Below are 72,089 nucleotides of genomic sequence, written 5' to 3' on the forward strand. Positions count from 1 at the left end.
TCACCAAACCTGGACCGCAATGTCAACAGACATAGGAAGTGATAGTAGCAGCATTAATTGTATGAACCCAACTAATTTTGACATCTTCAGAAATTGACTAATACTGCATAATTGATGCCTTCTATGAAACCAAGCAGGCCTTGATATACTGACTTCTTATCATGAGCTGTAACGCTGATATTAGCCAATATCATCATCAAAGATTGTCAGGACCTGGCAGGTCAAATGGACCCAATCAAAAGTCAGTGAAGACTGTGATAGTGCCATTAGCAAAGACCAGGCTAGGACTTGACATCAACCGAGATGGAGGCCACAAGACTAAAAATAAGGGGGGGAAACCCCAAGAAAAAGATAGTGAGCACCAAATAAAGGGTGGGGTGGATCAGAAAAAGGGAGAGAAATATGGCCTTGGAAAGTCCAATCAACCTGAGTTGGGGAAAAGGGACAACTCACACCGTGACCTCATTCTTACTGCCAGTAGGAAGGTGTTGGGTTGGGTGGTGCCCCGGGATGAATTGGACTTGATCAATGGTACTTTGCCTCTTGGATGCAAAGCCTTGGCGCCGGGTGGCGGCTGCCTGGTTACTACTACTGCTAGTCTCCCAAGGAGCAGATGCCTTGGGAGAATTGTTGGAGGTGGGATGAGAGTTTTTCATCATCATGTGATGGTGGTCAAGCATGGGGGTGCTGCTGGCACAGACATTGGTCTGAGAAAGAGCCTTTTGATGGCCCAGGTGCATCTCCTGGAAGGGACCCGTGTGTTGATGGAGATGCTCTGGAGAAAGCAAGTGCTCCTGAGAATGCAAGTTTTCCCGGGAGAGAAGGCGCTCGTGAGATATGACACGCTCTCTTGGAATGGTGTAGTCGTAATGTGATGGGCGGTAGCTTCCCCCTCCATTTCCACCGTCTGAAAGGATGTGTTCCTGTGACATGACCCGTCGCGGATTGTGTGACTTCTCAGAGTAGCTATCCCTATCATAGTTCATTTTCATGGCATGTAAGGGCAGCGTCCCTCGAGTCAACTCAGCAAGATGCCTCCGCTTGGCATAGAATTCATCCAAGTCCTTCTCCGCTGCTGAGAAACATGGAGAAAAAGTGAGATGTCAGTGGATGATAGAGAGATGGAAAGGTGAGATTTAAAACAGGAGAAAGGAACGTTAGAGACATAGATGGATGGTTATGCAAGTGGTTTGGTGCAGAACTGCCATGACTTCCATTTTAAGGAGCATGAACACAACACAACATCCTGTTAACGGCTGTGTTCCTTCAGCGTTTCTATTCTTTTTCAGATTATAGCGAGATTGCCTTCTTTCAGAAGGAACAATTCCAAAGGTATTGATCCCCTTAGGAGTCTGCCATGTCTTCTGGGCTGAAAGTCCCACTTGGCTTTTAAATGCTATGCCAGAAACTGCAATGCAAAAAGCAATGGTTAGATCAAATGTGAATTTGATTTCATTTGATGGTAAAACAAAATGAAATCATTTCCTAATTTATGTTTTCTTTCTTATTAACTGCAGTTTGATAACAGTTGCTGGAGATGTTTGGGAAATGAATCTAAGATTTTTGGGAATTACTTGTAGTTCTGGAGCCTTAAATTGCATTCCGGTACTTTAAAACTATTCCTCCATCCTACAACTTAGGTATAAAAGGGATCATACTAGCTGGCCACATTAAATGTGATTGAAATGCAGTATGTATTTATCTACTGGATTCTTCCATTGATATAGAAAGATCAGTAAACTAATAGCAATCTAGTGAGACTGAAATCTTTGAAGGATTACCTGCATGTTCTCCAATTGACTCATTCTCATATACCGGTAGCAACAGCACTCAGACTTATATACCACTTCACAGTGCTTTACAGCCCTTTCTAAGTCGTTTACAGAGTCAGCCTATTGCCCCCAACAATCTGGGTCCTCATTTTACTGACCTTGGAAGGATGGAAGCTGAGACAACCTTCAGCCTGGTGAGATTCGAACTGCCAAATTGCAGGTAGGCAGCAGTCAGCAGAAGTAGCCTGCAGTACTGCACTCTAACCACTATGTGCCACCACGGTAGGTCAACAGTTGTAAGTTAACTGGTGGCAGTTCAGTGCTTTCTTTGGAAACATCCCATAATACTCTGGAGCACCAAATGTAGGTTTTTACAGGGCACTAATAGAATGTTAAAACAGTGTCTAGGAGAGTGGTGGCGAACTATTTTTGCCGCGGGTGCCAAAAGCACGTGCGCGCTATTGCATGTGTTCACGTGCCCACTCCCATAATTTAATGCCCCTCCCAGCGCCATGCCTCCTGTACACGTGTGTGTAACCTCCGCTGCCCAGTGCATGTGTGCACGGCTTTCTTGGAGGCCCTCCAGAGGCTGGAAAGAGCCGGTCTTCTGACTTCCGGTGGGCCCAGTAGGTCTGTTTTTCGCCCTCCCCAGGCTCCAGAGGTTTTCTAGGAGCCTGAGGAGGGCGGAAAATGGCCCAACACGCAAATCAGAAGTTCGGGAATGGACGTCTGGGTTGCCCATTGGGCCGTTTTTCTCCCTCTGGAGGCTGGCCCATGAAAAACAGCCCAATGCGCAAACTGGAAGTCCATTCCCGAACTTCCGGTTTAATTAATTTAATTTAATTTAATTTATTAGATTTCTAGACCGCCCCCTCTCCCCGAAGGGACTCGGGGAGGTGTACAGGTATAAATTTAAAAAACCATACAAACAATAGTATACATAGCTAAAATTAGATTAAATAGCCCCTGTACAAATTTATAAAAATTAAAAACTTAGACCATAAAACCAATCATAAAATTTAAAAATAAAACTGAGGTGGGAAAGTTGGAATTAGGCCAGGCCGGCTAGCCTGGCCTAATTCCAACCCTCTGGAATGACCTTCCCTTTGACATCAGAATGACTACGGACCTCTGCTCCTTCCGTCAGAAACTCAAAACCCAGCTGAAACAGGTGGGTTTTGAGTTTCTGACGGAAGGAGCGGAGGTCCGTAGTCATTCTGATGTCAAAGGGAAGGTCATTCCAGAGGGTCGGGCCCATCACAGAGAAGGCCCTTCCCCTAGGTGTCGCCCGCTGCCACAGCCTAGTGGACGGCACCCGGAGGAGTCCCTCTCTGTGTGAGCGAATCGGCCGAAGGGATGTATGGGGCAGGATACGATCCCGCAAATAACTAGGTCCTGTGCCATGGAGCGCCTTAAAGATGATGGTCAACACCTTGAAACGCACCCGAAAAGCCACAGGCAGCCAGTGTAGCCCGCGCAGGAGAGGTGTTACACGGGAGTAGCTAAAGACTCCTGAGATTGCCGGCGCGGCCGCATTCTGAACCAGCTGCAGCGTTCGGGTGCATCTCAAGGGGAGCCCCATGTAGAGAGCGTTGCAGTAGTCTAGCCGGGACGTCACAAGCGCATGAGTGACTGTGCGAAGGGCGCTCCGGTCCAATAGGGGACGCAATTGGCGCACCAGGCGAACCTGGTGGAACGCCCCCCTGGCCACAGCTGTCACATGGTCATCCATGGACAGCCGGGCATCCAGAAGGACGCCCAAATTGCGTACCCGATCCACGGGGGCCAGATGTTCGCCCCCAATGGCCAGTGATGGAATAAGCTGGTTGAACCGGGGCGCCGGTAGCCACAGCCACTCAGTCTTGGACGGGTTGAGCTTGAGTCTGTTATTTCCCATCCAGATCCGTACGGCTTCCAGACACCGGGACATCACTTCGATAGCATTGTTGGGGTGGTTTGGGGTAGAGATGTACAGCTGGGTGTCATCCGCGTACAGATGGTAATCTACCCCAAACCCACGAATGTTCTCGCCCAGCGGCTTCATATATGCATTGAACAGGAGAGGCGAGAGGACCGACCCTTGTGGCACCCCACAAGTGAGCGGCCTCGAGGTCGACCTCTGCCCCCCTGCCAATACAAATTGCGCTCGGCCAGAGAGGTAGGAGGAGAACCACCGCAAGACAGTGCCCCTCATCCCCAACCCCTCCAATCGATGCAATAGGATACCATGGTCGATGGTATCGAAAGCCGCCGAGAGGTCTAATAGGACCAGGATGGAGGAGCAGCCCCCATCTCTGGCCCTCCAGAGATCATCCACCAACGCAACCAATGCTGTCTCCATGCTGTGACCGGGCCGGAAACCGGACTGGCGTGGGTCCAGATAATCAGTTTCCTCCAAGTGGCGTGGAAACTGTTGTGCCACCACACTCTCTACAACCTTCGCCAGAAAGCAAAGGTTGGAGACAAGACGGTAGTTGGCTAATAAAGCTGGGTCCAGGGAAGGCTTCTTGAGGAGAGGCCTCACCACTGCCTCTTTCAGGGTGGCCGGCAGGAACCCTTCACTCAAAGAAGCGTTGACTAACTCCTGGAGCCAGCCTCGTGTGACCTCCCAGGATGCCACTACAAGCCAGGAGGGACACGGGTCCAATAAACATGTGGTGGCTCGCAGTCGCCTATGCAGCCTGTCCATATCATCAGAAGTAACAGAGTCAAACTCCTCCCAGAATGGAACCTCACGACCCGCCTCTGACGTCCCTTCCAGACCACTAGCAGGGACCAACTCGCTTCGAATCTGAGCGATTTTGTCCTGCAGACTCCCCAAATTCCTCTGCTCTACCCTGCAGAGGGGCTTCCCGCGGCCTCTGTTGGAGGAGGGAGCGGGTCACCCCAAACAGGGCGGCAGGGCGGTTATCTGCGGACACAATAAGAGTGGCACAATACTGACGCTTGGCCACTCTTAACGCCACAAGGTAAGTCCGTAAATGGGCTCTCACCTGAGTTCGGTCAGATTCAGAGCGTGACGATCTCCATCTGCTCTCTAGGCGTCTCTTGTGGCGCTTCATCACCCTCAGCACCTCGGTGAACCAAGGGGCCTGGGTGGTTCGCTGCCGCAAGAGAGGCCTTCCATGCAGCCATTAGGTCCTCCAACCGGGTGTGGGTCAGGGCTACAGGAAATGGCCCAAGCTCCGTCTGGAACCTGTCAGGTTCCATCAGGCGCCTGGGGCGGAACCATCTTGGACAATCCGGTTCCGCCTCCCCGCGGTGGGGAGTAGCGGCTGGAAAGTCGAGCCAGAGAAGTGGGTGATCAGACCATGACAGGGGGGTGATAGCTAAATCCCCTACTCCCAGATCACTCCTCCATTGGCCAGAGACAAAAATAAGATCCAGTGTGTGTCCTCCCTCATGTGTGGGGCCCTGAATTATTTGGGTCAGGTCCATGGCTGTCATGGAAGCCATGAACTCCCGAGCTACTTCGGATGTCTCCCCTATCGATGGCAAGTTAAAGTCACCCATGACCAACAGTCTGGGGGTTTCAACTGCCATCTCGGCGATCACCCCAAGGAGCTCGGGCAGGGCTGCTGATGCATAGCGAGGAGCCAGGTATACAATCAGCAAGCCCAACTGCTTCCCTGGGCCCCACTTCACACACAGGGACTCACAACCGGCTATCTGTGGCACAGTGGTCTGTCTCGGCTCAAGATCTTCCCTCACAATGACCGCTACCCCACCACCCCTGCCTAGTGCTCCTAGAAAACCTGGGAGGGCGAAAAATGGACCTACTGATCCCACCGGAAGCTGGAAAACGAGCCTCTGGAAGGCGAAAAACAGCCTAAGATCAAGGCCGAAATCAGCAGGCCGACGTGCGCAATTGCACTGGCGCTGACAGGGCAATGCCTTGCATCCCCTCAGAAATACAATAATAATACAATACAAATAGCTCCGTGTGCTGCTTGTGGCATGCGTGCCATAGGTTCGCCATCATGGGTCTAGGATGTCTGAATTCAGAGGCCAAGATCTCCTCAAATGCAGCTGTCACTGAAAAGTCAAAGACCCAAAACTATTTTCCTTGCTCACTTCATTTTCCTGGGTTTCATCACTACCACAGGGAGAATGAGGAGACACTTCCTTGAAACGACGGATCACAAAGAAATATACTCTGTGTGTGTGTGTGTGTGTGTGTGTGTGTGTGTGTGTGCGCGCGCGCGCACGCATGGGTATTTCTCATCTATTGTTCTTTTGTTATGAAAAAAGAAATGCACATCCACACACACACTCCCTTTCACTTATATCTGAATGGAACAATTTATGATACGTATCTTGGTCAGAATGCCTTCGGGCATGATAAATTATGATCCCCTACTACACAAAAGGCCCAGAAAAATCACACAAAACTATCTCTGGAGAATCTCAATGTGGCAATTTAAAGATTGGGTGCTAAAATTCTAAAATTGTGAGAAGACAGGACCTAAGGAATAGAATTCAAAGACTGAGGTTTTGAAACAAGTACGTAGGTGAGAAGAAATATGCTACATCACTTACTAAGCGCTACTAATCCCAAGGAATGGTCTTGCAAGATGGTTTGCCACTTTTTTCTTAAAAAAAAAACACAACCAACTCCTAATTTCCTTTTGTAAATAATGCAACTTACCCAATCGTTTGAGTGAGGAGTAACGGTTGAGTTCTGACTTGATGGCTGACTCGTAAGACGGAGGAAGATGGGAGAGGTTGTGAAATGAACGAGAGCAGCTGAGGGTATTGTATTTGGTTGAGGAATGGCTTGGGGTATCGTTCATGTGCCAGTCTTTTAAAGGAACAGAGAAATTAGAGGGGAAAAAAATCCATTAGTCTACGTAGACTTGCTGCATTTTACTTGCTTTCACACTAGCCCTTGAGTCTGGTATGGAAATCATTTGTTCATTCTGCTTTGACACAGAATCCAGATGGTAGCTTTCACTTTCTGTTCCATTCCCATGGTCTCCATGTGGATCCTCCAAGATATCTTATTGAGGTAGGCAAAACACCTGCAACCTACTTCAAATTGGGAATAGCGGCATAAAGCCAATCCATCCATCCATCCATCCATCCATCCATCCATCCATCCATCCATCCATCCATTCATTCATTCATTCATTCATTCATTCATCTACATTTATTTATTTATTTATAAATAAAATTTATTGGCTGCCCACCTTACTATAAGGCAGTGTGGGGAACTTTTTTGGCACCGAGTGCCCAAACTACTGGAAACTCGATAACCAACTGGTCTTTGGATTTCCGGTGCATGCACGTGCACCAGTCAGCTGTTCTTCACATGCAGGAGCACGGAAACTGAAAGAACAGGTGGCCGGTGTATGAATGCGCATTGGCCAGCTGGTCTTCGGGTTCCCAGTAGCGGGCGACTGCTCTTTTGGTTTCTGGCACTCCCGCACGTGTGAAGACCAGCTGGTCGGCACGCCAGAAGCTGGAAGAGCAGCGGGTGACGGCTCTGCGTGCCACTTCTTGCACGCGTGCCATAGGTTCGCCAGACAATGACGGTAACGTAGTCAGTGGTGGGATTCAGCCAGTTCGCAACACTTGGGGAGAACCAGTTGTTAACTTTCTAAGCAGTTTGGTGAACTGGTTGTTGGAAGAAATCATTAAGGCAGAGAACTGGTTGTTAAATCATTTGAATCCCACCACTGAACATAGGTCAATGTTGGTTAGAAATTTTGAGGATGCTAGCTGGAGATTTGGAAAGTTAATGCTGAACATACCTGAAGAGCATCAGATTTGGGAAGGCAGGTATAGGCCTACCAGATTATAACACACTAGTCTTTGTTTAAGAATAAAATATAGGTAATCCTCGACAGTTCGTTTAATGACAGTTCGAAATTACAACAGTCTTGAAAAATGTGGCTTGTGACTATTTTTCACAGTCATGACCTTTGTAGCGTCCCCATCATCATGTGATCAGAATTCAGATGCTTATGACCATTGCTGTGTCTCAAGGTCATGTGATTTCCTTCTGCAACCTTCTGACAAGTAAACCGGTCTCACTTAACAATTGTGTTACTGACTTATCAACTGCAGTGATTCACTTAACAATGGTAGCACGGAAAATCGTAAAGAGGGACAAAACTCACGTAACAAACATTTAACAACCCAAATTTGGGGCTCAATTGTGGTCATAAGTTGAGGATTACCTGTATAATCTAAAGGCTGGCCAACCTGATCTTGTTTTTTAAAAAATTAACCAAAATAAGTTCTATACTCAAAACTACACTAAAAACTCTAATTCTCCCGTCACTGAATCACTACCTCAACTGCAAGAGAGGAAATCTATTCCCTGCAAGAATAGAGCATCATAATCCCCAGGCCATCTCAGTGTGAAGCTCTCAGTTCTACAAGCTGTGCAAGGCTGAGACTCCATATGGCCTAAAGGTCAGGCGGCAAACTGCTTAAGTTTTCTCGTCTTGCTTAGCAAGTACAAACCATGGCTACAAAACAAGCTTTGTTTGAGCAAAGGAAACATCCAGCCTTGGCATTTGGCTAACTGAGGTACAGATTCATTTTCCCTTCTGCCAAAGCAACTTGGTTGCCAGGATCAATGGTTTTAAGACAAGCCTGGGATTAATTTCTATCCCTGACCTCCAACCCAACGGCCATGAAGGAAGGGTCATTCTATCAAGCCAACTTCTCTGTTTTTGTTCCTCGTCTTTCCTCTGAGGGCCACTGTAATTTGTTGTCGTTGTTTCTTCCTCCACTGAAGACTTCAAACCTAGCTCACTTTTTTACAACAGATATATCGGCTTCCAGATGTAACTAAACTAAAGCTCCTAGTAGCCTCAGTCAGAATCATCCACTGTGCAGAATGGTGCTAGGAGCTAAAATGTGGAAGACCACAAATTATTGACTTTTGGGAAATAATCAAATCAAAATCTTTATTACAATCAGAGACCAACATATTCTAAGAAATAGTGCTAAGTCCTTATGCAGGATGCTTCAACATGGCGTTAGCATCTTAAAATGGAAACAAATCAAGACATCAATTGGCCTTATTCCTGAAAAGAATAGTGACATTCCAGGTACTTGCTCGATTGTATCATACTTACGTAGCTTGAAATATTCAACTCAGTGAGCCTTACTCCTTTGAAAACATATATAGGATTGTGCAGTCCTATCGTTCCAGGGATGTGAACAAGGAGGGAGTAAAAAATCAAAATAGTTGACCACAATCATGCAATCAAAGTCCCAGCCTTTTTTATATGTGTTGAAGTTTTACCTGCATTTTTTTTACATCCATCTAACCGATGGAAACCCCTACATTTATTTAGCATTTACTCTGTTTCTGCATATCATCCCAGAAACCAGGTAGAATAGGTTTTGTGTCCCTCCAGGAAGGGCAAACTACATGTTACCCTAAATATTTGTTTGTGTCGATTGTTTAGCATTTGTCACACCATTTTCCACTGAAAAAGAAGGCATAGGATAGGAAGCCTTGATGTAAACTTGTACTACAGGTACAGGAGAGGGGTTAAATCATTCCTGAAACCCATTTCCTATTCAAAATTTTCCTTTCTTCACTGTTGCTAGTTGTAGGAAATAGTGGTTCAGAGTTTGAATAGGAGCTGTGGGGAGAGAGATAAAGTATAATATTTCTAAGCTGTTGTAATATTGGCAATGGTGCTCTGCAGCTTTGGATCTACATTGCAGGTCCATTACAATCTGTTTGACTGCAATACTTGTTCTGCATATTTCCATCATAACTCAGTTCCCAGTGCTGCAAAAGCAGAATATAAATATTTTCATGCCACATTTTCTGTGACCATCATGAGTAGCAGGCAGGAAGTAAATGATGTGATCTCTGTTTGCACACAACTCTGCCCCTTTTATTTTGTGCCAGCACCTACCTGGCCTTCTGGGTGAACATAGCCTCCAATGCAGTGTTTTCTCAACCTTGGCAACTTTAAGGTGTGTGGACTTCAACTCCCAACTCCCAGCAGAGTTGGCTAGGGAATTCTGGGAGTTTAAGTCCACATATGTTAAAACTGCCAAGATTAAGAAAACACTGCTCTGGTGACACAGGACTGGCCTTTCCATTCTATAACAAGTTTTGGCTGGTCAGGATCAGCCTTAACATTTTTTGGCAGTGATGACAATGGGTAGACACATTTTCCCCTGCTGGGGTGAGGGGGTGAAGGTTCTTTGTATTTTAAACCAGATTGAATTACACTGCAGTGCCGTTTCATGGTGTTTCCTTTCTAAACCAACATGGCTTAGTTTACATAAGGCAGTAGCAGCAGAGGCAAACCAAGTTTGGTCCTCTGGATGTCCACATTTGGATCAGATCAACAATGTGAAATTGATCAGGCCTCTACTCTTAGAATGGGTGTCAGTGAAGATAGACGACTCCAAAGGAATTTGCATATTCCTTGTCTCATTTTTCCTGTCTCCCAATATGTGTTGCCTTAGCTTATTTCATGATGCAGCCATGTGTGGGTGTCTATGCGTAAGTGTATAATTGTGTGTGTGTGTGTCTGTCTGAATAGGAATTTGTCAGAGTGAGGGAAGGGAGACACAGACACATATACATACATATACACCCTTAACTTTCCCCCTTTCCTTTTGTAGTTGTAGGGGCACTCACTAAACATTGGCCATTTGGGGGAAGATCATTATTAAAACGGTCAGTAGTTTCTTCCATTTTTGTGGTGGCTTCCATTAATGAGCATTTGCTTGGCATTTTAATAAAACAATTTAGAGCAAAAGGAAGTGAACAGATTTACGAAGCCCAACAACATGCCTTTAAACCCAAGGGCATGTTAATTGCAGTCTGGAGGTGACTTTATTTCTTTCTTAAGTAATTTTAAAATAATTATAATTTAATTTAAATGTATAAAACCATATGTTTCATTCTTACGTCTCTCTGAAAAGGTGTCCTTTTGTTTTTGACTGTAAACAATTCAACTTGGAATTTGTTGCCACAAGACGTGGTGCAGCCTATTAGCCTTCAAAAAAATGGTTGGACCAATTTCTGGAAGTCATGGGGATCAAGTGCCTTGTTGGCACAAGAACTGCCTCTTGAAGCCGTGTACTGGGAGAATAATGCAGTTTGTCAGCCACTGTGAGAAATGACTGCAGGACTCAGTTGGCCAGGGCTCTGATCCAACAAGGCTGTAAGGTAAAAGTTCCCCTCACACATATGTGCTGCTCCTGACTCTAGGGGGCGGTGCTCAGCTGCATTTTAAAGCTGAACAGCTAGCGCTGCCTGAAGACATCTCTGTGGTCATGCGGCCAGCATGACTAAACATCGAAGGCACGTGGAAGGCTGCTACCTTCCCACCGAAGGTGATTCCTATTTTTCTACTTGCATTTTTACATGCTTTCGAACTGCTAGGTTGGCAGAAGCTGGGACAAGTAATGGGGGCTCATTCCGTTACGCAGCGCTAGGGATTTGAACTGCTGAACTGCCCACCTTTCTGATAGACAAGCTCAGTGTCTTACCCCCTGAGCCACCATGTCCCTAACAAGGCTCTACTCATGTTAAAACAACATGGGCATGTTCATCTAGTCTCCAGGAGTTAGGTTCAAGTCCTCGAAACATTTTTGATGGTAACCCTCAACACTGGATTACTGATTTAACTTCCTGCTTCAAATCATAGGTGCCTGTGAGAATGGAAAGACAGGAAATGACAAACAAGGGTAATGGTGTTCACAACATAAAATCCCTTGGCTTATATACAGTATATAATCTGGCATTGGGTCACAAATAGAAAAGGCTGAGATTTGGATCATGACATTGCAATTTTGTCATTCTTTTCTTCATCACAGTTTGTGCCAGAGGTCTACTCTCAACATCCATATTCAACTCTGCCTACTCTATTTGGTGACCCACCCACATTACAAAGGGAAGAGCATTAAACTGCCTATCTCAGAATCACCTTTTGATCCAGAGGTGTCTTTAAGCCTGTTTTTTAAAAATAAAACAGCATACGAGACCAGAAATCTAGCACATAAACTCTCCTTAAGGCAGCGCCTCCCAAACTGTTTCCTTCATTACCCCAAACCATGGGTTCCCAAACTTGGCAACTTTAAGACTAAAGTTGCCATGTTTGAAGACCTCTGCCCCAAACCATTTGTCCGAAATTCTTATTGAACTTCAAGGACCATGATAAGTCCCTTCCTTCCATCCAAATTTGAACAGTCGCTGAACAAACGGTCGTAACTCAAGGACTACCTGAGTTATAAAACCAACATCACTGAGTTATCTTTATGTCATTTCACTAAATTACCATTGGTAATTTCCCTGATTTGTCATCATGATTTGGAATACTTAGGGAGAAATGGCCAATTTCTTTGTATACATGAGGTACAATGACAAGAAAGGCTACAGTAGATTTTTGAATATATTTTAGTACATGTGGCAATCTTGAAGTCAATTGAAATGACCTTGCTGTGATCAGTAATGGGTTCTAGTGTTGTTATTCAAAGAAAAAACAATTTTACCCAATTTCGGGTAATTTACCCAGCTTTGGGAAGCACTGCCATGTTAAACTCTTGTTGGTTAGCCGTAGCCAACAATAATTTCCTATTCTTCCAATAAATTGCAGAAAATTGAGGTCTCCTAAATATACTATTGATGTGATGGTTGTAAAAGGCCATGTATGTTGTATATCACTTTAGGGAACTTTTCAGCTGAAAAGTTCCTTTCTTCACCAGCATATATAAGCCCATTTACATATAAATACAGCTCTGGTGTAAATGAATGATAAATGTATGAAAAGATATATAATGAATCAGTGATTTGATGGGATTCTTCCAACATTTTTTGCATTTTCTGTTTGCTAGCTAGGGATCAGACACCACTGGACACTTACCCAGAGTGGCTGTGTGGTGCTTAGGGCTGTTGACGTTCAAATGGATATAATTGTGATGCATATTATCTGCAAGGCAAAAAAGAGAAGCATGCATGGAGCCACGCTGCACTTTCCCGCAGCCGGCCACTAGAGGTCCTCTCATTCAGGTTTTTCCAAGCATCAGGTGTGGAATATGGGTACCAATCCCGCCTGCTTTAAATCAGAGAGGACCCAAATGCATTTGGTCCTCCTCTTTGCAGCTTTTGGTCTGCGTCCAAACATGGCAGTGCTCAGAACGCTCTCTGCAAAGGGAAACGATCTTATTAGGTCTCCTTTTGAAACTTGCTTTCCTAGATTGCACGTGCTGGAGGAATGTGATCTGCAGAAATCACGGGCGATTCTTCTCACCACCGAAAGCTGAACGCTACTGTTTACAGAGCAGGCATGCAGCTCAGTGGAGAGAGAGAAAGTGGACAACTTTGTATGATTCCCAGGTTTTGTCTGGTGCTAGCATTCTCTCTTCCCTTTCCTATTACTGATATTTTTCAAATAGGTTAAACAAAGAAAAGACAAAGACACAAAAAACAAGGAACAGTATCAGGATGTTTTGCACCAACTGGACAGCAGATTTTACGTTTACCGACTCCCATCTCCTACAAAGCTTGTGCTCTCCTATGCATGCTCATGCCTTTCCTACCATTTGTCTGTTGCTCTCTTTGGGCTACTCTTGTCTACAATCACTACCTGAATTTGCTATTAGAATGATTATAGTCATTTCCCAGGCTGGACTCTTAACATCTCTGAGAAGAAAGTGCAATGTCCTTGAACAGAAAACCTGAAGTTTCCTTTTCTTTTCACCTGGAAAAGGAGCAAAAGGAGTGTCTGAATGCAGTTCTCTCCCCCTCCTTACTACCCTAATATTAATGTTTGAGCCAGCACAAAGACAGCCAGACAGCCAGAATTGGTTGTCATGGCAAACAGGCTGTTTCCCCGTTTTTTGCAGATTAGTTCCTGCTGCTGATACATATATAATTTAAATGCTGCAACCTCCAACTTGTAGAAGTTAGCATGAGATACTCCTAGGGGGGAAATTGCAGAGGGGAAGGACACGATGGAGACAAAACATGGGGCAGGAGAGTGCTGGTAGTTGGCAAAAAGTTATCTTAGTTGTTCTAGGAAAGTATACTGCATTGTGTAGATATATTGTTGTTTCTACTCTCAGTAACATTTATCTAACTTTGTTTTTATCCAAAGTGGTTTGAAAAGATCTTCCATTTGGATCCTAATAATCAATATTTATTCTCACCTGAATTTAGATGCCAAACAACAGAAGTGTCAGATCTACAGACAAATAATGAAACGTTTACCTTTTTTGACTTCTTTGGTGGTATGTTTGATTCAACAGTGAGCCAACATCTAGGAGAAACCTGTGTTTTCTGTCTTGATTTCACAGCTTTTCCATGCTTTGCAAGATGGGGTTGGTTCAAATGTCATGACCTACTCATGGATATTTCTCAGTTTGCACAAACCATGGTTTAGCATTAGAGCCAAATGGATTACAGGGTTGTAAAAAGGAAAAATAATCTTTTTTTACCATTGGCCAGTTCAAAGCTTCTTAGTTTAGAAACCAAGCTATATCACTCACACTGTTCCTGATGCAAATTATTTTCATTGGAACTTTTGCAGCCTAATCGAGAATTTGAAAATGATTTCCAAGAAACAAAGGCCAAGATGTTTACCTTACTATGCCTGAGCTTGAGATCCCTTATTGCAATGTTTCTCAATCTTGGCAAGTTGAAGATGGGTGGACTTCAACTGCCTACAATTCCCCAACCAGCATTTCTGGGAGTTGGTCTACTTATCTTCAAGTTGCCAAGGTTGAAAAAATACTGCCTCATTGCATCTTCACACTTAGATCATACCACTGGAATTTCATAGTATGTTTTGGATTATTATTATTATTATTATTATTATTATTATTATTATTATTATTATTATTATTATTATTATTATTTTGCAAATAGAAGCAGCAAGATAATAGCAATAGCACTTAAGACTTATATACCACTTTACAGGGCTTTACAGCCCTCTCTAAGCGGCTTACACAGTCAGCCTATTGCCACCAACAATTTGGGTACTCATTTTACCCACCTCGGAAGGATGAGTCAACGTTAGCCTGGTGAGATTTGAACTGCCAAATTGCAGGCTGCCGGCAGCCAGCAGAAGTAGCCTGCAGTACTGCATTCTAACCACTGTGCCACCGTGGCTCTTTTATATTTGTTGTAGCATTATTTGTGCTGCTTAGAAGTCAATAAGCTCTTTCCCCAATATTTAAAATGACCAACACCAGTGACAGCATCAAATCATTGGTCCACTGAGGTCAGCAAAGTAAAGAGTAGATCACATGTGCCTCACTGTAAAATTACCTTTGGACAAGCACCTGATAAAGGCAGGAATTCAGTGGCTAGTTTGAAAGTCGCTCTCTTACCCAGCAGCCCCACGTCTCTTTCTCTTACCATGACTACTTTTTGAAGGTTTCACTGCATTGTACAGATTCTTGGGTGGACGAGCTGAACCATTGTCTTGGAAGTTTGAGTTCATCACAAGGCTGTTGTTGCGCTCAGAACATGAGGTGGTGCCTGCTTGATGCCTGAGAATGTCAACCAAAGCCCTGGCCAGAAAAGAAAAAGGCAAATGTTCATAGAAGGGAAATAGTAAAGGATTCACATGGATTCTATTGAGGAACCTGGAATGTGCGTTTAACCATCTGCATGTTGATGGCAAAATTGTTTGAACAAAACTCTCCAAACAGGTGCCTTTTATAGTCCCATTCTGAATGGGATGCAGCACAGAATCACGTAGTTAAATATAACTAGGGAACACTAAGTTGTGGAAGGAGAGTAGCAAGATGGTGTTGTATCAAAAATACATGTTAAAGGAAGTTTTAAATGGAAACAAGTTCAAGATCTAGGACCGTGATGGTGAACTTAAGGCACATGTGCTGGAAGTGGCACACAGAGCCATCTCTCCGGGCATGTCAGCTGTCGTCTGTACAGAAGCGCTAGAAATTGGAAGAGCAGTTCCCTGGCCTGCATGCTTCTGGCTTCTACTGCACGCATGCGCACTGGCCAGTTGGTCTTTGTGCACACATGCACGGCAGAAACTGAAAGGCCAGATGACCGGAGGAGGCACGCCAGGGAACGGCTCTTCCAATTTCTCGCGCTGCCAGGCATGCGCGCACACACTCCCGTTTTGGCACTCAGTGTGGCGAAAAGGTTCGCCAACATTCATCCTGGCAACTTCCATGTCTAGTATTGTGTCCAGTCCCACGCATCCCACGAAAAAAGCGGCAGACACACTCAAATAGCTTTAAAGAATGGCAATGCTTTTGGTCAAAAATACAGGTAGTCCTCGACTTAAACAATTCATTGAGTGACCATTCAAAGTTACAATGGACAATGGACAAAGTTACAATACTGAAAAAAGTGACTTATGACCATTTTTCACTCTTACGACTGTTGCAGAATCCCTATGGTCACATGATCAAAATTAAGAAGCTTGGCAACTGACTCATATTTTTGACAATTGTAGTGTCCGGTGTGTGTGTGTGTGTGTGTGTGTGTGTGTGTGTGTGTGTGATGCGATCCCCTGTTGCGGCCTTCTGGCAAGCAAAGTCAATGGGGAATCCAGATTCACTTATCAACCGTGTTACCAACTTAACAATAATTCACTTAACAACTATGGTAAGAAAAGTCGTAAAATGGGGCAAACTCGCTTAAGAAATGTTTTGCTTAGCAACATAAATTTTGGGCTCAATTGTGGTCATAACTCGAGGACTAACTGTACAGGAGGACCAAAGATGATGAAGGCAAGTGCACAAGTTTCAAATGTAAAGAACTGTTTGTTGAAATATTTAATTTAATAGCTGCAACAATTACATGGATAATGGGCCAGTACACAAAGTGATAGTTGATTAGTTAGACTATGCATGGGTGTCAAACTGGCAGCCCGTGGGCCAGATGCGTCATGCCAGGCCACCCCCACCCCAGCTCCGCAAAGGGGGAAAATGTTGATATTTATATAAAATTAGAAGTTCATGTTAGCGTCTCTGATTTCATTTGGACGCCTACTGCGCAATTCCTTGACACTGTCCCACAGAAGGAGACAACAACTTATTCTCTATCCTCTGGAAGACTTTGAATGAATATAAAGAAATAATTCATCCAATCCCATTGTAGCATGGTCCTGCTTGTCTACTGTTCAGAATTACAATTATCATTTTTTTCTTGACACTTTCATGACTCTTTATGTTGTAATACAGGTTTGGACATCTTGCACAAGGTTCTGGGGAATTTTCTACCAAGCCCATTCAGTTTGCAAAAAATTGTTGGTTTTGCTATCGCCTACAATGAGGTCTAACCATTAGTATATATATACTGTACATTCCTCAATTCTCCATTATATACGGTAGGTACATTCTGCTGCAACTTTACTTGCAGCTATGTGGGATGATACCATTTGTAATCCAATACATCTCAAGAATATCAATTTTTGCTCTGGAAAATATTAGTTCTTTCAGCCCTACTTCTCTGAGCCTATAGATAAGTATCTCTCAACCAAGGCAACTTTAAGACATGTAGACTTCATCTCCCAGAATTTCCAGCCAGCCTGAAGCTAGCTGGCTGGGAATTCTAGACGCTTGATTTCTTTTATCTGGCTGTTGTCTAGGTTGCAGCTCTTCCACCTCTTCCTCAAGATTATTCTCGTAATCCATTACAAATCCTTGGTTTGTGGAAGAGACTACAGCTTTGAGACAGAGCACAACGTTGAAGGCCAACTGTCTCAAGTCCAAGTAACTGAATAATATGTGATGACAGAAACACTTTCTTACATCTTGAAAAGCTACTGCTAATGCAAGTGGGAAATATTGGTCTCCCTAAATTAGACAAACCGGCTGTCTTGCAATAGGCTGGTTTCCAGTTGCCCCTAGATTTTGCCTTGCAAGTGAACATACATTCCATTGAACCATAATCTGGAGACTCTTTAGATTTGGAAGCAATTCAAGGGTAGTATCCAAGGGTAAAACGCTACCAGTTCGGATCAGTTCATCCGAACTGGTAGTAAAAAATGCTACCGGTTCGGGCAAACGGGTATTTCCGACGATCAGCTGTGACGCACAATTTATATTAGCTAGCAAGCAGGATTTCCTAATCTAAATTGCGTGGCACAGCAGATCCCCCCCCCCGCTATTCTACTTACCTTTGTAGGCACACTCGGTAGCGGGCTCCATTCACCCGCCCAGACGTCATCACATCCGTTTTTGACCTTCTGCGCATGCGAACTCACATTTGCGAACAGGTAGCGAAGATAAGTAGATTTCACTCCGCTAGTATCTAACCCACCATCAATGGATTAGAATACTTCTGGGTCCCTCTCTGCAGCTCATATCCTTACCTGGGCACATTGAGTTCTCTCCCATGGGGTCTCCTGGAGGCTTTGCTGAAAAAGAACTTGATCCCGACTCCCACAGCAAAGGTGAAGCTGATGACGCCACAGATGACATACACGGTGCTGTTGCTCTGCTGCTTGCTACCGTTGGGTACATCGGGCCCATTCGTGGCTGTGCCAGCAACGGTGGTTGCAAACCACTGGGGGCTGTCACGGCACTTCCCTTGCTCCAGCCTCCTGGATCGATCGTCACAGCAGAAGCGGTATTGGCAGGTGCCGCAACAGAACCGGTAACCTCCTGTGGTACAGTTGAAGGCTGCATCATATTGCCCCATGACGTCATAGTAGCCTTGGCATGTATCAGAGGGCCGGACTTTGCTGCTTGTGCTCATGGTTGAGTTAGAGTTCGGTGAGGTCAAGCGCTTCAGGTGGGCTAGGAGGCTGGGCAGTCCCCAACTCTGGTTTGTATAATGTGGTGCCTGGATTACAGCTAAGGCTGTGTGCCCAGCCAAGGCTTCAAGGGATGCATAGAGCATGACCGTCAGCAACTGATGCATGCTGGAGGGAAGGTATGGGGCTGAGCAGCTCAATCCAGGCTGGCCAATGTGGTGGGCCTTTTAGAAAGTTTATAAAAGAGATCAAGGAAGCAAACCCTATAAAGATAAAGAAAGGGGTGTTAAGAAAAGCCCGGTGGAGTGAATACAAAATGCTCCTCAATTTGATTCGACTTACGACAACAATTGAGCCCAAAACTTCTGTTGTTAACTGAGACAGTTGTCAAGTAAGTTTTGCCCCATTTTCTTGCTACAGTTGTTAAGTGAATCAATGCAGTTGATATGTTAGTAAGCCAGTTGTTAAGTGAATTTGGCTTCCCCATTGTCTTTGCTTGTCAGAAGGTCACAAAAGAATTATAGGACCTTGGGACACAGCAAAGGTCATAAATATGAACCAGTTGCCAAGTATTTGAATTTTGAGCCCATGGTCATGGGGAGGCTGCAAAGGTCATAACTGAAAAAAATGGCCATAAGTCACTTTTTCCGTTGTAACTTTGAAGGGTGACTAAACAAACAGTTGTAAGTCGAGGACTACCTGAACTAACAACACAGGTTATCCTTCTCTACCATAAATCTTGGGACTCAATCTCCCCAAAGGCCATGGTCAGAGGGCATCAGGTTGGAGAAGGCAACGATAGAGCCATCAGTCATCAGGAGCGGATGATAAGCTTTTCCTTCAAAATCAACATCTGTTTTAAAATGTACGCCAGGTTCCCTCAATGTGAGATCATCCAGGATGAGAACTCTGATTTAACAAATCTGAATTGCATCATTTCAGAATGGCTGATCACTGCCAGGATAGCAACTCACAGCCTCAAATTCCATAAATGTTTCATGATTTACAGCTTTGCACGACATGGTTCATTGCTTCCAGCTTAGCATGATGTCTGAATTCAATTGCTACGGTATAGGTCAGTGTTCTGATCTAGGCTTCCTGATTCAGTAAAACGCACACAATTAAGTTCAAAAACCCTCTTTTTGTTTCAAAGGCTGTGAATTATATTCATTCGCAACCTGTAATGAGTTCCAAATAGTAGTAAAGAGTCCTACAGCAGGCTGCCAAAGTCCTTCGGAATAAGGCTGATAAGCACCCACTTTTATCTTCTTTGAAAACACTGCTGGAGACTTAATTGGCAATTAGCTTGGCAAGGCCACACGGAGCAAAGAGTCCAAACGTATTTTCAGAAGGTAAACTGACCAGCATGAACTAAATTGCTTCCTGCAAAGGCTCGTGTGTCTTTGCTCCTCCTTTATGTCCTGTGGGAGGGGCCAATCACCCCCAAACCTTACTCCCGAGTCGTCCCTTCTGTTTTAGCTGTTCTTGCCTTCTGGCAGCTCTGCGCATACGCGCACTGGGAACAGGGGGAGCCTGTTTCTCTGCCTCACTGCTGTCTGACTCTGCAGGCTCCGGAGACAGCACATAATTCCCAGATGGCCTTGCCCCCCTCTCTGCCTCCGACGCAGAGCCCTCGTCTGAGCCTTCCCCAGACTCAAGGACTGGCCCATGTTCCTCCCCAACCTCCTCACTGTCCAACTCTGCTGCAAGCTCCGCAGGCCACCTGCGGACCACAACAGTCAGGGATGCCCCTTTTATGACTTGTGGACTTCAACTCCCAGAATTCCTGAGCCCGCATGAATCAAGGTGTATCTTGTCTTTTTATGTACACTAAGAGCATATGCACCAAAGACAAATTCCTTACGTGTCCAATCACACTTGGCCAATAAAGAATTCTATTCTATTCTATTCTATTCTATTCTATTCTATTCTATTCTATTCTATAAAGCTACTGGGGCTTATTCAGAAAATCACCATTTTTAAAAATCCATATAGCATTGAACAGGAATGTAGCTATTTGGGTTTCTGAACAGTATCTGAATCCACCAGTGTTTATTTCATTGAGAGATTATATTAGATAGGAATGGAATGTATTGATTTCTCTTGCTATCTTTCCATTTAAAATAGCTCTCAAGGTGGTCAATAAAGCTATAATGAATATGTTAACCAGTTAAATTCGAACTCTTCAATAATAGAGAAATAAGCATGCTCACCAGAATAAAACAGTATACTTTTTAACTTAAATGTTTTTATATACCACTCATGCTCCCAGAGAAGCCCAGAATATTTTAAATAAGTGAATAAAAATTATTAATAATTTTATAATAATTTTATAGTTTTATAATAATAAAATTATCTCAATAAAGCATTTTTTTAAAAAAAAGTTAAATAAATTAGAATTCGTGTTCAAAAACAGACAAGCTAAGCCATTACCCATCTTTAAAAATAATTTGATTATAGTATGTATGTATGTATGTATGTATGTATGTATGTATGTATGTGTGTGTGTTACAACCCCTGGTATGCCCAAATCACTCACTCACACACACACATACACACACACAAACACACACATCCAATCAGTTTTCAACACTCCTAATGTTGGATAATATGATTTCATTTTGCCAATTTCTTTTCAAGCTATGTATTCGGTTGTTTTGACTGAGATACATCAACTAGTGGCCAAAATACATGTCAAATCAAGCCTAAGAGGTCAACAGAAGGTTCAAGGTAAATACCCTGTAATTCTTGTTCAAACTGATAGTTCCAAGACATTATAAATTTCCATGATTTCTCATTCTCTTTCAACCAAGAGGAAAATATGAATCAGTGGAGTCTCCTTGATATTTTCTACCACCTGGAGAAGCGAATTTCGGTTCCAGCGCTCTAATTCTTTTCATTTCATCACCCTGATTAATGCAACTGTATATACAGACTCTCTTCCAGTAAGTAGGATGCTTGGGCAAATATTGGCTTTGCCTCAGATTAAAGCAGGATGCTTTTTTGGAATCACATAATCAAATGACATCTTCACTCTATCATTGCAATCTGTGGCGGAAGGTAGACCCAGGAGGGAGGGGTTGCTTCCCAGTGGACAAAGAGGCAGCAGAGCCTGGAATGACTGGTAAGCAGGAAGTAGATTAACACACACACACACACACACACACACACACACCAGCAGTTCACAGTGTGGAGTCTTTGGTGCTCTCTAAGCTTGGCTGTTTTCTTGCAGACGTTTCATTACCCAAATAAGTAACATCATCAGTGCTAGAAGGAAGAGAGATTTGGTCCCTGTTTATATGCAAGTGGCTTTCCCTGTCAGTGTTGGTGGGAGTGATCTTGGTGTTCCTTGATTAGGCTGTGGTTTTCCCTGATCAATGAATTACCAATTCAGGCAAAAAAGCTAAGAGTAAAACAGGTAATTAAATGTCTGCAAGAAAACGGCAAGCACAGAGAGCAACCAAGGAACTTCTCTCCTAGTATATTCATTTTAGATGTTTACTTTGTAGTTTTATGGTCTCTCACGACCAATGACTCCAAGGGACTTATAAAACACAACTTCTGAAGGCAAGCCGTTCCACTGATTGATTGCTCTGTCGGGAATTTTTTCAGTTCTAGGTTGGTTCTCTCCTTGATTAGTTTCCATCCATTGCTTCTTGTTCTACCCTCAGGTGCTTTGGAGAATAGTTTGACTCCCTCTTCTTTGTGGCAGACCCTCAAATATTGGATCACTGCTAATCATGTCTCCCTAGTCCTTCTTTTCATTAAACTAGACATACCTAGTTCCTGCAACCGTTCTTAATGTGTTTTAGGCCTCCAGTCCCCTAATCATTTTTGTTGCTCTTCTCTGCACTCATTTTAGAATCTCAGCATCTTTTTTTATATTGTCTGGTGGAAAAAGACTCCTTTCGCCCGCGCACACGCACACACACTCCCCAACCTTTATTGAGCAAAGAGTCTGCTTGAATGCCATCAGCAATTTGCTCCATAATATAAACCCCACCAGAGAGGAGAATTAAGTGCAGAAATGAAACACATCCATTTATTCACCGAAGCACAAATGTGCTTGTCTTTTGAATGAGTAAAGAAATGGGTGCACAATGTTGTGGGTGCCACAGGAATACTGAACTAACATTGCATGGTCTGACATAGTCTGACATTCTACATGCCCAGTCATGGCTAAGGTTCTTTTCTTTTCTTCTTTTTAGCTGCAATTAGAAACCAGCTTGTCATTGGTCACTACGGTTATCAAATGTATCTTTAGCTGAAAGCATAAACGGTTTCCTGGCTTTTAACAGGCTGCCGCAAATAATGAAACACTGCATGTGGCAGCAAAGTGGAATTTTAGCAACGTAGCAGGGATTAGGATCAGAATTGGAATCTTACCAGCATCACTCCCCCCCCTCCCCTTGCCAAAGGACTACATTTCCAATTTCCCCGAGAGTTTCTCTTATATTTCCCACGCAAACATTTTCCCGACTTTTAAGTAGGGCCCATTTAGGTCTTCAAGATATCTAGGCCAGCAGCTCTATTTCACTCAGTGGTGAAATTCAATTTTTTTTTACTACCGGTTCTGTGGGCGTGGCTTGGTGGGCATGTCAGGGGAAGAATATTGCAAAATCCCCATTCCCACCCCAATCTGGGGGCAGCCAGAGGTGGTATTTGCCGGTTCTCCGAACTACTCAAAATTTCTACTATCAGTTCTCCAGAATCTGTCAGAACCTGCTGGATTTCACCCCTGAACCAACCCCGTTCTCAGTTTTTTCCCCTTACCTTAGCCCATAGTGCTTCTCAACTTTAGCCATTTTAAGAAGCATGTTGGCTGAGGAATTCTGGGAGTTGAAGTTCACACCTCTTCAAAATGGCCAAAGTTGAGAGACACTGCCTTAGCTTATATTAATGTAACATTCCATCCATATTTTTTCTTTGTTCTTCACTGAAATCAAAGGGCAGAAGTGTGTGGATACATCCAAAGTAATTCTTGATTGGATTTTTAACTGCAGTATTTTACTGCCATGAATGAAAAAATACTGATTAACATGATCCTCTCAAATAAACTGTACTTTTAGAGGTTCTCCTTTATGTAAGGGGCTTTGACAATTGCTACCCTTGAGAAAAAAAATATATTCCTAAGTGCTTGGACACTCTTTGCGAACATCTTCCTGGAGTTTAAGATATCAAGAATGATACCAGGAATGGATGAGTAGATAGATTTTTATGGTAGAGCAGGGGTGTCCAAACTTGGGAACTTTAAGACTTGTGGGCTTCAACTCCCAGCTGGCTGGGGAATTCTGGGAGTTGAAGTCCACAAGTCTTAAAGTTCCCAAGTTTGGACACCCCTGTGGTAGAGTATTCAGAGCTACCTTACTAGAACTTTGTAGTAGTTGCCATAACTTCAATCCAGTTTTATATGTAAATGAAAGGATGTATCTCCTGACGGGGTAAAAAAAGGATAGAAAAAGTGCAATTTCTAGTCACACAAATAGCATAACGTTGTTCCTTTTTAGGGTAAAAAGGGAGGGAGGGAGGGAGAAAAGGAAGGAAGGAAGGAACAAATTTATCCTAACAGCATTCATTACTTTTCATTTTATTAATTTTTTAAGTTATACATCTTAAATAGCTGCCCATCTCACCCAGGTAACTCTGGGCAGTATAGAAGAATTAAACACACCCACACATGTACTTTTCTATCCTTGAAAAGCAATCCTTATTCCCACTATGTTCATCTACCTCATACTTTACATTGCCTTTTGTTCTCTAACCTCCTTGTTCGTTCTGAAGGTCTCATTAACTCATCCCTGCCACGTCTTCCTTTGTCTTCTCATTGCTCTCAACCCATTCAATGTGCTTGCTTTGCAACTTGATCTTCCATTCATTCTCTTTGCAGTATATGAAAAACTTGAAAGTACTTTTTTTCATAATGGTCATTCACTTTTGTATTCAGTTCACATTCATTTAGCACCCATTCATTCTAGACACTATTGCATCTTGTTATGCCACACATGTTTCTTAATTATCCCATTCCCCATGCATTCAACTTACTTCTAGACAGTCAAATGTCATTGTATATACCTTAATGGTCAGAAACATACACATACACGCAGTCTGTCTTTCTTTTTTTTGCATCTTCTGACATGTATTTCTCGCAATAGATTAACACGATCCATGATTGTCCTACAAACACAGGCACATCTTAATGTTTCTCCATCAGTTTCCCTATCTTCAATAAAGATACCCAAAAAAGTTTTTTGGGGGGTGTTGGGTGTATGCCTTTTAGCCAGACAGCTTAATTCCTGGCAACTGCCTAAATTAGTCCCTGCATTATTATTTTTTTGCCATTGATGCATAATTTGCAATTCTCTGGTCAAACACAGCTATCTTGATAATTGAGGCATTATTTTCACACCCATACATCTCTTGCATCAGATAATTTACAGACAATACTGAACTTGCTGCATTAATAGTCAAACTTGATATGGCAGCTTTCCATTGTACCAGTGATTTTAACAGGACATGTGCATCCAGTTTAATCTGGAGAAAATAATTAAAACTATTTGTTATTTTAATTAAAGTAAACTAAATTAAATTGCATTTTGGCGCTACAATTCTTTTAAAATGATCAGCTAGGAAGATAGCTCTCATTAATTAGCACACTTTATTAAAATCAAATAGTTATAAAAAAGAGCAACACAGATTGTTTTAAGCAAGGGCTTGTTAAAATTTAAGATGTAAATTCCTTTTGAAAAGAGGAATTTCCTTTGAAGAAGGGGAGAAGTGAGGATGGTTCGTCTAAAATCTGTCAGATAGCAGCTATTTTGGGAGCAGATTTTGAATGTTTGTTCTAATGCTTTTCTTTAAAAAATATATACTTGTTTTTGTAAATTATTCGTTTTATGCTATTTTATATCAGTTTTATTTTTAAAAAACCTTTGTGGTTTATTATATAAGGTATAAAGTACAACAATATTGCATATGGCCAACATTTAGGAAACCATCTAAGATTCCTGAATTATTATTATTATTAATTTTAATTGTTCCTCTCTTCCTTTTTTATTCTCTATTTTGAAACATAGCTTCATTAGGCCTCTGGAATACTTGATTGAAAAGAAAAGCAAGATGAAATGAAATGACAGAAGTTGCAGATTAAAATTAGTTAAAGGGAAAGAGCTGGGGTTAATATCAAAGATGAGAAGGTTGGTTATAGTATAGACTGCCAAAATGCAAAATGTTTCTGGGGACATCATAATACCAAAGGAAAAGTTAATAGTCTTCTGAAGTCATGGACTTCAACACTTGGATGCCATAAAAGCAAAGACTGTTTTGCTTCTTTCTTGCAAAGCATATCAATAACAGGTGGAATATGGAAAAGGTTAGAATTTCCATATTTGACAGCAAAAATCAAGATAACCACTAAATTGCCATAAGAAGTAGTTTTCTTGACCACTTTGAGACCACCTAAAAGTCATCCAAATGTTTGCAGCTGAGATCTGATAAGTCTAGAAAACTATGTTCCCTATTTTACCTATCAATAACTAACAAAGAAGGGGCGCGGTGGCTCAGTGGCTAAGATGCTAAGCTTGTTGATCAGAAAGGTCGGCAGTTCAAATTCCTACTGCTGCGTAACGGAGTGAGCTCCCGTTACTTGTCCCAGCTTCTGCCAATCTAACAGTTCGAAAGCATGTAAAAATGCAAGTAGAAAAATAGGGACCACCTTTGGTGGGAAGGTAACAGCGTTTCATGCGCCTCTGGTGTTTAGTCATGCCGACCACATGACCATGGAGATGTCTTCGACCACACTGGCTTTTCGGCTTTAAAACCGAGATGAGCGCTACCCCCTAGAGTCAGGAACAACTAGCACATATGTGCAAGGGGAACCTTTACCTTTAACTAACAAAGCTATAAAGAAAGAAAGAACCTGAGCTACTCAACTATTGTACCAATTTCTTGCAGAAGACAATAGTCAACCACCTCCAAGAAGCCCATAGAGTAGGCAGGATACAAAAGCAATTGCTCACTTCCCTGTGGCCTTCAGCATTTCATATTTGGTACAGAATTAAAGCAAGCCCCAAACCACAGAGAGCCACAGCAATCCCTTTATTAACTCCAAAACTATTTTATTGCTTTTGAACTCCCTGTTAGTAAACAGTTGCACGATTGGCATGAATAATCTAGCTCTGATGTTAAATTTAACGCACACATCCAATCTCAGTTGTACCCACGCACAAATAAGCACACTGTTTACTGAACGGGTGCCAAGTTTGAAAATGTTGTTGGAAAGTATGTGTGCATCCAAATGTGCATATAAAAACATGTGTATCTGTATACAAACATGTGTATCTGTACCTCCATACCTCACATATATGCATCGTGTAAAATTAGCACAGCCAATATAGGTTAATGCTGCTAGCTTTGTAAATGACAATGTGCTATTTTTATTGGTTTCAGTAATTAAATACCTAGTTGAATGCTTATACCTAATAGCTAACACTGTCACAACCTGCCTTTTCCCAGCTTGGTGTCCTCTAAATACACCACCATAAAAACATATAGCAACCCTGACATCTATGTGTATCTGATTTCCATTGAACATTCTCTCTAATAATGATACTCACATTGCTATAATGCTGATTCTTAATTTGCTTCTCCACCCCCCCCCCCAAAAAAAACGGAAATGCTTCCTAATGTTACTCCTTTTCTTCAAAGGAAAGGCTGCTCAAGCTCTTTTGTCAAATCTGTTACTCTTCAACAACAGTTAAGAATTTTAAAGTTGTTTAGACTGGATCTGGCATTTTTATCCACATATCAACCTCTTTTCAAAAACCTGGGATAGGCAGATGTTGTTGTTTGATGATGTTACAGATATGGTTGTTGGATGTAAGCTGTTCCAAGTAAACCTGCCTTTTGCAATTGACTGATGGTGATTTGGTCAATACCCATGGTGTTCAAGTAGTGTTGTTACACTACAGATGCTTGGAGATTATTCTGCAACTGATTGATTTTAGATTTTTATGGTGACTAAAGAAAATGGGAACTCTCTTCTTCATAGCCAGCCTACTAACCAAACTAAGCTACTTGCCTCAAATGACTGCCTCTCCAACAACTAGGTTGCCAGAAGAATTGCAAAAAAATTCTGAGCTCCCCAAATGTGTAGATACCATTTTTTTGTTTGGCTCCACCAAGCTGCACATTGAACTGAAAAGTACCATTTCAAAACACTTGTTTTTTTTTTAATGATTTCTTATCTTTTTTTTTTTTAATCCTCTGTTAGGAACCCAGAATCATATGTTTCAGATTGGCGACCTAAAAAAAAATCAAATAAGTAAAAACAAATACTAATTTTCAAAAGGGAAAGCATCTGGTGTTACAAAGGAAGTTTGCACCTCAAGCATCCTCTTCATTGGGATATTTTACAAGTTTTCAAGGCAAAGTGATATTTTGTGCCTGGCTCATGTAGCATTTGTGAGAGTGCTCATAAGTGTAGTAATTGACCCTCCTCAAAAGATGGAAGCTGAAAAATCTTATTTATTTGCACTTCGCCTTTATTATTTTTACAAATAACTCAAGGTGGCGAACATATCTAATACTCTTTCCTTCCCCCTCCTATGCTCTCCACAATAATAAGTGAGTTGGGCTGAGAGGGAGTGACTAGTCCAAAGGCAGCCCGGTGGCTTTCATGTTGTTGTAGAACAAACAACAAAGATGATAAAGTGTCTGGAAGCTAAATCCTACAATGAATGGGTGAGGGAGCTAGGTATGTCTAGCCTATCTACAAGAAGGATTAAGAAAGAACATAATAGCTGTCTTCTAGTACTTGAGCGGCTGATACAGAGGGGATTGACTTATTATCTAAGGCACCACAAGGCAGGACAAGAGGTAATGGGTGGAAGTTTGTCAAAGACAGATCCAGCCTAGAGATAAGGAGAAATTTTCTGACAATAAGAGCAATTGATCAGTGGAACACTTAGCCCCCTGGGGTTGTGGGTACACAATCACTGGAAGTTTTCAAGATTAGACTGAACAACCATTTGACTGAGGTGGTATAAGGTCCTGCCCTGAGGTGGTGAGAGTTGGACAAGAAGACCTCCAAGGTCATTTCCAACTCTATGATTCTACAATTTACAATCCCCTGGTGACTGGCCCTAAGTCAGTGATGGCGAACCTATGGCACGCGTGCCACAGGTGGCACGCGGAGCCATTTGTCAGGGCACGCGAGGGTCGTTTTGAGCGCTCCGAAGGCGTCAGGGAAGCCTCCGGACGGTCCCTGTAGCCTTCAGAACGCTCAAAACAACCCTCCGAGCAAACCGGAAGTCACTTCCGGTTTCCTCGGAGGGTCGTTTTGAGTGCTCCGAATGCGTCAGGGACTGTCCGGAGGCTTCCCTGACGCCTCCAGAGGGCTTCCGGGGGGGGTGAGGGAGGCTGTTTTCGGCCTCCCCAGGCTCCTATAAAGCCTCTGGAGCCCGGGAAGGGCGAAAAAAGCATGTAAAAGTGAGGGGGAGCGCCTGTAGTGCACGCATGCGCACTAGGGGTTGCACATTGCATTATGGGTGCGGCACGCCCGCACATGACCCCCTGCGCTCCCCCCACTTATAGCACGCGAGCCAAAAAAGGTTCGCCATCGCTGCCCTAAGTCATCCAGTTGGCTTTCATGCCTAAAGCAGGACTAGAACTCACAGTCTCCTGCTTTCTAAACCAGTGCCTTAACCATTCTACCAAACTGGCTCTTTTTTTCCCGCCGTGATTGTGGCAGTCAATAGTATTTTCAAGTTTGCTTACAAAGAAAAGTGTTTTTTTTTTCATTAGCAGTTTACACAGAAAATATGCGAGTAATAGCCCTTTTATTCTCCCCCTGGGTCACTTATTTCTGGCTATTGGCTAGTGCTAATACAATGCTTACAAGGTTTGATCTACCGCCATCCCTACCCCCATCCCTCTGGCATAGAAGACTCAGGAGTGATCATCTCACATTTCATTTTATGACATCTTCCATTCTACAATGAACATCTCTAGCACAGGGACATTCCCAGAGGATCAAACCCACGTGTGGCCATAAAAAATAGATGAAGCTCCCAAGTACCTCCTAAAGTTAAGCAATTGTGAATTTTAATGTGACAGAAGGGGGAATTTATTAATTACAGTTCCAAGCAATGGTTATTATTGATGGTATTTAATTTTAATCAGACTGAGATGTAAGGGAATTTCAATCAAATTTAGTTTGGGTGCTCCAACCTCTTAGAGTCTGTAGCTTACATGTGGATCTTGCCAAAGAATATTTCCATATCCTTGTATGAAATACGAAGTTGTAATATGTTCATCCTAAATGTTTTACGTCCATCCTAGCTCAGCATAATCTGAGAACCAGTTCTTCAGAATATATTTTCCATCACAGCGAAAGAACAAAGAGAGAAAAAGAGCCTGGCAACACACAGGAATAATTTGTAAAATTGCATCAAAGATGCATATGTGTGCTTCTGCCAGAAAATCCTGTACAGTTCAACCTTTCCTCAAGAGAAATATGCCCTCCCCACTTTTGATTAGAATTGTCCTCATATGCCCCTCTTCTAATTTTGCAATACATTTTGCAAGATGAGGCACCCAGCATTGTACACTGTCTTCTAGATGCAGCTGCTGAAAACTAAAGGATTGTGCCAAAGGCATTACAGAAAAGGTCAGGTTTTTATGGAGGGAACAGAAATCTTGCAGCAATCTTCCCAGAGTTTCACTACAAAGAATCCTGGGTCAAACTGGAAAACAAAAATACAACACTTACAAGGTTTGACCTACCCCATCCATCCCACTGGTACAAAAGACCCGGGAGTGATCATCTCACATTCCATTCTATGACATCACAAGCTTGCATTTTACAATGAGCATCTCTAGCATTATTGAGCCCCTGGAGCTTCCTTGATATAGCTTCCCACGTGACTCCCCAGCAGTGTATCTAGCTCATGTGGCCTTACTGCCTTTATCAAGGAAACAGGCTTGTGAAGGGCCCCTGGCAAGCAATGCCTCCCCCCTCTCTCTCCCTCCCTCCCTCCCTCTCTCTCTCTCTGCACACGTATGCATGCCTGTGTGTGCCTGTGTGCGTGTAGGGGAGTGATGGGAATGGACGCAGCACCCTCTCCTGCTTTCAGAGACAATGGCTGTCAGAGACATGATTCAGGATTTTTCAGGATTGTCCAGCACCAGCCAGTAATCAATGCTGGCATATAATTCTGAAATCATCAGTACTGAACATGCCAAACAATCCCAGATGCAATCTTAAGACATTCGCCTAGGAACGCTTTGGTTTGTGGCATATGCATTCTGAGTACAGTCCAAGAAACCAGTGATCACCTTTAAAGATCTACTGGGGCTTTGAGTTAGCTTATGTAGGAGAAGGAGTGACAGAACCTGGAGGTGGAGTTAAAAGAGGAATCATCTTAGAATCCCTACATATCCACAAGTGAACCAACCAGCCTCCCTTAAATTCTGTTGACTTTTACCTAACTCCAAGGTAGCCATTGGTTAAGAAGATTCCTATCCATAGGCATGATTAGAAATAAATGAATTCAATTGGACCTTCACATGAGGACTTGATTTTTCACGCCCGATAGCTTACCGGTACTTCAAACCGGATTTCTTTACTCGAGGCATGCCCGCAGAGTTGCTGATAATTTCTATTCCTTGAGAGGTGCGAGGAGAGGGAATGTGAAGGAGAGTATCTTGTGGGAAGTCTTCTTTTATGTAATGGCTTCCCAGGAGATAAAAGAACCATACTCAGTAAGCTGTAGAAAACATGGGTTTGGAGGGCTGAACTGAGAGCGGGCAGAGACAATGGAGTATGAGATGACTTTCTAATTTTGATTAACAGGAGCAGCATTGAGATGTTTTCTGCTATAATCCCTAAAATAGATCATTTTACATATATCCAGAGGTCATGTTTGTATTTTAACTCTTGCAAAGGCTTGCTATTTTTAGCTTGATTTAATTCATTTGAGGGGCAAGCGGGCACCAGGCTTTTCTTAAGAAGTCTACCTCAAATGTCAACTAAAAATCAATTCCATTTTTTAAAAAAAACATCTGCTGAAGCTCTGTACAGAGTGAAACTATACTGTGATGTTGATTTATTTGGAGCAGAATAGAGTGGTTAATACATCAGGGATTAGAACAGGGGTGGACAACTATAGCCCCTTTACGATCTGTGGACTTCAACTCCCAGAATTCCTGAGCCAGCCAGAATTTCTGAAATAACCAGATCTCCTGGGCTCAAATGCTTATCAGAAAGTTGCAGAAGATGATGACATGACCTTGGGACACAGCAGCCGTCAGAAATATGAACCAGTTGCCAAGCATCTGAATTTTCATCACATGATCATGAGGATGCTACAAAGGTAACTATGAAAAACGTTCATAAAACACATTTTTCAGCACCACTGTAACTTTGAACAGACACTAAATGAACTGTTGTTAAGCCAAGGATTACCTGCATATGGGGTCGATCAGTTGATCTTATATTATTATATGTTTACCAAGCAGTGTCCTACCATTTTAATGGAGCTTAAACCTAACAGAATTATAGTTTAAACCTGGTATAACTTTGCATAAAGGAGAAAAAAAATTCAAAACTTTTGCAGTTTAGTGTTCTTATGTCTAGTGGAGAATATCAAAAGGATATCATAGTTCCAAAGATTGTAATTTCATCCCAGTAACTTTTAAATCAAGCACACACAGTAACATCAAGCACATATATGAACATAAGAATTTATCCTATATAGCAAGTCAGATTTTGGGTCATTCTACTATACAATATCAACACTGGTTGTGGATTTGCAAGATTTCAGTCCTACTTGGAGATGTTAACATATGAGGCGTAGATCTACTGCAGTAAAGCTCTACTGCTATTTTCTATTATTCTTCTCTTAATAAGATTCCATCTGACAAAAATAAAGAAATACCTTTCCTATGTTGGCCATTAGATCGTACCAGTATGTACTTTGGTTCTTAGTGGATTTTTTGCGTGACTAAGGTCTGATAACATTGCTAGGTATTGTACAAGCAAGAATGTGACTGCTCTTGGTCCTTCAGAATAAAAAAAAACGTAGCTTTCAATGCATCTTGTAAACTTGAATTGCATTATTTAAATTTACTCACAATGAATCTTATTTTCACATTTGTGACACTATGAAGAGGCAGGTTGTAACATTTAAGGTGAAGCAGTTGTAGTACTTTGGTTTGAGACACGAAAACTAGAAGCACAGGGATGGTGATATCATTCAGAGTGAGAATTCTCTTGGGTATTTTTTTTAAATTATTTATCTTACTCCACATCGATTTCTCACTCATTAAGATATTCATAAATAAGGGTGCACACTTTTGGATATAATCCATAGGATCTTCATACAGATCATCTTGAATCAGCTATGGTCCAATTTCTTCAGAAGAATTCTCTTCTTACAGAATTTGGATTATTTCCCCTTTCAATTATGAGTATTTAAAACACAGTGTTCTCAGGTTTCTAGCTAAAATAACCAATTCCCCTGCCCAGCACCCCTAGTTGTTGGCATTTTGCCTCTGCAGTGTGAGCATGACAATACTGATTTCTAAACCATAGAGCTGAGACTTTTCTTGCAGACATTTCATTACCAAACTAGATAACATCATCAGTTCTCCCACTTCTATCAATGGGCATCAAAGGCTCCAGAAAGCAGACAAATGGGACAATTTGTGGTGTTACCCAGTTTGGTGATGAAATGTCTGCAAGAAAACCACCGAGCTCAGAGATCACCAAGGACCCCACAGTGATTTCTGAGCTCGGTGGTTTTCTTGCAGACATTTCATTACCAAACTGGGTAACACCATCCGTTGTCCCATTTGTGGGCTTTCTGAAGCCTTTGATGCCCATATGTGATATTGATAGAAATGGGAGAACTGATGATGTTATCTAGTTTGGTAATGAAATGTCTGCAAGAAAACCCCCAAGCTCAGAGAGCACCAAGGACCTGCAGTTCAACACAGTTCTGAGCTATAAATATTCTTTTCTATCAGTACTCTGGTAGACATTTGATGGGGGGGAAGGGGGGAATGGACATTTTTGTTCTAACTCTGTGAATGGTATATGCCTTTACTTTTTACTTCACATTTACTTTTTACATATATCAAGTAAAATGGCATTGCATCATCCTGTATTTTTCTGCAAACAGGAATTTGATTTTTAAAAAGCCAATATAATGATATAGATGTGCCATAGTTTCTCATTGCATGAATTTCTATTCATTCTTATACATCAGCGTTCTGCCCATTCCAATATATGATGTGATCTTTATTTAACTTACTTACTTCCAAGTGTAGCCATGTGTTGTGTGGTGTGGTGTGTGTGTGTGTGTGTGAGTGAGAGAGAGAGAGAGAGAGACAGAGACAGAGAGAGAGAGTGTGTGTATGTATGTGTGTGTGTGTGTGTGTGCATGTGTGGAAATATGTGTCTGCCTTTGTGCAGTTCACTGTGTGCTTTTTCTTTGATAGAGCAGGTGCCTATCTTTTCCTCTCCATCTGGTTGAAAGTCAGAGTTATTCAAATGAGAACTTAAAAGGCACAGAGATAATGTCCCTTTCCATATGTATATATGCATTTGTGCTGATAAATAAATAAAGGGAGACTAGTATAGATCTATTTCAAGCTATTTAGCTCTCATCAGCTAGCCATACCCTTACTGGGAATTGAACCTGGGCTGTATTACATATCAGGTAGTTGTATTAGCCACTAAGCCACAGGCTCTCCTCCTTTATCAGCTAAGTGTATACACACACACACACACACACACACACGATTTCTAGGATGTATTAACAAAAGAAAGAATAGTTTAACCAGACCTGTAAACCACTATTGAATTGGTGGTTTGTGCTTCTAGGCATTACGGGCATATTACAAACCTGGAATTATCATCATCCAGTTAAAATGTGCATAGTAGACTTTTGTGGCGATTACATGGAAAGTGCATTTAATTCTCACTTCCAACTTCCAAGTCACATTAGCCAGGTGCAATGTGAAAAATGGAAAATTCACAGGCACAATGAGGAGCTGTCAGACTTCACACCAGGCAATAAATATCGACTGTCCAAAGACTGCATTTGATAATAGTAGAAGCTTCGCAAATTCAAGGCAGTTAGATAAATTGCTCTACTGAGAAAGAAATCATATAAATACCTACTGCAGAACAGAGCTATTAGGCCTATATATAATGCAATCATGGGGTTTAAATCTTAGGTCTTTCTTCCTTTCCTTTCAAATCAATTATTCTCTTCTTTGTGAAAGTTGGGGACATTTATTTCACATTTACGGAACAGTTCTCTCTGCCTTAGAATAAATAATTTTAAGCAGATACATTAGTACATAATAACATACGCTGGTGTTTAATGCTAATTAATTAAGAGTATCACTATTTCTTCATTCCCTGTCTTGTATGCAGATTGGAATCCTTACTGTTTCTATATATTTCCCTTAAAATATTTGGAGTGAAAATTTGGATTTAGAGCCCCATAAAGTGACCAAGAGAATAAAGGATTTCATGTTAAATAATTAGGATGTACAATGCAGAATATTACTTCCCTCCCAACAGTCCTATTCCAGTCAATACAGTTCTAATCCATCTGCTCTTGACATGGCCCAAGTCTTCAGATGAATGTTAATCAGTGAGCTTTCACCTGGTTAAGTCGTGATTTCCTATGGTTTTTGGAATAAGTCATGATAGTTAGAAAACCACAGTGGTGGCAGATTTTAAAGAACAGCTCAGAGATGTACAGCAGCAAACCACAGAAAATAAACAGAGAATTGGTGTGCTGGAGGAGGGGGCGGTTGGGCTGAGGGAGGAGGTGAAGGCAATTCAGAAGGGGAATAGAGAATTGGAAAATTTCATGGTAAAGATGGAACTTGAAAGAATGTCCCTTTTTCTCAGATTCCAGAACCTACCGGAGACAGAAGATGAAGATCTTAAGGATACTATGTGTACAATCTTAGCAGAATATATTAAGAGAGATAAAGAACAGTTGCGGTGGGATATGGACCTGGTTTACAGGATCAATTCAGAATATGCCAGAACACATAATGTTCCAAGGGAAGTACATGTTAAATTTCTTAGGAAGACCACGAGGGATGAGGTTTTAGGGGCCCAAAGGGGGGGACCACTAAAATATAAAGATAAAGAAATTGCCATTCTTAAACAAATTCCGAAAAAAATAAGAGATAAGAGGAGGAAGTATTCCTCCTTATCAAAGAAATTATATAACAAAGGAGTTTGGTTTAGATGGTTATTGCCAGAAGGAATGTTGATCTTCTGGGAGGGAAACAGAATTAGAATCAATACAGTTGTGGAGGCAGAGGCCCTCATGAAAAAACATAGTGCCCTCCTAGAGGACGAAGTCATAAGAGGTAGTGAAAAAGGTGACAATACACAAGATATGAGGGAGGGAGGGGCTGTGGCTCTGCCAGGGGACAGCGGGGAGGGAGCAATATTGAAAAGACACAGGTTACAAAAATAAATGTATTTGAAATATTATTGTAATTGTTGATATATAGAAAGTGGCAAAAGAGATGATTGAACATATGGTTGATACAATGTATAACAAGATGCTGTTTCTGCTTATCTTTTATCTTTTGTTTTTTTTTTCTTTGTAAAAGTTGTGAGATTTGGAGAGATTTCTACCTTTAGCACGATGTAGCTGCCAAATTTTTTTGTATATCCACCTACCCTTTCCTCTAAATGTTTAAAAACCAATAAAAAAAATTTTTTTTAAAGAAAAGAAAACTACAGTGCCTGAATTCACACAACATATTGACACAAAACCAAATAAACCATATTATGGCTTTGTACAGTATGTGACTCTAGCTGATTTTGGAGTACCTATAAACATGTAAACAAATAGCACTGAATTTAATTCAAGACGCACAGGCAGATTTTATTTTGATGGTTGTTTCCAATAGTATACTAGAAGAATTCATGGAGGTAGAAAGAGTGGTGTACTCCCTAAATTAAATGGCTTATAACACGATAATTTTTTCCCTGGAATGCAGCAGGCTAGCAAGTTACTATTTAGATTTGAAATCCATAGTTTCTTATTAACTCCTGCTACCTATATCTTTTAAAACAATCATATGTTGTCTCCATAATACATGTAATATAAACATACAATATTGAATTATTATATAATCTGTATGTATATATATATATATATATATACACACACATACACACATACATCATATTTCACTGTATTCGTATTGTTGTACTAATATTTTGATATATTTTATTTTTAGATATTAAAGGAAAAGGATGCACACTAAAAAAGAAACTTAATCATTTCTAAGAAAGAAAGGTTATTTTAAAAAATGTTTTTTCATTCAATTTTATTAAAACATAAAGAAAGAAAAACCCACCATAACCAATAGAGCTTTAAAAAAATACAAAAGTGCATTCTGAAATAATAGCCTTGATTAATATCAATAGCTATCACTTATTAATCAAACAACCTTTAGTAAAGCTCCAGATCAAACCAATTGAGATTCGTTGCTTCATATTTCAGATGTACTTTATATTGGCACATTAAACACCTCAGGCCATTTATTTCTGCTAGGGCTACAAAAGAGAAGTAATTTATTATCAGAACAAACAATTTCCAGACATATTTGCTTCCATCATTTTGCCGAAAAAGAAAGTACTGTACTTATACAGCTCTATTGTAAGCTCAAGCAGTACAACTGTATAGAAGATTATTCATAAAACCTACTCCAGAATAAATGCCAAGGAAGTCTTGATGTACTGGAGTAACAATGAACCCCAGAATTCCCACTGAACACACTTGGGAATTCTGGGAATTGTCATTCAAACATAGTTTGGAAAATCTTCATCTTGTGGAAGGCTGCTGTATGATTTTAAGCAAACTGACCATAGTTGAGGAACAAGACATAATATTTCCAATTGGATAATCTTGGAAATATTATTAATTTGCAAACTGTTCTAATGATGTACATCATATTGGGCACATGTCTATTTTCTTGGAAAAATTAAAAGACAGACCTGAAAAGGGGGCAAATCTGAGAGAGGTTCATAAGGATAAAAAAACTCTATTGTTTATGTTTATAATTTTGCTTTATAGAGGAAAATTCAAGAAAAAAACCAAGAAAATAAATAAAGAACTGTCCTTTTTAATGAAGGACCTAGGGACACTATGCATATGACCCACTAGCGTCTGGTGCCTTTGATGGACATTCTGCCATTAGGATTCTTATTTTCACCCATATTTTTCCAGTGGAAGGCAGCTAATATCCCAAAATGTGATATGTCAAAAGTTTGACTCCATCAGTATACGCTCAAGCCCATTACCAACCAACAAACCCTCAGAAATTAGATCCAAACTTCAAAAATCCCTGAAACTCACTGTAAAATTCCCTGTAGCAATTTCAAAAAAAGCTGGGTAACTCATTTTTCCCCTACCACCCCATTTTCTCCCCTTCTTCTCCCCAATAAGTGGTCCTCATTCATCTGAGAGGCTGATCCAGGCAGCCTTGCTGTTTCCATGGCAACATTGCCATGGAAACTGCAGAGTCCATTCTCTCCTCCCCCTTCTCACCATCGTTTCTTCGCAATTCCAGCAATCTCTCCCTCCATAAATCCATTAGGGGAACTTCAAAAAGCAGGAGGCTTCTGCATCACCCTTTAGAAAGCTGGGAGGGGTGAATATATATCCTGTGAGAAAGCACAGGAAAACTATCCGCTTAATGGGCTACTTCCTCCCAGAGCTCACCCCATCCTCAAATCTTCTTTTGTAACTATTGGAATATAGCTAATATAGCTGTTTCCTTCGAAACCTGTTTCATATTATCGTTTTACCACACCATCTTCCTTTCTCATACATCTTATTTTGGCTTCCTTCTCCATATTCCCTTCATCTTCTTATACCCTTTGCCCACATATTACCTGGGGTGCACCTGACAACGTTTCCTTACAACACACCTCCACCATTTGGGGCTGATTCTTTGAACAAAGATGGCCTATATTTGCGGTCTGTCACTGCTTCTGGGACTTTGGTTTATTTCAGCTCCTTTGTTCACCCGCATACAACCAATCTGTTTTTAGCCAGACACACGAATCTACCTCAGCTCTACCTCAGCGTGCAGAATCACAAGGGTACCCATTTTCCCCTCAGGTATACCGTTATGCACCCACAAACATTTTGAATACCCAGATCGGCACAAACTTCTGCCATGTGCATTGTACTCTCACACATGCCTGAACGCCCACCTGTGCAATCCATCCCATAGTCCCCACAGCAATTATCTAGGAATCTTAGTGCCTGAAGCACAAACATAACCAGACGTACACATACACACACGTACATTCACACACGTGTGTTGACACACACACACACACACACAGAGTCTATGCATATACATAGTCAACCCTTTTCAAATGGAGACCCAGGAAATAGGCTTCAATAGATGAAAGCTTATTAAGCAATAGCCATGAATTGTTGCTTTCATGTGCATGTTTCAAATTCGTCTATAGCACCCATTTTCTGCTGGATAGTTGCAAAGTGGGGGGGAGTGAGGAGACAGGAATAAAAAGCTAGTGCTGTGGTTTAATTTGTGCCAGCTCTGCCAGCCTGTGAAATATAAGAGCAGCTTATATCATCATTCAGCATATTTGTGAGAAAGAGTGACTGTGAGTATGCGTAAGGAAGGTTTGTACAGTAATCAGGAATTCTCATGTGTGAAAAGGACAGGCATCGATCTTTTGAAAATGCCTCACACTCTCAAATATATCTAGAAAGACATGCACATATACAAAGTAACACATTCACAACCTGTCACACAGACAAGCTGCCACGGATACAAAGCAGCAGGAAGTGTAATGCACAGTTTATGATTTGATATGCATACCCACACAAAGGAATTGGCACATGCCCAGAACTGCAGCAATACAACACACTCTCTTACAAAGACACACATAAGAATCACACAAAGCCCCTTACAAAAGCCCCAAACAGCAACAAAAAAACCCTTTCTTACATATTTGTGTATCTAATTATTAATAATTGACCTACCTAGGTCAGCAGCATTAAAAAAGGACAACAAACATACATAATAATGCGCGACTGAGAATTAAATATGAACAAGAGGATAGAAAAACATTAATCTCACAACCAGCCCCATCTCAAATTCCCACATATTGACCCAATCTTATGCAAAGCTAACATCCCCAGAATGACAACTGTCCCATCACACACATTAGATCAGGAATCCCATCCTATTATACCATCCCAACAGCACTGTCACAGCTCTTATTCAAATCCCCCCACAACCGACTCTGCCTTATACACCAAACCTGGGTGCAGTTGCATCAGAATGGGTACTGAAAGCAACAGTCAGCTCGTTTTTAGCAGACCGAATAATTCCTCTTCCCAAACTCTCTTCTTTAAAAAGGAGTGAGACAGTGCATTGTTCTGATTGTGTAAACGCATTGTTAATCAGAGAGATAGTAAAATCAAAGGCAAAGAATAGCATTTGGTATCAAAGACACATAAGTGTGCCCAAATTCTGGGGGAAACACCTGCTTGTAACTTTGACACATGCAAGCATATATTGTCAAATCTGAAAGCACTCTGATATGTAACACCATCCCACCAATACCTCTATAGCTAACTTTCTGGAGTCTCCTTCTCTTAGACTGTTCTGACACACCCAGAACACCCAACCTCGGTTATCAAAGACATTGTTGGCTAGTAGTACAGAGTAGCAATCAAAGTCTTACCTTGATCTGTTAAAAAAGAATCCCATACAAATACTTCCCCTGTGGTGTAGGGTTCTTTTTTTTTCCTCTGCAGCCCCTGAGTGCTGTTTGATTCAAGGGGAAGCACCAGAAATATTAGATGTTCCCCTCCACCTTCCAGAAGGAAGCATTTACTTTAATGAGAGAGGGAAAAATACCCCACTTTCAAAGTCGGTGCTTTCTATTAAAAAACCGAAATTTCACTCTGGAAAGGAAATGCAAGGGATGAATTAAAGAAGATGCCTGAGGAATTCCATTGGACGGCTGGCAGGCAAGCGAGGTGTTTTGATTGGTGAAGGAAATGCGCTCGACGGGAACTGCAGCCCCTCACTCAAACCTGCGTGTCTTCCTCTGAACTGCTTTCAAGTCCCAAAGGAGTGGAGAGGGTGCGTGGGAAGAGCATTCATTAACAAAAACGGGTGAACATCCAGCAGAAGATGGGGCAAAGAAAGAGAGATGCTAAAAGCCTAGGATTGGACAAGGATAGCTGTCAGTCAAAAAAGACCCAATATATCCACGTTTCAGCTCATCCACCCCTCACCCCCTCCCTTGTCTCTACTCTGAGAAAGGATAGGAAAAAGAAAAGTTTACTGGGTGTATCTCCAGGAAATTCTGAAGTTTTGGTTAACATACCTGGCTGCTTGGACTTTTCTCCAAAAAGTCCTAATCCTTGAAAATGCTGATTTTTCGAGGACTTTCCCGTCTGAATATGGATGATCTGATGAATGGATTCCCTGTATTCTTATACGCAGAAAAAAACAGCTCTTGCATTTGAGAAAAAGAGTGGAGCAGTTTGCATCTGCATAGATGTTCTAGTGTCTTTTTCTTTTTTAAGCTACTCTTTTAAAAGAACACACACACAAAATCATGATTTAGCTTTTCTTGTAGATTTCTGTACGCACAAATTTTCTTTTGCTCCAAAATTTGAAAAAGCAAGGGTGTTGCACCCATACTGGTTGTCATTGACCAACTGGCACCTATTTTAATGTAATTTTGATACCAGCAAAGTTTTTTTTTCTTCTGTAATTTTCCCAGACTTTTAAAGCAGATGGTGTTTTATTTCCTATGCTGATTGATTTTATGCTGTTTTGTATTTGTTTCTGCCAATCTTTTTTGGGTTGCTGTCTTACATTGCTTTTTCATATTTTAGGAGGGTTTTGCTGCCTTTTTAAGCTTTCTTGAAAAGCAAATAATAAATCCCCAAAATTCATAAATCAGACCACCCCAAATGTGCTATAAATAATTCAAAAGAGCAGGGTTTTGCTGTGACTGATGGAGTTGGGGAATCAAAAATTGTAGGTTCAATGTAATTTAAAAAGGATTGAAAGAAATGGTAAAGCTATGAATAGCTCCTTAAGTAAAGATGGAGCGTTTGCACTCAAAGTGGAAGGAGATGGGAACCCGAGGAAACTATATATTAAAATAGCAAAAGGGCATCTTCATTTTGCAGTGACTTACTGTTTTATATAGCTTCATGTTTAATATGAATCCATTCTATTTTTTAAAGTGAATTTATATGCTACCTTTTTACAATGCACCCAAAGTCATAGTTAAAAATAACTATCTGTCATACAGAACAGAATCTATACATCTTCTTAATTTTCACTGATACAGTTCATAAGAACAACATTGACTAATGGCTTATTAATCATCCAAAGAAAAAGAGTCATCAGTTGCAAGAATAAATAAACTTCAGCATAGGTAGAGTTAAAAATGTTGTCGTTAGATTTTAATAGGAGCTGAGAATAGGCAGTTTTCCTGGGAGCAGCCACTGCATAATATTAGTGCCATGGCCGAGAAGGCCATCCCCAAGGTGCTTTTCAAATGGTAACTGGATTTCTTTGAAAACATTTCGCTTCTCATCCAAGAAGCTTCTTCAGTTCTGTTCAGTTCAGAACTGAAGGAGCTTCTTGGATGAGAAGCGAAAAGTTTTCAAAGAAAAAACAAAATCCAGTTGGCTTTTAAAAAGCACCTAGGGGACAACCATGATCTGGATGATTGAGAAGCTCCATAGACAATGAGAAAAAGACCCTTATATTGAGCTAGAACAGGGGTGGGAAACCATGACCCTTTTATGACTTGTGGACAACTCCCAGAATTCCTGAGCTCAGGAATTTTCATCATTCCTCTTCCTTCCAGATTCTGTAGCTCAGGGGTGGGGAACCATGATCCTTTTATGACTTGTGGTCTTCAATTCCCAGAAGTCCACAAGTCATAAAAGGACTATGGTTCCCTTCTCCTGAGCTACAGAATCTGGAAGGAAGAAGAATGATGAAAATTTGAAGATTATGTTGCATAAATGTTACAAAAGTAAGGAGATGACTGCTGATAGAAACCATTTCAAAAGACAAAAGAGCCAGTGGCAACTGGTCCCAGCAAATCCAATGGTGGAGCCTCACTGCATCACCAGATATTTCACCAGATTGTATTTGTAGAAGGAATTTCTCAATAACTGACAAAACCATAGGAGAACAATGGACAGTATGAAATCTGCACTATCTTGCATATATAGTAATACCGCTTCACAGTGCCTTACAGCTCTAAGTAATTTACAGAGTCATCTTACAGGCCCCAGCAATCTGGGCCCTCATTTTAGCAACTTCAGAAGGATGGAAGGCTGAGTCAACCTTGAGCCACTTAGAATTGAACTGCTGGAGTGAGCAGTGAGTTAGCCTTCAGTCCTGCATTCTAACCACTGTGCCACCACAGCTCTACTTTTTGGGATCCCGATGATGGCAGCTATTTTGTAACCTCTGTAGGGTCTATGGAGATTCTCAGTCATCCAGGTCATGTGTGTATGTGTATGTTTATATGTATTTATGTATGTTTTTATTGTACGCCGCCCCGAGTCCCTTGTGGAGAGGGAGCGGCTAACAAATTAAATTATTATTATTATTATTATTATTATTATTATTATTATTATTATTATTATTATTATTATTATTATTATTATTATTATTATTATTATTATTATGGTTTTCCCAAAGATGCTTTTTTCACGAGGCAACTAGACTTTCTGGTTTTTTTGTTTGAAGACATTTCGCTTCTCATCCAAGAAGCTTCTTCATTTCTGAGTGGATGGTGGGGAATGAAAGGATTTATACTCCTTGCAGACAGCTGGTCATTTGCATTCTTTTAGCAGGTCGTTAAGGTGAAGAAGGCTCCACACCAATTTGCACCACTCAAGTGACCCTGATGATACAGATAAACCTCCAGGTGACCTTAACGACCTGCTAAAAGAATGCAAATGACCAGCTGTCTGCAAGGAATATAAATCTTTCTATTCCCCACCTTCCAGTCAGAGCTGAAGAAACTTCTTGGATGAGAAGCGAAATGTCTTCAAACAAAAACCAGAAAGTCTAGTTGCCTCTTGAAAAAAAGTCCCATTGGGACTCTATAGGATCATGCCTACAAGGGACTTCAGCAATGTTGCAAGTTGGATCTACTCCCCTGGGATCCTACAGTATCACTGCTCTTGGACAGCTAAACCAATGTACTCCTAGCTCAGTTGCAGATGAACAGAAGTCTGCCTTGCAATGCTACAATTCTATGAAGCTTGGAGGCGTGTAACAATCCCTGTTCTCCTGTGTCCATATTTCACCAGGTTGTTTTTTTTTAAAACAGGGAGATAGATGGTGGTGTTCTGATCAGGTGGATTTATTGCTTGATATTTTTTTTATTGCAGGGGTTGTATCTCAGTTCACTTGTCAACAAAGAGGCTGGACTCTACTATCCTTTAGCTTTTAGTCCCAGGGAAGCTGTCAGCTTCAGTTGAGTAACACCTTAGGCTAGAAGGGATGAAGCAAAGTCATGGACTCGTTTCTTGTCTAGCCAATGTAAAGTCAGATTCTTTTCCCCCCTTGCCATTGTGTTCATCCGGGTGGAAGGCAAGTGCTGCAGATGGGGACTTTAATTTCTCAGGCATATTTTAGAAAATAATGTCTGCTAAGTATGAGTCTTCCAGGAAATTCTTCACTTGTCTTGATGGGAACTTTCAGAAAGAAGAGTCAATTAATAGGAAAAGCTTAGTACTACTAAAGTGGTAGTAACAGGAATGATGGAGAAAGTAATGACATAGTTTGGGAATACTTGATTTGAAGGGAAATCAAATGGGAATTTAACTGAACACATATTTTAGACTTTTTTTTAAAAGGTAGGGGACTATGAGGGAGATCCTTAAAAATAGGTGCTAAAAGCTCAGTTGAAAACAGTTTTAAATGGTGTGCGAAGAAATATTCATCTGGTTCAGTTCCAAGCTGGGAGAAAGACACTGGAAACATGGAGGCTGATGGAACGATGATTTATTGATGAAGCAGAACCACATAGGATTGTGATTCTGGGCAGCTGACAAAATGGAGTTGAGGGGGTTTAAACCTTCTCTTGAGCTTTGCACTTGAGCTTCCTGTTCCTGTGCAAAAAACTGTATTCTATTGGCTGTTGTCACACTCCCATAGGGCCATGTAGGGGTTATGTAGGGGTCATAGCTGGCTCTATAGGCAAACTACAAATCCTAGGTGTTTGTCTAAGCTACGTTTGGTTGAGGTTTGGACTACTCTGAGGGTGATGCAATGAAGGGGCTTGTGTTCTGAAAGGGTGTTGGATAATTGCTATTATAGCTTAATGGGTTTCATCCTGTTTTGGCTCTTGGGTGAGGCTATTTGCTTATGAATAGAGCTATCTAGATACTTGTCTTTTTCAGTAAGCTCTTTATCTTTTAAGTGCTGACATCTGCTGTCGACTATTAAGGAAAGTGGGGCTTGCTTTCTGCCTCTAAAAAACATGTTTCTCCATTTCTCCCTTTGGGAAATATAATATAATAATCTGCCTTTATTCCTCAAAATATTCCTCAGAATATTTCATTCTTCTTGTCGGCGGTGGGGTTGTGGGTGGTGGCTTCCCACAATGGGAAACATAATGATAGTCAACAAAGAATCCAAAGAACCAGAATCATCTTCACTAGTTTTTTTTAAGACACATAAAAGACACATGCAAATTGACCATATCTCCAAGAAAGGGTAGGTAGGTAGGTAGGTAGGTAGGTAGGTAGGTAGGTAGGTAGGTAGGTGTGTGTGTGTGTGTGTGTGTGTGTGTGTTGTATTTGTACTGATAAATAAATAAAGGGAGACTAGTATAGATCTAGTCTATACTAGGACAGAAGGACAGAAAGAGGGAGTAGTGACCTTCCTCCCATATTTAGGCATACCAGGGGTTGTAACACAAATACATACCTATTTCCCTGGCTCAACTGATAAGGAAGAGAACCCGTGGCTTAGTGGCTAAGACTCCTGCCTAAGATATATACAGCCCAGGTTCGAATCCCAGTAAGGGTATGGCTAGCTGATGAGAGCTAATTAGCTCAAAATAGATCTATACTAGTCTCCCTTTATTTATTTATCTGTACAAATACAACACAAATATAAAAAGGCAACATTAAAAATAAAAATATGGTTTTCTGCCTGCATGGTCTTCTGTGATAAGCCGAAGGACAGAAAGAGGGAGTAGTGACCTTCCTCCCATATTTAGGCATACCAGGGGTTGTAACACAAATACATATATATATATATCCCTAGAACCATGATGGCAAACCTGGGGCATGTGTAGCCACACAAGCGGCATCACCCATTCCTCTCCTGGGTTTCTGGCAAGCATGCACCCGCAACGATCAGCTGGCCTTTGTGCATGCGGCAGTGCCAGAACCTGGAAGAGCTGGTTTCCGTTTTCCAGCATGAGCATGTGCGCAGGCCAGTTGATCATGGCACACACATGCATGCCAGTAACCAGAAGATCACCTGGCCATTGTACAAGCATGTGCCAGAAACCGGAAGTTCGTTTTCTGGTGCGCGTATGCCTGCTGGGCAGCTCCTCTTCCGGGTTGCGGGCCAGACAAGTGTGCTCACTCCCCCTTTTGCGGCACTCGTTGCCTAAAAGGTTTGCCAACACTGCCCAAGAACAACAGAGAGGGTATCAGATAAACCAAAATCAAAATCATTTCAATTATTTGGAAAAAGTAAAGCAAGGACAATCAGAGGATGAGAAATAGATCTTAGTAAGGAAGTATGAAGGAATGAGGAAGGTTTAGACTTGAGAAGAGAATAAGCAGAAGAGATATGATATTGTTTGATTGAGCATGATATGGAATAATGGTTTTCAATTACATTTCAATTACATTGATTCTGATTCAGCTTTAGGGGGAAAGGCTTCATATCAGTCGCGGCAGTTTTGACATATGAACCAGTTACCTAGAGGAGGAGAACTGCCAGTGATGGGAAGACTCTACCTGTTGCATTTCAACTGATCTGGCAACTATTGTAACCACAGTGCATTTCTGGGGAGGGAGAGAAATGTTGGCACTTATAGTCTGAGAAAAGATCAGGATGTATGGCCCGGTATCTCCCCTGCCAGGTAAATGATCAGGAAGCCACAGAATGTGTCTCTCTGCCAGTTTTCAGAATATTATGTAGAAATAACACTGCTTTCCTCGACTATTATCTCTGCTTTATAAAACAGTCCCCAAGGAGAAAAGAGATGATTGGACAACTAATTATTGTTCCCAGTAGAATCTCTGGCAGTTGTAAATTTCATATAGTACAAATTTATCAGCACATAAGCAATTACCTTGATTGAGTTAGGACCTGAATTAGCCAGCAGCCTGGTGCTATAATTGCTTCAGTGGTTGTGTGAATTGCATTACAGGGGTCTCGTATCAAGCTGCAAAACGCAAATGCAATCCTAGTAACTCTTGCCAAGAAGAACCAGGCGTGATCCTCTGTTATCACTCTTGGTTTTAGAAAGAGCTGAAAGGAGATCTGGGTTGGGATTGCATCTGATGCAGCACTGGTCTGAAATGGTTACAGAGCAGCTTTAAGATGTGTGGACTTCTACTCCCAGAATTCCCCAGCCAGATGCTCTTCTGCACCCAGAATGAAATTAGAATGAGCGGGAAGGATCATTCCAACACTTGATTCCAAAATAAGATAAGATAATCTTTATTGTCATTTTTTTCCCTGTGGGACTCTGGCTCACATTAAAGATGAAATATGTTGCCTGCTCTCAAAAGTGTACACGTGCATAACACACATAAAGATATGCTACAAAAATACATATGTGTACACCTACACACGAACATATAAATACATATAAATATTAATCACAGATTCCACTCATTGCTTCTTGTCCTGCCCTCAGGTGTTATGGAGAATAAATCAAAAGATATAAAATAAAAATCACCAATTTTCTACCTGCACAGAGGCACATAAACACCGAAACACGCACACCTCTACACAGACACAGTCGTTTATGCGTATATGTAGGTTTGAGAATTAGAGGTTGGAAGTGACTGCAGAGAAAGATTAAATCCAGACTGGCATTGGGTGACCTTCATTGAGAGAAGGGATGGGAAAGTATTGTTTATGGAGGGCTGCTGCGTTATCTTGGAATCTGCTAGGAATCCATTGGGATCAATTTGAGAGCAAACAGAGATGGAGCAGAACCTACCCATTGGATGAAACTACCAATTTTTTCTGTTTCTGACACTCCCTTTTCTATCGAAACGATATTCTGTCCCTAGGTTCAGCAGGCTGATGGGGGAGCTAATAAAATTATATTTGATTAGATTAATTTTCAAACTAGAATGAGCCTGCACGAATCCAGATGGAATGGTACAGGCAAATTTTGAAAAAGAATAACATGAAAGAAGGGGTTGTTTGCTCTTAAATTATCATAAGCAATAGATTAATTTATCATAGATTTTTTTACATTTTGCCTTTTCTTCAGGAGCTCAAAGTAGTATAGGTAGTCCTTGACTTACAACAGTTCATTTAGTGACCACTTGGAGTTACAATGGCACCGGAAAAAATAACTTATGGCTATTTTGCACACGACTATGGCAGCATTCCGACAGTCATGTGATCCAAATATGGATGCTTGGTAACTGTCTCATATTTATGACGGTTGCAGTGTCCCGGGGTCATGTGATCATCTTTTGCGAACAAAGCCAATGGGGAAGCCAGATTTCACTTAACAGCCGAGTTACTAATTTAACAACTGCAATGATTCATTTAACAACTTTGGCAAGAAAGATCGTAAAATGGGGCCAAACTCACAACAACTATCTTTGGGCTTGATTGGGGCCGTAGGTCGAGGTCTACCTAGATATACAAAACCTTGTCAGATGGAAGGAGTCACTGGTTCAGAGTTTGCCTCTGGGTTTCTAAGCCTGAGGATGAAATACAATACAATACAATACAATACAACACAATACAATACAATACAATACAATAGAGTTGGAAGGGACCTTGGAGGTCTTCTAGTCCAACCCCCTGCCTAGGCAGGAAACCCTATACCGTTTCAGACAATGGCTATCCAACATCTTAAAGACTTTCAGTGTTGGGGCTTTCCCCAACTTCTGGAGGCAAGCTGTTCCACTGATTAATTGTTCTAACTGTCAGGAAATTTCTCCTCAGTTCTAAGTTGCTTCTCTCCTTGATTAGTTTCCACCCATTGCTTCTTGTTCTACCCTCAGGTGCCTTGGAGAATAGTTTGACTCCCTCTTCTTTGTGGCAACCCCTGAGATATTGGAACACTGCTATCACGTCTCCCCTAGTCCTTCTTTCTCTTAAGCTAAACATACCCAGTTCCTGCAACTGTTCTTCATATGTTTTAGTCTCCAGTCCCCTAATCATCTTCGTTGCTCTTCTCTGCACTCTTTCTAGAATCTCCATGTCTTTTCTACATTGTGGCGACCAGAACTGAATGCAGTATATACAACCTGGATCTCAAAGGTGCTAGTCCACCAACTTAACCACTATATCATTTAGGCTTTCATAAGATCTATCTGATTACAGGTAGTCCTTGACTTATGACCAGAATTGGGATCAGAATTTCTGTATGCTAATAAAAGCAGTTAAGTGAGATGTGGCCGACCTATGACCTTTTCTTGCCACAATTATTTAGTGAATCAGTATAGTTGTTAAGTGAATCAGTCATTAAGAGAATTCAGCTTCCCCCATTGATTTTACTTGTTAGGAGCCAGCTGGGAAGGCATCAAATGGTGATCACATGACCTCGGGATGCTGCAAATGTCATAAATGCATGGCAATTGCCAAGCATCTGAATTTCGATCACGGGACTATGGAGATACTGTAGCAGTTGTACGTGTGAATATTGTAAGTCACTTTTGTCAATGCTGTTGTAACTTTGGTCACTAAATGAATGGTTGCAGGTCAAGAGCTGCCTGTATTCGATGGTTTGGTATGTCGATTAAAGGACCTGGAGTAGAAACAGGTCCAGGGTGACCTTGTGTAAGTCACTCTCTCTGAGTCCTAGGAAGAAGGCTGTGGCAAATCATTTCTGAAAAATGTTGTTTGTTCAGGCTACCATTTGGAGTCAAGATGGACTTGAAAACCCACATTCATACACAAACCTGCACTTGACCCTTACCTTATTTAAAGCTTTGTTTCTCAACTTCAGCCACACTAAGATGGATGGACTTCGATTCCCAGAATTCCCTAGCCAGCATTGAAGGCCATCCATCTTAAAGTGGCTGAGGTTGGAAAACAGTGATTGAATGCATCATAGAATCCTAGAGACGGGAGGTTAAGAGGTATGAAATATAGGTAAATAAAGGGAACGTGGAGGCCTTTATTACAGCCTCTTACCTAAGGCAGGAGTCTTTATACCACCTTGAACCAATGGTCCAATCTTTTCTTGAAGCCTCCAGCAACGGAGCATACACATCTCCAGGAGACAAGCTGTTCCATTGATTAATTGTTCTTACTGTCAGGACATTCCTCCTTAGTTCCAGGTTGAATCTCCCTCTGAGGAGCTTCCACCCATTGCATTTTGTCCTGCCCTCAGGTGTTATGGAGAATAAATCAAAAGAAAGAGTATTAAAAAAAACCCTACTTTTTAAAACTCCACTAACATGGAATCAGTGGGTAGTAATAAACATGTCCTTAAGCAACTCAGAAAACGAACAATAACATAGAGAAATAGCATAGCTATATAGTATGCTTGCTGTCAAATTATTAATGCTAGCACAATTGTTTGTCTTAATCGTTTGTTACAGCTGGCCCATTTCAATGTCAACATCTCCCCTCCCTTTTTCTATAATTATCCAGACTGGGTACCACTTTACAAAATCTGGTGGACAAAATATCCTTTCTTCATGCAGTATCTATTCCTTTGAAATGTCGGATCCACCAGGATTTTGAAGAAGGTTTTCCATTTCCCCCCTATCAGCTATCTATCTCATAACTGTGAGCCATGTGAAACTCCTGTGTTTGGAAAAACAAATTGGAAGTTGCATTTGGTAGCAAACATCTTGGTGTAGGATTGTGCATCGGCAAAGTGGGTCACAGCACAGATGTGACAGGCCTGTTCTTTGTATGTTGGTTCTACGTTGGGAAATGCTGCAAATTTGACCGAGGTTCCCACTGTTCGGACAATTCAGTTTTCCAGTCACAGCTGAATTCAAGCAGCAACATCGCCCTGGTGGCTTCTGAGCGTTTGTTTAAAATGGAGACTGTGCCACAAGGCTATAGAGGCGAGGCTGTGCACACTTGGCATCCCTGGCATTTCAGAGGAAACTTGAGATGCAGAAAATCAGTCGCTTAAGAGCCTGGCCTCAGGAACAATACCAGCTTGGAAGGTAAAAGGGCATCTGATGCTCACAGAGGTGGCTTGGCTCCTTGCCTTAAGCTTCTCTTGCTAGACTGGATGTGTTGGAAGGTATATGTGTGTGAGAGAAAGAGACAATTAGAGATCTATTACCAACCTTCCTGAGCTGTTTCTTGAAGAGCAGCCATACCCAGAGGCTTTGCCTGAGGCTATCCCAGAGGGTCTCACTTACTTTGGCCACGTCATGAGGGGGAGTTCACTGGAGAAAGCAATTATGTTGGGAAGAGTTAGCAGTAAACGGAAACTGGCCCGTTAAAGAACACGGTGGCTGGACACCATCAAAGCTGACACCAGCCAGAGCACAGAAAAATTCAAAAGAAGGGCAAGATTGGAAGGTGTGAAAGACCTGGCCCACAGAATCACCAAGAGTCAGAAACAACTGAATGGATGTCATCATCAATCAGAATAGAGCTGAATGGGACCTTGGAAATCTTCTCATCCAACCCGCTGCTCAAGCAGGTGATCCTGTACCTGTGATGGCGAACCTATGGCATGCATGCCACAGATGGCACATGGAGCCATTTGTCAGGGCACGTGAGGCGTTGCCCTGTCAGCATGCGTACCCTGGTCAGCTGACTTCAGCCTTCTTTTAAGGCTGTTTTTCACCCTCCGGAGACTTCCCTGGGGGCGGAAAACAATCAGTTCCCAAACTTCCGGTTTGCCCATAGGGCCGTTTTTGTGCTCCGGAGGCTTCAGGGAAGTATCCTGAAGCCTCCGGGGGGGGGGATGTTTTCGTCCTCACCAGGCTCCTAGAAAGCCTCTGGAGCCTGGGGAATGCGGAAAACAGGCCCATTATGGGCCAAAAGCGGAGGGGGGGATACACACATGCGCAGAGGTCAAGCACATAGCATTATGGTTGTGGGCATGCCTGCACATGGCCCCCCTGTGCTCCCCCTACTTTTGGCACGCAATGGGAAAAAGGTTAGCCATCACTGTCCTATGTCATTCCAGACAAGTGACTGTCCACTCTCTTACAAGCCTTCAGTGATGGAGAACCCACAACTTCTGAAGGCAAACCATTCAGCTCTAGTGGTTGATTGTCCTCAATGTTAGGAAGTTTCTCCTTTATTCCAGGTTGCTTCTCTCCTTGACTAATTTCCATCCATTGTTTCTTTTGTCCTCTGGTGCTTCGGAAAAACAAACTGACCCCTTCCTCTTTGTGGAAGCCTCTCAAATACTGGAGTACTGCTATCATGTCCCCCCTTAAAAGTCCTTCTTTTCCCTAACCCCAACCCTGCATCCATTTTTCATAGGTTTTAGTCTCCAGGCCTTTAATCATCTTAGTTGCTCTTCTCTGCACTTTTTCCAAAGTCATCATCCTCCATCACCCTCACCATCACCACCGACATCATCTCTTGAGGACCACAGGGGGCTAAAAGCACTGATATATGCATATTTATACATTAAACGCTCAGATTTAATTCTCTGAAATGCTAGAGGAGGATCGTCTGCAGCCTAACCACCTCTCTTCTTCCATTGCAGGTCTCAAATGGGATCGTCTTCCAGCACTTTTCTCCTTCCCAAAAATTTCTGATTTTGGTGGGTTTTTTTTCTTTCCTTTCAGCTCCCTTTTTTTTTTTTGCTAGTCCTGGCCTTCAGCCATCTCTCCTAGACAGGAAAGGCCCAGAATCGCATTTCATGACATTCTTCCTGCATATAAACAGCCGCCCCCACCCAGAAACAGCCACATGGCGATGCCAGGCAAGGCATTCCTGCTTTACTGCTGCCTGTTCCCTCTACCCCTCCTCTCCAACCCCATTCCTAAGTTTATCCGGCCTGGAGGAAGGGGGCTGGGAATTGGCAGTTGGGCTCAATTAGCTGATGTTTCCCAGTGTGAGGAATATCATCTGGTTGCCATGGGGACGGGGAGTGCCGCGGTAACCAACAGGGCCCCTTTTCTTGTTCACTACCTACTTCTCTCCACGCCATGCTGGCACAAGGAGCTACACGGGGACAGGAGTGGGAAGCAACGCCAGGGATGGTGTTGGGCATAGCTCTTTTTGCCTCTGCAGGGAATGCAAGCCCTTCCTCCCATTTCTTTTCATCGTGAGAAATTTCCGCACACAGCATCAGATCCTATAGTGAGAAGTAAAGTAGGCAGGTCTTAGCAGGAAGTTTCATTGAAAGGATAATTTTCTTGCCATCACTGGCATGTGGGCGTTGGACACCTAGGTAACGCCTGCCCTGGATTTAGTGCCAGTTCTCTCTCTGCTTCCTCTCCTCCTCCTTCTCTTCATATTAGGGATTTTTCTGGAGAAGAATCAGCCAAGAGACCAGCTTTTTCCTTGGCGACTTCTTGAGTAGTCCAGTCAATTGAAGAAAGTAACAAACCCGAAGACAAGGATATATCCAATCCACTGGGGTTTAGAGGCAAGCCAGCTTTTTGCCATTCAAAACTTTTCATGTTTTCAGCCCAGAGGCACTTCCCTGCATACGGGCAGATGTCGATGGATACAGAAGCCACTCCTCTCCCTGTTAGGTTTAGCAAGAGACAGTTCATCTGCAACAAGTAATTTGATGACAATCCTAAAATGTCTGGACAACCCAGTTGTTACTTCCCTAAACCTCTCCGTAATCTTGAGATCCACTGAAAATGACTTGTGCCTTTCAGGGTTACTGAATCTGTAATTACACGGCTTCCCAACAAGCCCTGTCCTAATAAAAGAGAATAGTTGCAGCTCAGGGTTAAACTGTTGGGTCCTTGATGCTGTCCGCTTACTTGGTTTCTTGCAGATGTTCCAACCCAACCTGGTAACACTAGGTAACACTGATGATGTTTCCTAGTTGGGTAATGAAACACCTGTAGGAAAATTACCAACCTCAGAGAGCACCAAGGAACTCACAAATATTGTCCTGGGAAACTTAGAAGCCCCAATCCTAACTCAACAAAATTGCATTTTGGGGACAAAATGGTTCCCCAGAAGTGATCTAGTTTTCGGTGCCACTTCAGATCAATCAAAATAAAGCTGGAAGGGACCTTTGAGGTCTTCTAGTCCACCTCCCCTCAAGCAGGAGATCCTATACCAGTGATGGCAAACGTTTTTGTCCTCGCGTGCTGAAATTATGTGGGTGCCCCTCACCCACAATGCAATGTGCCCCGTCCACCTGCACATGCGCACCCGACCACCATCCCCTGCACATATGTGTGCAACAGTGGTGGGTTTCAAAAAATTTTAGAACCTCTTCTGTAGGTGTGGCCTGCTTTGTGGGAGTGGCTTGCTGGCCATGTGACTGGGTGGGAGTGGCTTGGCAGCCATGTGACTGGGTAGGCATGGCCATCTTGTAAAATGTGGTGAAACTCACTTAACAACGCTCTTGTTTAGCAACCAAATGTTGGCTCAGAAACTCTGGCATTTGAAGCACGCAAGTCTTAAAGCTGTCAAGTTACAAGACCCTTGCACCCCTAACCTTTTAGAAAGAAAAACCCCAGGGATGTTCAAACTTGACAGCTTTAAGATGTGGACTTCAACTCCCAGAATTCCTCCTCTCGCTCTTCATCTTGATGATGTGCGGACGGGCGGGGGGAGGGAGCTGGAACCGGTTCTAAACGGCACTGTAGATTTGTGGAACCTCTTCTATATGAGAGGTTAGAACTGGCAGGAACCCACCCCTGGTGTGCAACCACTAACCCATGCATGCATACACGATCACCACCCCCCGCACTGGGGGGGTGTCGCCCTCCTCAGGCTCCGGAGGCTTTCTTTGAGCCTGGGAGAGTGAAAATGGCCTCCCCCAGGCTCCAGAGGCCCTCCCTGAAGCCTCCTGGTGCCAGAAACGGAGCCCCCCCACTCCTCCCCGCTCCCCCGTGTATGCACACATGTCTCCCACATGCACGGCAAACTCAAAAATCAGCTGAAGAAGCACGTATGCATGTGCAATGTAGCTGCACTGGGCAAGGGCTTGCGTTGCTGCCTAGAGGGCTCCTACTTCATTTCAGACAAGTGACTGTCCAGTCTCTTCTTAAAAACCTCCAGTGATGGATCGCCCACAATTTCTGAAGGCAATCTGTTCCACTGGTTAATTGTTCTCACTGTTAGGAAGTTTCTCCTTAATTCCAGGTTGCTTCTCTTCTTGATTAGTTTCCACCCATTTTTTTCTTTTGTCCTCTGGTGCTTTGGAAAGTAAGTTGACCCCCTCTTGTCTGAAGAGATTCTCAGTCATCCAGATTTATGATTTTCCCAAAGGTGCTTTTTCAGGAGGCAACTGGACTTGTTTTTTCTTTGAAGACATTTTGCTTGTCATTCAAGAAGCTTCTTCAGCTCTGATAGGATAGCGTAATAGTGACAGGATAGTGTAATAATCCTTCCATTCCCTGCTATCCTGTCAGAGCTGAAGAAGCTTCTTGGATGAGAAGAGAAACATCTGCAAAGAAAAAACAAGAAGCTCAAGTTGCCTCCTGAAAAAGCACCTTTGGGTTGAAGCCTTCTTTGTGGTAACCTCTCAAATATTGGAATATCTCAGGAACTCTCTCCCATGGCCTCTAAATTTGCCTTCTTTCTCCGGGGTTCCTTGCACAGTTCCAAACATTTTTGTACTGACGCTATTTCAGGTGCCAGGCCATGTTTCATTTTTACTGTGCTTCATTTATAGTTTTCATATCCGCTCTTCCCCTGCAGAAGAGAACAATCATAATCTCATCCATTTCAGTGAAGTCAAGCTCTCATTCTCCTTAAAGAATTTACTCCAGCATTAAAACCCAGAAGCCAGGAGGTGAACCAACACATACAAACAACCACACACACACAATGGGGAACAAACACCCCACAAGTTCTGCAGAAGTTCCCTGTATAAAAAAAAAGGCAGATGACTTCTTTGGTGTAATTTGAGTTACACCAACCCCAAACTCTCAAACTTCGCTAGTATGGTGAGATCACAGAGGTGAAGAGCTGTTCTGGAAGCTGTGCAGAATCCTCCTAGGGAAGTCTCCACCGTCCTCATCAGGAATAGATCAAGGAATAGGAATGTAATGTGAGGAGTAACACTCAAACTCAGAGTTGTTGGCATACAAAACAATTTTATTGAAGCGTTTGCAACTGCTGGTGGATCTCAATACCCACACAGGCAAGAGACGATACTCAAGTAATGAAAAATCATACTTTTATAATCATCCTACACAGCAATGGATTTCACATATTTTTACCACCGGTTTGCTCTGTGCGCTCCCAGCCTTCCGCGCATGTGCTTTGCTCACACACATGCCTTCCCTCCATGTGCCCAGCCTCAACAACATAGCTAACTAGAACCACATAGCACTGGGGGTGGGGGTGGGGGTGGGGTACCCGTGATCTCCGCTACTGGTTCACCCAAACCAGTCCGAACCAGCTGAATATCTGTCAGCTTACGCCACATCATTCCTTTCCAGGCCCAGTTGATAGGCCCACGCTACTTTCCAACTGCCTATAATCAACTATAACCCCTATATGTTTAAAGTTAGTTAAGCCCTTATTGTCACCCAAACCTGCTAACTATTCACTCACCCCATGTCTCCCTTATTGGTTCCCCTATTTCACAAGAATTGCAACATAGTCATGGAAGAGAACATTTCTCAAATGAAAGAAATATTAGAGAGAGAGAGAGAAACGTCAAAGCAGATACATTCTCAGCCTGCCCGAGTTTGGCTTGACAATTTTCTTTGTTCATGGAGGCTTGAGAACAGCTAAAAATGCTACAATGCTACAATGAGGGATGTCAAAACTCATGGCGTCACATTGTCGCCACGTGACGTTATCGTGACTTTCTCCTCCTTCGCTAAACCAGGTGTGGGCGTAGCCAGTCCATGATGCATCCGGCCCGCAGGCCGCAAGTTTGATGCCCCTGTATTAAATGCTCTCCTGCCAGTCCTGGACTCCAAAAGAGAGGCCTTTTCTTGAAAGTTAGGGCTTATGGGAAATTACAAGCAATGCAATTGAAAAGCAAATTTAAACATGACTCTACCTTGAATACGCAGCTCATAAGCTACGTATTAGTCTATACAATGGAAAATTACAGCTGACTTTATTGTATCTCAGTTCTAAAGCCTCCCAGTTTTAGTTGGAAGGTGGAGTTAAATTGCTCACCATCTATCTTTGAGTTCAGCATGAAACTACACCTGCTACCTTGCCTGGAGCTGTTGACCTGTTTTGGCTTGCCCCTCAACGGTGCTGTCCTGATTTCCTGTGTACAGGCCGCATTAAGCAAAGCAATTGGGTCAACCCTCTGGCTCTGCTTCCCAACCAGTCAGGACACAGATGCGGGGATGGGACCCAGGAGGGGTTGAGTTTTGATAGGCAGCTGACCCACCTCTTTCCCTGTTTCTTTCTGCACGTCGATCCAGGAGAGGCTGCTTGCCCAAAATCTAAACCCACACTCAAAGCCCCACAGCTCCTCACAGTTTACTAAGAATCTGTTTGGCAGCCGAGGGGAGCTATATGAGGAAGAGGTGTCTGTTTCAACACCTTGGCACCCCCCACCATGACCATCAAACACCTGTTTGGCAGGTTGCAGGGAGTTTTATCTGCTGGGAGGGAAAAGAAGAACAGTAGGAGAGAACTGCTGGGATTTGAGAGGAAGGCAAATGGCTATGTATTCACTGGTAGGCACCAGAGTCTGCTCTCACCCCGTAAGTCAGTTGGCCACCAACACAGTTGTCAGCAAAGTACATTCGATTTTACACACCGTGGAAGCAGTGGGGAAATCTATTTCCCCACCACCACCACCGGTTCTGTGGGCGTGGCTTGGTGGGGGTGTCATGTGACTGGGTGGGCATGGCCAACTTTTTTTCACTTTTTAAAGCATATTTTTCCTGCCAGTTTCGGCGAATAGGCAGGAAAAAAATGCTTTAAAAAGCGGGGGGAAAGCGTCCAACGATCGCATGGCTCACAGCTGAGCCATGCCATCCTGGGAAGCTTTTTTTTACTATCAGTTCGCAGAACCAAGGACAATTGTCCCTACCGGTTCAGCTGAACCAGGCTGAACTGGGAGGATTTCACCCCTACTTGGAAGGACCAAGAATTGCCTTTGGCTTAAGGGGCAAAACATGATTTTAATGCAGCTAAGGACAGTTTAAACATGTCTCTCTCATGGGCTGAAGATGAGATGAAGGTAACGTCATGAGATACAATACAATAGCAGAGTTGGAAGGGACCTTGGAGGTCTTCTAGTCCAACCCCCTGCCTAGGCAGGAAACCCTATACCGTTTCAGACAAATGGCTATCCAGCATCTTCTTAAAGACTTCCAGTGTTGGGGCCTTCACAACTTCTGGAGGCAAGCTGTTCCACTGATTAATTGTTCTAACTGTCAAGAAGTTTCCCCTCAGTTCTAAGTTGCTTCTTTCCTTGATTAGTTTCCACCCATTATTTCTTGTTCTACCCTCGGGTGCCTTGGAAAATAGTTTGACTTCCTCTTCTTTGTGGCAACCCCTGAGATATTGGAACACTGCTATCATGTCTCCCCGAGTCCTTCTTTCTATTAAACTAGACATACCCAGTTCCTGCAACAGTTCTTCATATGTTTTAGTCTCCAGTCCCCTAATCATCTTTGTTGCTCTTCTCTGCACTCTTTCTAGAGTCTTCACATCTTTTCTACATCGTGGTGATCAAAACTGAATGCAGTATTCCAAGAGTGGCCTTACCAAGGCATTATAAAGTGGTATTAACACTTCACGTGATCTTGATTCTATCCCTCTGTTGATGCAGCCTAGAACTGTGTTGGCTTTTTTGGCAGCTGCTGCACACTGCTGGCTCATATTTAAATGGTTGTCCACTAGGACTCCAAGATCCCTTTCACAGTTACTACTGTTGAGCAAGGTACCACCTATACTGTACCCGTGCATTTCATTTTTGTTGCCTAAATGTAGAACCTTACTCTTTTCACCATTGAATTTCATTTTATTAGATAGTGCCCAATGTTCAAGTTTGTCAAGATCCTTCTGTATCTTTAGCCTATCTTGCAGCCACATAGGATAGGAATATATTTGCAGACTCCTGCTGCATTTGGCCAACATGACAAAAACAGTGCTGTATTCTTGGTTTGCAAATTCTGCCTCTTTCAGTGGTGTAATGTTACACCACACATGCAAAGGGGACAAGGCTTGCAATGCAACAACACATTGCTACTTTTATCAGACTGACACCTTTAGCGTACACTTGCATACACACAAACACATGTACAAAACCGGATGCCTCTATGCCAGAATATTTCATCCCAGGCTTAGATGTAATAGCGATAGGAATAGCACTTAGAATTATATGCCGCTTTGTAGTACTTTACAACATCTAAGCAGTTTACAATGTCATCATGTTGCCCCCAACAATCTGAATCCTCAATTTACCGACTTTGGAAGCATGGAAGGCTGTCAACTTTGAGCCGGTCAGGATCGAACACCTGACCTGTCAGTGGGCAGAATCAGCCTGCAATACTGCATTCTAACTACTGCACCACCACAGTAAGAAATGGCCTTAGAATATGGTACAGATAGTTCTCGACTTACAGCCATTACTTTAGTGACCATTTGAAATTATGATGGGGCTAAAAAAAGTAACTTACAACCAATCTTCACACAACCATTGTAGCAGTTCCCTGATCACATGACCAAAATTCGGCAACCAATATGTATTTGCAATGGTTGCAGCATCTTGGGGTCATGTGATTGCTATTTGAAAACTTCCTAGCCAGCTTCTTAGGCAAAGTCAATGGGGAAAGCTGGATATGTTTAATGACCATGTGATTTCTTTAACAACCATGGTGATTCACTTAACAACTGCGGAAAAAAGATAATTAAATGTGCGTGACTCTCAAAATGACCATCTTGCCTAGCCACAGACATTCCAATTGTGATCGTAGGTTGAAGGCTATCTGTATTGCTATGACTTTCATCTGGCTGCACCTCTTTGATTCTGTTCTTTCAACATGTTCATGCAACATATCATGCTCCCATGTTGATGCCCCTACTCAGGTCAATAAGCTACTTATCCAATTATATAGAACAAAGTTTTTTCAGACTTAGCAAGTTTAAGATGTGTGGAATTCAATTCTCAAAATACTCATTCCGGAATTTCACACATCTTAAAGTTGCCGTATTTGAAAAACATTACTATAGAGCAGCATAGGAGATCCTGGGACAATCTCGATTTGGTGGAGGCATTTTGTTTTGATGAACATCCCAGTCATCTTTGTGATGTATGGAACCCAAAGCTTCCTGGTTTTGTTCTGACTTGGGCTTCCCCAAAAGCACGAGGCAGAGTCCTGGTCCCGACAAGACCCCTTTTATTTAAAAAATGTGAATTCCTCTCATTCACATTCAGCAAAGGTCTGCCTGGTAAACTGTCTTTCAAAGGAATATTTATGACTACAGAGTCAGACCTTATCTAGCTTGGAAAGCTGCCATGTAAATATTTTCCAAATGAGATGCTGCTGTGCAAGGAAAGACTGGGCACTGAGATTCACGGATAGAACTTCACACTCCTGAAACAAATCTAATGAACGAACTAACAAATTGTTTCCTGCAAAAGCCCACTCCCCTTTCGCTCCTCCTTTATTTCCTGTGGGAGGGGCAAATCACCTTCCACCTGTGACTTTACTCCCAAGTCTACCCTGATTTCTGAGTTGTTCTTTTATTCTGGCAGCTCTGTGCATGTGCACACTGGGAACAGGCTCCAGCTGTTCCTCTGCCTCACTGCTGTCTAGCTCCGTAGGCATCTGATCACTGCCAGACGGCCTCGGCCCTGTCTCTGTCTCTGACACAGACCCTTCATCCGAGCCTTCCCCAGCCTCCAGGACTGACCCATGCTCCTCCCCAACCTCCCCACTGTCCAGGTTTTCTCTTTTGTTTAACATTTGAAGTGGCGGGAGTGGGAAGGAAAACATGAAGTGGCCCAGAAAGGATGGGAGCTTCCTCTACCCTCTTATAACCCTGTTTCATCCTGTTAGATATTAACATATATCGTGGCAAGTCTCCTCTCTGGTCCGCTGCTACAGCGGGAAACAGGTATCGTTCTGATTGGTCGAGGGGCGTACCCGATCCCTATAAAAGGGGAACCCTCCGACCACAGAGCAAGTTGGATCACTACTACTACTAATAAAGAGCTGTTAAGTCACTTCGTGTCCGCAGTCTGTTCTCTCGTTGCCCAGATCTAACATTGGCGATGAGGGTGGGATCGAGAGACAGATAGGACGAAGAAGCTACCTCCAGAATCTCCGGATTTGATCCAGCCTAGGAATTCGGCAGAAATTCCGGCAGCCATCTCAGGTCACCACAGCGCGGCAAATTCAAACGAGAGAAGATGGCGATGCACGCTCCCCCCGCTCCATTCGACCCAGCAAATGACGAATGGAAAGCCTTCATGATTCGTTTCGAGTGTTTTCTCGAAGCGAACGAATACACGGGGATCACCGACGCCCGGAAGAAAAACATCTTCCTCGGCTACTGCGGAAAAGAAGTCTTCAACATGGCCAGAGACCTCACCGCGCCTACTCCAATACAGGCAGTATCATGGACGGCGTTTCAACAGGCTCTACAGACTCATTACGCGCCAAAACCTTCCCGCCATGTTTGCCGCCAAGCATTCAACACGAGGAACCAGAAGGTGGGAGAATCTATCAACCAGTACGTTGCAGCTCTACAAAAAGCAGCCACACATTGTGGATTCAGAGACCTGGATGAGCAGATTATGGATCGACTCGTTAGTGGGCTGAGAGACATTTCCCTACAAAAACAGCTGTTAGCCAAAACCAATTTAAGCCTACAGATTGTACTCGACGAGGCAAGAGCTTCAGAAGCAGCAGACAGATCAGCGGAGACAATTCAACGCGGGTTCAACACAGGCCAGCCAGCGCCAAGACACACCAGAGTCCACTACGAGGACACCATTCCAGATTTCGAGGATCCCGAGCTCGAGGAAAGTCACCTGATGAGGAGCAGTCACGTGAGACCTGGGGGGAGACCCGGATTCCGTTTGCCACCCTGCGCAAGCTGCGGAGGGAATCACCCCCGGTCTACCTGTAGGTTCAGGAACGTTGTTTGTTCGCACTGCAACAAACTTGGGCACATCGCACGAGTGTGCCGGAGCGAAGTCCCTGCCTCAAGGCAGCCACCCATGTACCGCCAACAGAAGCCCAACCCAGGGGCTTGGCGAAATCAAAAAGGGCGCCCAGAGAGAAATCCACAAGTGTTTACCCAGAGAGAAAATTCCCAAAGAGCTGAGCGAGCGTATCCCCAGAGAGATTACACACAAAGAGCTGAAAGAGCGTTCTATCAAGACGCTCAACGAGAGTATTTTCAGGATACAGATGCTGAGATAGAGTTGACCCAGAGAGAGGAGTTGCGAACGTATCTCACCACGATAAGTCAGGTCCGCACCAAGCGGCCAAAAAAGCTGAAAGTCACAGTCCTCTTGGAGGGCTCACCTTGCGAGCTAGAAGTTGACACAGGATCGTCCCTGACGATCATTTCATGGGCATCCATGAAACAGGCTATCCCTAGCCTCAAAAAGAGCCAACTACGTGTTCCAGACATCCTGCTGCGAGACTACCAGGGGAACCAAGTCCCCATCGTGGGCCAAGGCACATTCCAGATCCGTTTCAAGGACATCGTAGCCCAGCTGCCCGTGACCGTCGCCACCGCACCATTACAGAACCTTCTAGGACTAGATTGGTTTGAAGCCTTGGGGCTGGAAGTCACCGGGATCAACAGCGTGGAGAACAGCAGCGCTGAGCAGATCTTTAAGGAGTTCGAGGATGTGTTCAGCCCCGGTCTTGGTAAGTATGTGGGTAAACCAATCTCATTCAACTTAGACCCCAAAGTGGCGCCAATCCGACTTAAACCGAGACGAGTGCCTTTTGCACTCCGCCCAAAAATAGATAAGGAAATAGATAAGCTAGTGGAGCAAGGAATCCTTGAGCCGGTGGATCACGCGCGCTGGGAAACGCCCATTGTGACCCCAGTTAAGCCAGACGGGTCAGTCCGCATCTGCGCAGACTATAAATGCACAATTAATGTCGCACTACAACAAAGCGCATATCCTGTGCCAGTAGTTCAGCACTTATTGCACTCGTTGGGGCCAGGAAAGATATTTGCAAAGTTAGACATGGCACAAGCTTACCAGCAATTGCCCGTGGACAGCGCCACAGTGGAGGCCCAAACTATAGTGACGCATAGAGGGGCATTCAAATGCAACCGGCTGCAATTCGGTGTGAGCATTGCTCCAGGTTTGTTCCAGAGCGTCATGGAACGGCTTTTGCAAGGGATACCGGGAGTCGTCCCCTATTTCGACGACATCTTGGTGTCCGCTGCAAACGAGGAGCAATTAAATAAAAGAGTCAGAACAGTTTTGGCCAGAATCAGAGAGAAGGGTCTCCGCCTTAAAAAAGAAAAATGCCAAATTAACGTGCCTAGCGTAGAATTCCTGGGATATAGAATCGATGGTCAGGGAATACACCCCACTTCAAAGAAAATTAAGGCGATCCAGGACGCCCCCACACCACGTACCCAGACCGAGCTGCAGGCCTTCCTCGGACTACTTAACTTCTACAGCGTTTTTCTGAGACAGAAGGCGACCGTTGCTGAGCCGCTACATCGACTACTCCAGCGAAACGCACCATGGAGATGGGGACGATCCGAAGCAGCAGCTTTTGACGGGGTAAAGCTCCTGCTCACCACTGACTCGCTGTTAGTCCAATACAGCCAGACACTACCGCTAGTATTGACCTGCGACGCATCACCCTTTGGAGTCGGCGCAGTCCTTAGCCACAGGATGCCAGACGGAAAAGAAGCACCCATCGCTTTCTACTCTAGGACTCTTTCATCGGCCGAGAGGAACTACAGCCAGATGGACAGGGAAGCGTTAGCTGCGGTAGCTGGAGTAAAACGTTTCCATGAATACCTCTACGGCCGCGATTTTGAACTAATTATTGATCACAAACCGCTGTTGGGACTGTTGGCGGGAAACCGCCCCACCCCGGTCTCCCTTTCTCCACGCATGACCAGGTGGACTGTTTTCCTGGCTGCGTACTCCTACAAGTTAATTCATCGACCGGGCTCCACTCTTGGACACGCAGACGCACTCAGCCGTTGCCCACTACCGGACCTTTTGCCAGACCCCACTCCCGAAGTACCAGTGTTGCTCATTGACTGTTTGGACTCTGGACCGGTTTCTTCCTGCGACGTTGCAAGGTTCTCCTCAAAAGACAGTTTAATAAAGCAAGTTCAAACTTGGGTTTGGAGGGGGTGGCCGAAGGGAAACGTGGGCCCAGAATTCAAAGTGTTTTGGTCGAAACGGGACGAACTCTCAGTGTTACAAGGTTGTTTATTGTGGGGGGATCGAGTTGTTATTCCTTATGCGTTACGTAGAAATGTGTTAGATGCATTACATGTTGGGCACCCGGGGATCGTTAGGATGAAGGCGTTAGCGAGAAGTTACGTTTGGTGGCCAAACATGGATAAAGAGATAGAGGAGTGGGTGGCCACGTGCGATCCATGCCAAGAATCGAGACCAGCACCCCCGGAAGCGCCCGCCACAGAATGGGAAAAGCCGAAAGCACCCTGGTCGAGAATACACATTGACTTCGCAGGGCCAGTTCAAGGTCAGACGTTCCTTATAGTTGTGGATGCATACTCCAAATGGCTAGAAGTAGTCCTAATGACTTCAACCACGGCAGAGGCAGTCATTAAGGTTCTACGGCGACTTTTCCCCACTCATGGCCTGCCCAACCTCCTGGTCTCCGATAACGGGCCCCAGTTCACGGCCATGCAATTCGAAACATTCTTAGCAGGTCAGGGAATTCGGCATGCCCTCGTCGCGCCATTCCATCCGGCATCAAACGGACAGGCGGAGAGAATGGTGCGATTCGCAAAAGAGGCCCTCGCTAGGATGGGTCCAGATCATTGGCAAACACGCATTGACCATTACCTATTGATCCAACACATTACCCCCAGCGCAATGACGGGTAGGAGCCCCGCTGAACTACTCATGGGCCGCCGTCTACGGTCTCACCTGGACCGTCTTCACCCAAATTACTCTGCCACAGCTCCCCCAGACTCTACAAGCAAAATTCGGAGTTTTAGCATAGGGGATTCAGTATACGCCCACAACTATGCAGGGGGGACATTGTGGATGCCGGCAAAGGTCATTGGCATCACGGGTCCACGATCATATCTGTTGGAACTAGAAGATGGGCGGAACTGGAAAAGGCACATCGATCAGCTTCGGGGTCGCCTAGCACACGCAGACCTACGAACCGAGGACGAGAGCTACCTACCAACGCAAGGTCAGCCACTCGAGAGCCCCAACACAGAGAACTACGACACCTGCGAGCCCAGGTCAGAACAAGAGACCGAGCACAAAGCAGAACAAACCCCAAGCAACATAAGCGAGCAGACCCCGGAACGCCCAAGCAACGAAAGCACGAAACCCCCCGAACACGAAGCAGAGAAAGCACCCGATCCTGCAACTACTTCTAACCAATCCGAACTGCGACGCTCCTCCCGAGTAAGGCAAACACCAACGTACCTAAAGGACTATGTTACTAACCGCAACGTTCCGTCTAGCAGGGGAGGGGTGTTAGATATTAACATATATCGTGGCAAGTCTCCTCTCTGGTCCGCTGCTACAGCGGGAAACAGGTATCGTTCTGATTGGTTGAGGGGCGTACCCGATCCCTATAAAAGGGGAACCCTCCGACCACAGAGCAAGCTGGATCACTACTACTACTAATAAAGAGCTGTTAAGTCACTTCGTGTCCGCAGTCTGTTTTCTCGTTGCCCAGATCTAACACATCCCACCATCTCTGGAAGCCTGAAGCTGGAAAAATAGACAAGAGTGACAACATTTTGACACCTTCTTCAACCCAAGTCTATGACCAGAGACTTAGGGGAGAAGCTCATGAAGAATTTTTGACCGGGCATGATCTTTGAAGACTTCTAGTCAAATCCTCTGCCGAGTTCAGGATCTTCACAGTATCGCATCAAGATTAAACCTCTCGAGTTCCGGTTCCGGCGGCGGCGGCGACGGGCAGCTCTTTGCCCGCTCCGGCTCCCCGGTGGGCTTCCCCACTCCTTGGGGGGCACAGGACACCCCGCAGAGGGGTCCTGCCGGAGGGGCGGCATCGCGGAGGTCTCCTGCAGCGGCGGCAGCCGGCGGGGGCTCTCTCGCGCGCCCAAGGCACCGGGGAGCAAGCTCGGAGGGCGCATCGCGTTTCCACGCCTCGCGCCTCGCTACAAGCCGACTGGAGAATGCTACAATTGAAGGAAGCAGCTGCGGTGCGGTGAGGTTGCCTCTCTCTTCATCCCTTACTTTGCATGAAGATTTGATTCAGCTTTTAAAACTTTAAAACAACTTTCGGAGCATTTTGGAGGTGCGGCTGGAGGGAGGGGGGTTTTCCCCCCCCCCCTTGGACAAGCGGCAAGAAACAATTTTGCTCTCAGCCCCCGGGGAAGGAGGAGGGGGGAGAGCCAACGAATGAAGCCTCACTTAGGCTGAGATGATTTTCTTTTCAATTTAATTTTACATATTACAATGATTTGAGGACTTTTGGAACTTTTTAAAACTTTGTTACGCCTCTGTGCCCAAAACTGGCAGGGCAAGATGGCACACTTCCGTTGTCTTTATGAACTCTGAAACCTGACTCCACCTTTAAAATTCAGGCTTCCGGTCTTTGTCTCCGTGTCTCCCAGAGGAACCTCTTGTGGATTGGTATTTTTTTAACCTTCTAGGGGAAATTTTCTATCTATTGCCAGACTTATTGGAGAGATTCTCTTCTGCCTGGTTATTCTGCTCCCGGATTCACCTGGCTACCCTTCTTTTCTAATTGCTTACTTCATATTTGGACTGAACTTTTAACGTTATAAAGGATGGCATCTAAAAGACCCCCTCCTGGAAAACCTGGCTTTGCCACTTCTGCTCCAACATCCGCAACATCCAGTCCAGCTACACAGTCAAAGATAACAGAACTGATGCAACATAAGACTACAGAGATGGACTTTCAACAAATGCTTCAACAAATTCTACAGGGCCAGGAGGAAATCAAGAAACAGTTAAGGGAAATGAAAGATGAAATTAAAGAAAATCAAGCCCAAATATATAAGAACTCACAAAGACTGAATCTTGTGGAAGGGGGGGTGGAGGAGGTGAGGGGGGTGGTGGAAGCTGTGCAGAAAGGGAACAAAGATCTTGACATCCAACAGATGAAATTAGAATTTGAGAGAATGTCCTATTATCTTAGATTTCAAAATGTTATAGAAGAAGATGGGGAAAATATAAGGGACATCATGACAAACATTCTGGCTGACTATACACACAAAGAAAAACAACAGATGGGGTGGGATATAGATCTGGTTTATAGAGTGAACTCAGCTTATGCTAGAACACACAATTTACCCAGGGAGGTTCACATTAAATTCCTTAGAAAAACCACAAGAGATGAAATTCTGGGTGTACAAAGGGGGCAAGCATTGACATATCATGATATGGAGATAACCATTCTGAAGCAGATCCCTAAGAAGATTAGAGAAAAAAGAAAAAATTATTCGCAATTAGCGAATAAATTATACCAGAAAGGGGTGTGGTTTAGATGGTTGATGCCTGAAGGTATGCTGATATTCTGGGAGGAGACAAGAATCAGAATTAATTCACCCATAGAGGCGCAGGCCTTTATGGAAAAAAATAAAACACTCCTAGAGAAACCACCAGACACTACAACGGATACGCAGGACACGGGAGGGGCCAGAGCTCTGCCAGTGGAGGGAGATGGGGCAATAGCAAGAAGACTCAGATCACAGAAATAAAAATGAAAATCATATTATTATAAATTGACCGAAAGTGAAAATGGAATTATATTTGGATTTTATATTGTAATGTTTAATTTGATTGAATTTAATAATAGAACTAATATGCTGATTATAATCAATTATATACTAATGCATTATATATAAATGTACGCTATGGGTATGGAGGGAGGGGGGCCTCACACACTTTGCAACTGCCAAAATTTGTATACCTGTCCATTTACCCTTTTCCCTATAAATTTTGAAAAACCAATAAAATTTTATTACGAAAAAAAAAAAAAAAAAAAAAAAAAAAGATTAAACCTCTCTTCCCACAAGTCTGGATTCAGACAAAATGCTCATCCATGATTTGGATGAGTACATCTGCGAGAAAACCTTATTAAATAGTGTTAAGGCCGAATCTCTCTGCTGTAGCTTAATTAGCATTTCAAATGTTGACACCTCAGTCAGGCTAAACCACAATATGACATCACCTATCGTGAGAACTTAGTCTCTGTCTCTTCCTCATCCTTTTACACAACCATAGTTTGGCCACAAAACTCTTCTAATTGCTATGGGGGATTTTTTTTTTTTTTTGAAAAATTGCTCTAGGACCTGTTAGTTGTCTGCCCATTTCAAATTCCTTTCAAAATGAGCCAGTTTTAAAATACTCATCATTCTTGAACAATTAGTGTAAAGTAATAGGGTCTATATTGCATTTCTTCACAAATACAAATACAACGAATGACCACAATTTATGTTGCTAAGCAAAACAGTTATTGAGTCATGTCCACTTTATGACTTGACTTGCTACAGTTCTTAAATGAATCATGCAGTTGTTAAGTTAGTAACAGAGTTGTTAAGTGAATATGACTTCTCCATGGACTTTGCTTGTTAGCAGTCACAAAAATGATTGCATGACCCCAGGTCACTGTAACCGTCATAAATATGAACCAGTTGGCAAGAATTTAAATTTTGACCATGTGATCATGGTGATGTTTCAATGGTCATAGGTCCCATTTTCCAGTGCTGCTGTAACTTCTAACGGTCACTAAATGAATGGTTGTAAATTGAGAACAACCTGTAATCTTGATACTTTTAGAGGTCAGAGAAGAAAAGAAAGAATCTAGTGACCAATTCTGTCCAATCTCAAGATCACATACCAGGGCCCATTAATTAAATCTGCTTTTGTGCTAAATGTTTTATGACAGCTGAAGGATTTCTACAGATTCCACCATACTCATCCCACATGAGGAAGATCCTTCTATCATGTTTTCTGGGAAATAAATCCTGTTCCCAGCAGATTATCACAAAGCATCCTGCTTGTGTCTTCTGCCTCTAATTGCATCCTGTTCAGTATTGCTACAGTACGGAAGGAATGAAATTGCCATTCCATTAGTCAATTCTTGCTGTTGGCGGAATGGTTGGTAGTTAATTGCTAGTTTCATTGGTATTTTGTCAATCCTCTTATATCAAAAGTATTAAACTTCATTTTTTAAAAAAAGGATAACTTACTACTGGAGGTTTTTTTTTAAAGAGTAGTGTTGAAATGTTGGCTTATAACCATGATGGCAAACCTAAGGCATAAGTGCCATAGGTGGCATGCGGAGCCATTTGCTAGGGCACGCGAGACATTGCCCTGTCAGCTCAAGTGCACATGTGCCTGCTGGGCAACTGACTTAGGCTTCTTTTTTTTGCCATTTTTCACCCTCTGGAGGCTTCCCTGAGGGTGAAAAACAACCCAACGTGCAAACCGGAAGTTCAGGAACAGACTTCCGGTTTGTGTGTTGGGCCGTTTTTTGCGCTCTGGATGCTTCAGGGAAATCTCCTGAAGGCTCCGGAGGGTGAAAAATGGCCCTATGGGCAAACCAGAAGCCGGTTCCCAAACTTCCGGTTTGCCCGTAAGGCCATTTTTTTGCCCTCTGGAGGATCTCTGGGGAGCAGGGGGGTGTTTTCCCCCTCCCTGGGCTCCTAGAAAGCTTCTGGAGCCTGGGGAGGGTGAAAAATGGGTCTATCGCATGCCAAAAGGAACACAAATTGAAATAGGGAAGAAAATGGTAAGTGAGCACCTGTCTACCCTAGATGAGTTCAAATCACCAGGACCGGATGGATTACACCCCAGGGTTCTAAAGGAACTGGCAGACGAGATCTCAGAACCACTGAATTATATCTTTCAGAGATCCTGGAACACTGGGGAACTACCAGAGGACTGGAAAAGAGCTGATGTGGTTCCCATCTTCAAAAAAGGGGAAAAAATAAATCCAGGAAACTACAGACCTATCAGCCTGACCTCAATACCAGGAAAGATTCTGGAAAAAATAATCAAGCAATGAATTTGTGAACACCTAGAAGCAAACAAAGTAATAGCCAAAAGCCAACATGGATTTGTCAAAAACAGATCATGCCAGACTAATCTTATTGCATTCTTTGATAATGTGACAAAATTAGTGGACCAGAGGAATGCCGTCGATATAGTTTACTTGGACTTCAGTAAGGCTTTTGATAAGGTAGACCATAACCTACTACTAGATAAAATAGACAGCATCACCACCAAATGGATTCGTAACTGGCTGACCAACCGCACTCAACATGTAGTCCTCAATGGAACTGCATCTACATGAAGGGAAGTATGCAGTGGAGTACCCCAAGGCTCTGTCTTAGGCCCAATACTCTTCAACATCTTCATCAATGTTTTGGATGAGGGAATAAATGGGGAACTCATCAAATCTGTAGATGACACCAAGCTGGCAGGAATAGCCAACACTCCAGAAGATAGGCTTAAGATATAGAAGGATCTTGACAAACTTGAACATTGGGCACTATCTAATAAAATGAAATTCAATGGTGAAAAGAGTAAGGTTCTACATTTAGGCAACAAAAACGGAATGCACAGGTACAGTATAGATGATATCTTGCTCAACAGTAGTAACTGTGAAAGGGATCTTGGAGTCCTAGTGGGCAACCATTTAAATATGAGCCAGCAGTGTGCAGCAGCTGCCAAAAAAGCCAATACAGTTCTAGGCTGCATAAATAGAGGGATAGAATCAAGATCACGTGAAGTGTTAATACCACTTTATAATTCCTTGGTAAGGCCACACTTGGAATACTGCATTCAGTTCTGGTTGCCACGATGTAAAAAAGATGTGGAGACTCTAGAAAGAGTGCAGAGAAGAGCAACAAAGATGATTAGGGGACTGGAGAACATATGAAGAATGGTTGCAGGAACTGGGTATGTTTAGCTTAAGAGAAAGATGGACTAGGGGAGACATGATAGCAGTGTTCCAATATCTCAGGGGTTGCCACAAAGAAGAGGGAGTCAAACTATTCTCCAAGGCACCTGAGGGTAGAACAAGAAGCAATGGGTGGAAACTAATCAAGGAGAGAAGGAACTTAGAACTGAGGAGAAACTTCATGACAGAACAATCAATCAGTGGAACAGAAGTTGCCTCCTGAAGTTGTGAATGCCCCAACACTGGAAGTCTTTAAGAAGATGTTGGATAGCCATCTGTCTGAAACAGTATAGGGTTTCCTGCCTAGGCAGGGGGTTGGACTAGAAGACCTCCAAGGTCCCTTCCAACTCTACTATTGTATTATTGTATAAAAGTGGAGGGGGAGGCCAGGGGTCGCACACACATGTGCGCAGGAGTCGCATGTGCATGTGTGCAGGGGGGGCACCCACGCATGCATGTGGGGGGTTGCGCTCATAGCATGGATGTGGGCATGCCCGTGCACAACCCCCCCCCTGTGCTCCCCCCGCTTTTGGCAAGCAATGGGAAAAAGGTTAGCCATCACTGACTTATAAGATATTGGACTGCAATTGCAACTGAGCCTATGATGTGGAAGGAAGGCAGTCTCAAAGTTATTTTCCCAGAAGCCCTCTTTGTTTTCATATCCTGATCTTGCCTCCTCCTTTGAGATGGCAGCTTCATGGTACTTGCTGCCACCATGTCTCCCAAGGAGTTCCACATCATAAGAGACATCATCATCATCATCATCATCATCATCATCATCATCATCATCATCATCATCATCATCATAATAATAATAATAATAATAATAATAATAATAATAATTTTATTTGATTAGCCGCAACCCTCTCCCGAAGGACTCGGGGCGGCGTACAATCAAAACAGATAAAATACAGATAAAGACAAACATATATACATAAAGAACAAAGACATATACATGTGCATGGAGGAGGTAGACTCATAAGTGAAAGACAATTAAAAAACACAATTTAAAATCCCATTAAATAAAATTACTGAATTAAAAAACCCATCAGGAGCATTATGAAGTTATGATTGAGCCAGGCCGGCTATTTGGAATAGGTGGGTCTTGAGCTTTATACGGAAGGAGCGGAGGTCAGTAGTGGTCCTAATATCCGGGGGGAGGTCATTCCACAGGGCTGGGCCCGCCACAGAGAAGGCTCTGCTCC

At 43.0% G+C, this 72,089-nt stretch overlaps 1 protein-coding gene across 1 annotated transcript; it reads right to left on the reverse strand.

Moving 5' to 3' along the window:
- Positions 1 to 344: 344 nt before the first annotated feature.
- SHISA7 (shisa family member 7) lies at positions 345 to 18,612 on the reverse strand (the record flags this gene model as incomplete). The annotated part of the gene is made up of 5 exons (XM_081971150.1): positions 345 to 1,075; positions 6,421 to 6,573; positions 12,629 to 12,694; positions 15,124 to 15,278; positions 18,062 to 18,612. The coding sequence occupies 5 exons, from the start codon at positions 18,610 to 18,612 to the stop codon at positions 450 to 452; spliced, it is 1,551 nt and encodes a 516-aa protein (XP_081827276.1). The 3' UTR covers positions 345 to 449.
- Positions 18,613 to 72,089: the final 53,477 nt, after the last annotated feature.

The sequence above is a fragment of the Natrix helvetica genome (genome assembly GCF_964273705.1).
Source record: "Natrix helvetica genome assembly, chromosome: Z".
Taxonomy (NCBI): domain Eukaryota; kingdom Metazoa; phylum Chordata; class Lepidosauria; order Squamata; family Natricidae; genus Natrix; species Natrix helvetica.